General features: G+C 40.1%; 5 protein-coding genes across 6 annotated transcripts; 4 read left to right on the top strand and 1 right to left on the bottom strand.

Moving 5' to 3' along the window:
- The first annotated feature begins 21303 nt into the window (after nt 1-21303).
- On the top strand, nt 21304-32521 carry LOC128743992 (protein tramtrack, beta isoform). Its single transcript, XM_053840715.1, has 4 exons — nt 21304-21390; nt 21454-21771; nt 21834-23128; nt 31885-32521. Exons 1-4 carry the CDS (start codon nt 21304-21306, stop codon nt 32519-32521), a joined length of 2337 nt encoding a protein of 778 aa, XP_053696690.1.
- A 14160-nt stretch (nt 32522-46681) lies between these two features.
- On the top strand, nt 46682-48750 carry LOC128741719 (endoplasmic reticulum lectin 1). Of its 2 annotated transcripts, XM_053837705.1 has the most exons (5): nt 46682-46949; nt 47015-47704; nt 47847-47897; nt 48020-48217; nt 48279-48750. In XM_053837705.1, the coding sequence occupies exons 1-5, from the start codon at nt 46818-46820 to the stop codon at nt 48714-48716; spliced, it is 1509 nt and encodes a 502-aa protein (XP_053693680.1). In that variant the 5' UTR covers nt 46682-46817; the 3' UTR covers nt 48717-48750. The 2 variants fall into 2 exon arrangements, with proteins under 2 accessions (XP_053693680.1, XP_053693681.1); XM_053837706.1 differs by lacking the exon at nt 47847-47897.
- LOC128743989 (intraflagellar transport protein 43 homolog A) lies at nt 47846-49454 on the bottom strand. The gene is made up of 4 exons (XM_053840711.1): nt 49354-49454; nt 49265-49297; nt 49059-49196; nt 47846-48996 (listed from the first exon to the last, which is right to left on the bottom strand). The coding sequence occupies exons 1-4, from the start codon at nt 49452-49454 to the stop codon at nt 48765-48767; spliced, it is 504 nt and encodes a 167-aa protein (XP_053696686.1). The 3' UTR covers nt 47846-48764.
- A 7773-nt stretch (nt 49455-57227) lies between these two features.
- On the top strand, nt 57228-58729 carry LOC128742547 (beta-1,4-galactosyltransferase 7). Its single transcript, XM_053838945.1, has 3 exons — nt 57228-57541; nt 57608-58190; nt 58255-58729. Exons 1-3 carry the CDS (start codon nt 57442-57444, stop codon nt 58514-58516), a joined length of 945 nt encoding a protein of 314 aa, XP_053694920.1. The 5' UTR covers nt 57228-57441; the 3' UTR covers nt 58517-58729.
- A 5118-nt stretch (nt 58730-63847) lies between these two features.
- Nucleotides 63848-67554, top strand: LOC128743365 (probable DNA mismatch repair protein Msh6). The gene is made up of 4 exons (XM_053839921.1): nt 63848-64504; nt 64562-67039; nt 67097-67252; nt 67325-67554. Exons 1-4 carry the CDS (start codon nt 63848-63850, stop codon nt 67445-67447), a joined length of 3414 nt encoding a protein of 1137 aa, XP_053695896.1. The 3' UTR covers nt 67448-67554.
- Nucleotides 67555-71622: the final 4068 nt, after the last annotated feature.

Raw genomic sequence — 71622 nt, 5'->3', positions numbered from 1 at the left:
AAAGTTAAAATATCAGGTTTGGTACTGATTAAATACTGCCTCTATCCATGGGACCACCCACTTGGAACAAAACCTCGTTTGTGTTAAATGTTCTTACATTCTTTTCCTTATGCCTCAGGAAATATTAGGCTTAGAAACAAACTTTTTTAACATTTTAGATTAAATTAACTTCACTTATAAACAATATATAACATTTTTTCTTGATTTTTGTTGCAAATTATACGCAAAGCTGAAAAATTGTAGAAGAGACTCCGGTATTTCGAGAGTACCAATTCAATATAGTAGCTCTTATCGTAGTGACCGGAACTTAAACTATCTCGATGCTTTATTAAAGGATTATCCACCATATATTATCGTAATTGCCATCTTCCAGTTTGTCGACATATATTTAGCTTTAGTTATTTCCATTCTGTTTGGCAAAACATAGAATAGAGTTGGATCGCTAGGACACTGCACATGTGTACGGATTTAGATTCAACTAGTAAAACTGAATCAAAATCCGTACAGTACTAATTATGATGAATAAATATTATTTCAATGCCATAATGAATGAAATTAATGAAATTAAGATAAACACCTTTAGTTCAAATTGATTTTCGGGATTTTAAATAGGAAAATCACTTCAAGTACGCTTTACACTTCATTTTATTGGAAGTTATTTTCTTAGCAAATTGCTAACAACACAGCCAATTTAGAAGGAAATCTGATAGACATTAACGTTTTTATTTTTATTACTTGTATTTCGTGGCCTACTCTCTTTTAACATTGACGTAATGCTAATAAACCACGGGTCTAGGCCTATTATTAATATTTTGCATTTAGACTGTTTATAATCAAGCATATAATCAAGCAAATTGTATTAGGTGTACGGATTTCGATACCGCATGGTAATGTAGTCCTGTTGATCCAGAACATCACTGCACTGCAAACCATCCAGAACATCAAATTTGTATAGGAATGTTACTTAATGGTGCCGCATGGTACATTGTGAATATCCTACACCCTCAAATAACAGATCAAAAAGAAAGTGATATTGATTGAAAAAGGATGATTTTATTATGCAACAAGCGTTTCTGAAATCACTGTTTTGCCACCTGGAACTGTTATTAAAACTGTCTCCCTCGTTACGCTGCACTTTCCATGTTATTTTTTACCGCACTTTCCGCTAAATGGGATTCCGCAGTGCGACTGCACAGAACTGTGACCAAGCTGCGACATACTGAAATCACTGTCGTAAGAAAGAGAAAGAGCAACAACGGCAATTGGCATTAGGATAAATAATCCAGATTTTGCTGGCAGGCACAATATTAATTTAAATAATCTCTGACTTAAAGCATGAGCTGTATTTGTAATAAATCGGAGTTTATCGCCGCAATTTAAACTAGGAAGCACACGTCTTACAACACCTTTCTATCCCGATGTTCAAGCACATCATTGAAGCAGTAGTGTAGCTCACAATGAGAACGCCTCAAAAAGCAAAAATTCGTACAAGATTTTTTTTCCCCAACAACGACGAATCTCCTTTCATTTACTACCTACTTATGTTACGGATACCATGTCGAGGCGTTTCCAAACGGATGCAATCTACACCGACCAGAGAGGCTTTTGGTAAGTTAAATCATGAAATTTCGATTGCCAAACTCGGCAGGATGGGACTTGACGGCACCCTACTGGTCTGGCTGAAGTCCTACTTGGATGATCGATATCTGGATGTTCAAATCGAAGAATCAATATCCAGTGAGTTTATTGTACCATCCAGTATTCCACAAGGCTCATATTCATGCTATACTTCAACGATGTAAACTTTCCGCTACAAGGAATCAGGCTTTCCTTTGCTGATGATCTTAAGATCGTTAAGATCTATCTCGCGGTCAATAAAGTAGAAGACGCCGTGTTCCTGCAACAGCAACTAAAGAGTTTTTCTAAATGGTGTAACGAAAATAGAATGGTGCTACAAGCAGCACATCAGCTACATCGTTGCTAAATCATCCCGCAGTCTTGGCCTAATCATGAGAACTGCGAACTGCGAAAAGCTTCAACGATATACATTGCTCGAAGAATTTGTACTGCTACTCCGCAACATGTTCCGAAGCTACTTCGGAACATGCATAACAGAGGGGTGCTAGTGTGCAAGCAAAATGTGTAGGACGATGGCTTTTAAAGGATTTTCTTCTATGTGTCATGCCAGTTCGTCAGTGATATTAGTCTACGAGCCTAACCACGATCTCTTCGTAGCAGAATGTTCCTCCAAGTATCGATGCGAAGGACAAATTATACAGCAAACGGGGCCATCGTCTGGCTGCAGGTTCAGCAGCGTCTGGGTTCAGCAAGTGTCAGTTGAGTTTGGGACATGAAAATTAAAATTAAAAAAGAAAACAACTTATCCAATTTAATTCTACTATGTATATTTTATTCACGACAGATACGTATTTCGCCTATGACTTTCGAACCGTTCGAAAACAGACACTGAGGAAGCCTGCAAGTCGTAGGCGAAATACGTATCTGTCGTGAATAAAATATACATAGTAGAATTAAGTTAGATAAGTTTTATTCTTTTTAATTTTAGGTTTCGTATTCTACTAAGACGCTCCAAAAACTTCAGACATGAAAATTATCATAAACTTTGTTTCTTGCTATTTTATACAACAAGATACGTAACAAAGAAAAGATAAAGAAGAAAGCTTTATGCGGTTATCTAGCAGCAAGCGTATTGTAAACATTGTTGAAAGTTCGCCCACAGAGAAGTTTGCCCCAATTATGCTACAGCATCTAGTTAAATAGGGAAAAAATTCCATCCTGTTTCGTAAACGAATAACTTGTAACGCAATTAACAAATTATTAGTAGGAGACAAGTTTAATAACACTTCCAGGTGGATAAAACAGTGATTTTAGAAACACCTGTTGCATAATAAAATCATCTTTCTTCAATCAATATCATTTTCTTTTTGTTCTGTTACTTGAGGGTGTATGATATTCACAATGTACCATGCGCCTCTATTAAGTAACACTGCCATACAAATTTCAAGTTAAGTTTTCTCAAAAAAGTTCCATGGGCTACACCTATACCTGCAGTGATGTTCTGGATATACAGGACTACACTATAGTTTACATGGTTAAGCTCTAAGCCTGTGACCGATACTGATGTTTCCTTTTAGTTGGCTTGCCGTCCCAAGACAAGACCTGATGAACAAAGTTTCTTTAAAACACTCGGTTGTGGGCTGCCGCTCTCTAATTCCATAGACTCCGCGTACTCTCTGCCAGATCTCGCTTCCCCTGATCTAATCGTTACGCCCTTGGTCGTCTTATTCCTAGCGGATTTGAGGCATATCTTGCCCATCGTATCCGTCCAGCTTTAGCCACGTATTGGATACTGGATTCACCATAGAGCTGTGCGAGTTCATGGTTCATCCTCCTTTATCAAGACCGAGTGCAAATGACTAAGTTAATTATCAGCTCAAGCGAACTTGTTGCTTTGGTTATTTAGAAACTATTCTACTAAATAACGTGAGTCAACAGTATTTATATTAGCGTTCTATTCTGCTATAAATACCGCACCCAAAACAAGGGTCAAAACGCGGGTTTTATTTATTTGGTGACAGTAAAAAATATGAGCGGTAAATGGCACCCATATGGGCGGTGAATGGATCATCATATTTCAAGTGAGCGGTAAAAGGGGTTATGAGATTGCATTACTTTAAAAAAAAAAGTCACTATTATTAAATATTTAGAAACCCAGTAAATTTTTCTTGTAAACACAATTGTTTTCTCTATCTTATGACGTAAATTGGGTTTTGATGGACCTGAATTTAGATTTGCTATGGACAAACTAACTTAGAATCGTTTTTAAATAAGCGGTGGATGGCGACCATACGGTAGTTCAACTAACCTGCTAGCCGTAATAAGATCCTGCAACTATTCTATAGGTTCTATTACTATTTGGGGCATAAATTACACTGTATACTGAGATTTTTGCCCAAATAAAATTCATCACTATATTTTCACTTTTTCGCCGTCGATTTTTCATTAATTTTTTTCAGCCGTTCCATTCGTCACATCACTCGCGAAACTCAACTTGAAGCACAAAACACTTGAATTTACTACCCGAACAGTTATTTAGTAAGATATTGTAATGATTTTGTCCAATCTGTTCACTTCAAATGATAGGGAAAACTTCACTTCGTTTCGATTGCAATTTCGAATCCACGACCGTTGTTGTTGTACGTTACCAAGGAAACGGACGCACATATATGTATATATGGAGTGATGCCAACGTAAACATTTGAGCATGAAATTGACCAACTGTTTCCGCTATTAAATTAAGGGTCGTAGTGCGTCGATAATATACTTCTAAAATTCGCTAATAATAAAATTCCACGTAAATAATATTTTATGTGATAAAATTTTTTTTTTTTTTCATGTGTGGACTCATTATTACTGCGACCAGTATAGTTGATCTATTGTAATATCGCCCGGGTGTTTGCTGTATGACCTGCACTTTAATTTATTTTAAATTGTATGCGTGCTTGCGTGTATTGGGGTTTACCCTTCCTTCAATGCTTGATCTACTTTACCCACTTATTCCTCGCTGCCAGCACTATCCCATATTATAGCCGTCCCTGGCGAGGACTCATTCGTACCTCTGACCCAGTACACTTAACTATAGGAGGGACATTTGCACTGTCAAGAGGCTTCAGAGGGTTAAATATAGAATTCAGCACGAAGGAAGGGTAAATGGAGGGGCCTGAGAATAAACCCATGCTAAAGTCACTTGACATCGAATGGCTTGATTCTACTAAGATTCGAACCCACGACCACTGGCTTGTCAAAGCAGACTCGGTCCGTTTTTAAGTGCAATTTCAAGTTTATCAATTTGCAAGAAATCGCATGTTTATCTTTGTTATTATTATGAAAAATTAGCAGCTAGTAATTTATTTAGCGGCACTTCAATTTGTCGTAAACTAATGAAAACGCTCACACAGTTAAAACCTAGCGAAGGCACTATTCGCTGGTTAAAAAGTTGGTGGAGCTCAGAAGCACGGAGTTTTCGACCTAATCGATCATTTGTTTGCGATAAATAAATTAATTGTGTAAAAGTGATCAGCCATCTGACATATCATTTCTTGTTAGTTTTCAGGTCTGCCTGCTTTTGAAGATCGCAGGAATGCTTTTGAAAGATCTGCGCCCTCCCCTACGTCTGGGCATGCTAGTGGTTACTCGTGCCAACTTCGAATAATAGGCATGCTTCAGTGAAACTGAAAGGCCGCTTGGTGACAAACTTATGAAACTTTGACCACCGATCGAAAAATTATGGTTTGCTTCTCAACTTTGCTGAAAACAGTAATTCTTTTCAATATCAGAATCCCCATATCCACATGAGGTACACAAAGTATAACAACGCGGATAACCGTTAACCCACGGTTCAATTAAATCAATTAAACAAAGTACATGGCGTGCCCAGACTGGAACACGCTGGAGCACGTGCTCCATCTGCTCTAAAAAAATTTAAATGGAACAAAATAATTCCTTAGGGTGCCATTCAGATCTTCGTAGTTGTTAGTTATTTCAAAAGCCAATATCTTTGCGATAAGTAAATTGATTGCGTGAAAGTAAATCCAGTCAGTCTCAGTCCATTTAAGACCATTTACAACCAATTTCATGTCCCATTTTAGGCTCAATTTCAATTCCAATGTCAAGTCCAATTTAATCCCAATTTAAATGCAATTTCAAGAGCAAATCCAATTTAACCATTCAAGTTTCAGAATATTAGTCCACTTTCAAACCCGATTTCGAGTCTAATTTAATTGCAATGTAGGCTTCAGGACCTACCACGCTCACTACCAGCCACCATATACTTTATTTTGGTAGAATTCAAGATAAGCTCTGTCCTCGCAACTTCCGTCTTAAGATGAGTGTACCGTACCCCTCTGCCACAGCTCTACGGTTCATACCGATGATATCGATGACATCCTCAAACCCTAGGAACTGCTGCTTCTGACTGCTTCTCTTCACATCTGTTGCCTTCGATCTCAAGTCCAATTTAAAGACACCTTCTGAGGCTTGATTTTGAATCATGAAGGGTAGCACGTATCAGCCTAAGCAGTTTCGTTGGAAAATCCTGTTCAAGCATAATCCGCTACAGCCCATTTCGTTTAACTGAATCATACGCCGCCTTGAAGCCAACAACAACAACAACAACAACAACAACAAAAGATGATTCTGTAAGTAGAATTCCCGGAATTTATCGAGGATTTGTCGCAAGGTCGCAATCGCACTATTATATTGCTGCATTGCTACAATATTACTGAAAAGAGTAGAGTTTTATCTTTTGTATAACGTCGTTATATAGGTTGCAATACCATTGGTAACCAAAGGGCGCTCTTTTTGCCTGCAACAGCCTTAGGATGCCATAAAAATAAAAGACATACCAATGCTTACTTTGTTTTAAAAATGCTCCATACTCCGCTTGAGTAAATTCTGCTTGGCAGAGGTGCAGTTATCAAAAGAGCAAAATCGAAGCGAAATAATCATGCTAACAACTTGGTCGAAACAAAATACACAACCACAAGTACAGAATTCACAGGATGTGAATAATACACTTTAAAGGGAGACGGTGCCTCAGTCGGTTAATATCTAAAAAAGTTATGACCAGTTGTAAGCGTTACAATAATTTCGTGTTCGTTTTTTATGTGGAACCTAAGTAAAAAAAAAACATTTCGCAACATCTGACATCAAAACGACGACCTTTCAATTCTGGTAGTTTACTAGGTTATTTTTCTCAGAAGGTTACTACGTCACTTTCAATACGACATCAAATATATTAAACTTCTACTCGACGACGGCACTTCAAACCTTTCATTAGCGGAGACCTATAACCGAAAACAATAAAACAAATTTTATGAACCTTCTCTGACAAAAGCGAGTGCCATTTGCTCGGTGGATCGGGTTGAGTCAGCTTCCAAAGTGATTGGATAATCACTTCGAAATGAAAATAAAAATGCATTTTTGCGACACACTTACGCTAAAGATAGCCACGTAATACCGATGTCATCTGAAGCTCCTTCTATTAAAACGAGCATGCCGCAAAGCGTGCTATCAATTGTTACCAAGGTTGTGCTCTCCTTTAGTGTGCTACTGGTGATTCAGGAAAAACTGATTTCTTTAAAAAAAATTGTTTAAGTAAGACTCGAATATACAACTTTGGGCTTGCTATAGAACAAAGTCAGACATGATCACATGCACATGCATTAAGGGCATAGATATTAAAACAAATACAAAATGTCCTTTGAAAAGTGAACCCCACTGAAATCGGATGAAAATTTCGCCCCAATCTCCCCCATATGAGTTACTTCCTCGTTTTTCCCAGCGGGAAAAGCAACACAAGCAACAGCAGCGTTCGACGAATGCACGAAAAGCCATAAAACCGGTCCAACCACTTGTTACACACCCATCATCATTAGCGATCGTCTGCGTCGGACGCTGCGCTGCGCTGCTGTCGGGGTGAGACGAGTTGAGAGCTCGCGACCTGTAGCCAGAGAGCGGTGACCAAGCGGGCGGATGCGGCAGCGCGGAAAATTTCGGTTTTTTGATCAAGCACTTTTCCTCCCGGTCCGGTCGCGACCGATCCATCGATTCATCCATCCATCAGAATCAAAGCGGTGAACGTCGCGGCGAAGACGAATTGGGTTTCAGGAAAAATAAAAATAACGTACATATATCCAACCGGTAACTGTCCGACGGTGCTGTCCTGGGTCCCCGGCCAGGTCAGAGCACAGACTATGCTAGGGAGGGACAATCAGGCAAGAAAGCAAGAAAAAAAACGGAAAGTGCGATGAAAATTCTCCACACAAGCGACGGACGGAAAATTGCTTGTCACACGTACAGCACAGCGGCTTCGCCATCATCGTCACCATCATCATCAGGAAGCAAAGCGAGTGTGAACGAACGACACAATACCATCGCCACCGGCGGCGGCGGCGGCGGCCGAATTATCCCTCCACCTTGGCGGCAGCTAACCACTTTAGCCGCGATCGGACTCTATCTGATTACGGTAGAGACAGAAACCGTCGCGTCGTAGGACAGCGCAGGAAAGGAGGAGGAAAATGTAGAAAGTGTGCGCTTGGCTGCTGGTGGAAAAATAGCGATCGCCAACTAGCAGTAGGCCATGATACCGACTGACTCAGGGCGGAGAAAAGCAACTAGAAAATAAAGAAAGTCGATCCAAATGAAAACAACAGCCAGAGGAATTATATTATGTACGCATAGTAGTAGGTACTGAAGCAATGCAAGCACAGATCGTGCTATAATTAGCCGGATTTAATTATATGTACTAGTTGAGGCCACTTTGCCACCACGGCCAGAAAAGGAGCCATGGCAACGTCCAATGTTGTGCTGTACGGTCAATTGGGCAGGGAGAAATTGGCGATAGGAACACTTTAGCGCAGCTTTCCAATTATGTAGAAGAAAAAGGTGAGAAGGACAACACCACCGAGTGAAATATGCCGGAAAATTATGATACCGCTAACGATTCATTCAGTCCGGTAACGACGCGAGGAAAGTTTTATTTCGCTCCTTTGATGACGGCCAACGAAACGGCTAATCGGTTCTGGCTGTGTCTCGGTAAATTTATACAAATTATGACAAGGTCTAGCCGTCGATGAAAGCTAACCGCTGACGGTGGCACAGTTTTGCGTTAGGTAAATTCGTTCGCGTCCGTCGCGGTGGTTTGTGCTGGTCAAGCACAAATTATTATAGGTACGGTCTTTCCCCGGGTAATGCTCGCAATGGTTGCGTAGTCAGAACTTTCGGGCGGTACGGACAATTAGTCATCCTATTCATTCAAACCCCATGAACAGAATGGTTAGTTCTCAGGTTACATTCATCTCTGGCGAAAAGTCAGTGGTAGATATGAATAAACCATATGAATCACAACTTTTCGACAAACAATAACCTGCTGGTGATATCGTATTTGCCATATAACGAAATATTATATCCAAATTGCATTTTAATGAACAATTCCAGTTAACTCAGCGACTATGCTTCGTGAACAACAAATGTTTACGATAGAGTTCAAGCTGTCAAAATAAGCCATCTATTCCAATGTTGACAAATGACACGAAATATTGACTGATGAATCGCACTTCTGTCCTTTCTTACTCTACTGTTGTAATGTTCTTTACCTCAGTAGGCAGAATTCTAAAATTGTTATTTTCAAATACACCACTTTCTATTTTTCTAGTGAACTCTACCAAACATTGAGGCATACAACGCATGGTGGGATTTTATTACGAAAACTGTTCGTTGAATTCAACTATTTTTGCCTCCCAAATGACCCGAGCTATGATGCTGGTCTAACAACACAGTCATCGTGGGTTCAAATCTCTGCTAGGAGAGGCTGTTAGAGTCAATTGGATCGTAGCATTAGCCTCGCCATTGTCCTGCACTCCAGCAGCAGGCCGCAAAGTCTGACGAATGAAAAACAGAAGGCTTTGCTTTATTCTCCTGTCCGGGTAGAGCCCACTCTTATTCAGTCACTTGTACGATTGCTATCGGACCACATGCAACATAAATACAACCCTATAATGGAAAAGAAAAGCAAAGCCTTTTACCCTTACGCTCTCCCTTGCTATAGACCGCCACCCGATTTTTTCCAATCCCCTACGCTATTTTCTCATGTCAAAGAACATGTAAGTTTGATAGAGAATCATCCATGCGTTCAGGAGTTATGGCGGAACATACATACATACAAATTCACGTTCACTTTTATATGTTAAGATTTTCTAGCACAATTAGTACAATCCTCGAATCAACGAGAAAGTTAAGAAAAAATTCCATTTACTACCGCAGTGAATCGAATCTCTTTTTTTAATATTTATCCGTAGTTCTATGAATTTAAGATATAAGGTCAGTACTACGGTGTGCTCGTAACTACGGATTGTCATAAACGTTATGAAAAGTTTTTCTTTCAATTATCACGCTTATAAAATGAATGATCACGAAAGAAATAATTTTACTCTTCAAGAACTGGATATGAAAGTTTCTAGTTCTTGTTTTTCCTAGAGAAAGAAACGTTAAAACGGTGTACTCTAGTGAGCAGGGAATTAAAAAGGGAAGATTTACATTAACGCAGCCGTGCTGTTAATGTGAGCTTGCATTTTTACTAAGACGACAGTTAGGACACTTCACTATAATATGTGTTGATGGCATAATATTCTTCACTTTCAGGTTTTCGCTCTCTGACCTGAAGTGTATTTACATTAGAGGCCCCTTCTGAAAGTCACGTCGAGTCACACTTTGCTCGACAAATCAACTTTCAATATTATGTAAGTCATACGCGACACGATTCGACCGCTAAAAAGCTAGTGACTCTACTGTCAGCAAGTAACACCTGAGGTGGCTTTGTTTTGGGCTTTATCGAGCCGCTATGCTACCCGCACTCGACACTCAACAGTGACTGAGCCGAGTCGTGTCACTCAACGAGACTTACAGAATAGGGCCCATCTAGTATGTAACTACAGCAGTCCCCCGAATAACGCGGTTTCGAATAAGGACGTTTCCATTAAGGACGGTCTCCAGTGATTCCATTAACGCGGTCGAACGTCCTTATTGGAGTCTACGTAGCATATGGGAATTGACCCAATTGGTTCCAACATGGAATAACTCGTGATTCTGACCTAATAGACGGTTGGTGTCTTCGACAAAGTTGTTCAGTACATCAACGGATTTTCATTGGATTATAGTATTGCGGAATTGTCTCACAACGTGGCGCTAGCGTATATGTAATATTTTTGTATAGGCTATATCTCGCGCTGCAGGCTATCTAGAAAGTTGCGGCCTTCGGGAAGGTTGCTCAAATGACTGCCACCTTCAAGATGGCATGGAAAAAAGCGCAGATCTGACTCACTACGTGGCGCTAGTGTATATGTAATCCTCTAATGCAGGCTGTATCTCACGCTGCTGACTATCTAGCAAGTTGCGGTCTTCGAGAAGGTTATTCATATGACTGCGACCTTCAAGAAGGGATGGAAAATATTGCAGAATTGCCTCACTACGTGGCGCTGGCATATATGTAATCTTCTTAAGCAGGCTGTATCTTGCGCTACTGATTGTCTGGAAAGTTGCGGTCTTCGGGAAGGTTATTCATAAAACTGCCACCTTCAAGATGGTATGAACAATATTGCAGAATTGCTTCACTACGTGGCGCTAGTGTATATGTAACATTCTTAACCAGGCTGTCTTTTGCCCTGCATGCTATCTAAAATGTTGCGGTCTTCGGGAAGGTTATTCATATGACTGAGGCCTTCAAGAAGGGATGGAAAATATTGCAGAATTGTCTCACTACATGGCGCTAGCATATATGTAATCTTCTTAACCAGGCTGTATCACGCGCTACTGACTATATAGCAAGCTGCGGTCTTCGGGAAGGTTATTCATGACTGCGACCTTCAAGAAGGAATGGAAAATATTGCAGAATTGCCTCACTACGTGGCGCTGGCATACATGTAATCTTCTTAAGCAGGCTGTATCACGCGCTGCTGACTATATAGCAAGCTGCGGTCTTCGAGAAGGTTATTCGTATGACTGAGACCCCCAAGGGGTGGAAAATATTACAGAATTGCCTCACTACGTGGCGCTAGGATATATGTAACATTCTTGTACAGCTTGTATCACGCGCTGCTGACTGTATACCAAGTTGCGGTCTTCGAGAAGGTTATTCAAATGACGGTGGGATTTTTCTGGCCATTTAGGAAGTAGCACTTACGGATACATGGTAGACTAACCCGATGGATTATTTTTGCGAGGACTGTGGGGGATATACGGGTTTCTTCTAAAAACAAGCATGCTGAACATAATAGTATAAACATAAAGGTCAGCATTGATTTGCAATTGTGGAGCCCCACCTCTGGGCACGCCGGTGAGCTGATGCGTTCCATGTAAAAAAGTTGTAGGGACCTAAACTGCCATTTTCAAAAAATGATTAGATCACGATATTATTTCGTGGTTACCGTTGAACCACTATTATCAAACTGGTTCATCCCTACCAGGATGCTTACCAGGATGAGTCGAAAAATTTTGGTTTGTTAGGTTTCAACAAAAATTTAAGTACTGTACAAAATTTTTGTATTTAATTTTTAATATATGGAAAAATAAGCACTGGTTTTTTTCTTTTTTGTTTAGTTATTGAAGGTCTGATGTTATTATCTTTTTCTTGCCCCCATCTTCAAAAAAATTTCCAGACCAGGACACCCAAGTAGCACACTTTTCTCACTTCTGGTTGCTGCAACCTATTTATGACTGGAATCAGTCATTAATCGGTTACCATAACTAATTTATAATAACTGTGCTAGTAGGGCATAAACTATTTTACAAATTTGTATAAGCTTTATTAAACTTATTATTAGAATGTGAATTGGTTGCATGGTTTTAACAGATATTTTATATTCACTGCAGCGCAATATAAAGCCTTCACAAAAAGATTACATATACACTAGCGCCACGTAGTGAGACAATTCTGCAATAACTTTCTCGAAGGCCGCAGCTTGTTAGATGTCATGTGAATAACCTTCCCGAAGACCACAACTTTTCAGATAGTCATCATCGCAAGATACAGCCTGCATAAGAATGTTACATGTACACTAGCGCCACGTAGTGAAAAAATTCTGCAATATTTTTCATACCATCTTGAAGGTGGCTGTCATATGAATAACCTTCCCGAAGGCCACAACTTTCCAGATAGTCATCAGCGTAAGATACAGCCTGTATAATAATGTTACACATACACTAGCGCCACGTAGTGAGACAATTCTGCAATATTTTCCATACCATATTTAAGCTGGCAGTCATATGAATAACCTTCCCGAAGACCGCAACTTTCCAGACAGTCAACAGCGCAAGATACAGCCTGTACAAGAATGTTATATATATGCTAGCGCCACGTAGTGAGATAATTCTGCAATATTTTCCATCCCTTCTTGAAGGTCTCAGTCATATGAATAACCTTCCCGAAGACTGCAACTTTTAGATAGCCTACAGCCTGATTAAGAATGTTACATATACACTAGCGCCACGTAGTGAAGCAATTCTGCAATATTGTTCATACCGTCTTGAAGGTGGCAGTTTTATGAATAACCTTCCCGAAGACCGCAACTTTCCAGACAATCAGTAGCGCAAGATACAGCCTGCTTAAGAAGATTACATATATGCCAGCGCTACGTAGTGAGGCAATTCTGCAATATTTTCCATCCCTTCTTGAAGGTCGCAGTCATATGAATAACCTTCTCGAAGACCGCAACTTGCTAGATAGTCAGCAGCGTGAGATACAGCCTGCATTAGAGGATTACATATACACTAGCGCCACGTAGTGAGTCAGTTCTGCGCTTTTTCCATGCCATCTTGAAGGTGGCAGTCATTTGAGCAACCTTCCCGAAGGCCGCAACTTTCTAGATAGCCTGCAGCGCGAGATATAGTCTATACAAAAATATTACATATACGCTAGCGCCACGTTGTGAGACAATTCCGCAATACTATAACCCAATGAAAACCCGTTGATGTACTGAACAACTTTGTCGAAGACACCAACCGTCTATTAGGTCAGGATCACGAGTTATTCCATGTTGGAACCAATTAGGTCAATTCCCATATGCTACATAGACTCCATTAACACGGTTTCCATTAATGCGGTCCCTATTAGCGTCCTTATTGGGGGGATTACTGTAGAATGCTTGTCCAATTTGCATTAATTAGCTTTACTATTATAACGCGATAATTAAAAACTGTTTAGAAAACGTAACAAAAAGGTGATGAAAGAATGGCTATAATAAGAAAAAAATACAACGAAAAGACGACGTCAATGCGATGAAAACATAATAAAAAGGCGATGAAAACATGGAGAAAATGTGATGTAAAATTAAAGACAACGAAGGCTGATATGACGGAAATAACAAACCGTCTCAAAGGGGGCAAAACATGCAAAAAATGACTAATATTCGCCAACAAGACGATGAAAAACGACGGGAAGACAATAAAAAAGACGCCATTTTGAGTATCTTGATAACAAACAGGACGATGGAAAAATGGCAAAAAATGACGAAAAATCAACAAAAAACGATGAAACGACGACCAAAAACAATGAAAAGATAACAAAAAAAGGACGGCAAAATGACGACGAAAAGACGATCAAAAGTCGCGGCGAGTTGATGACGCAAATATGATATGACTATGAAAAGACGACAAAAGTACGACAGAAAGCTGACAAAAAGACGGCGAATGCGAAGAAAAAATAACTAGAGATGACAAAACACGGCGAAAAGGCTTCGAACGGCGCAACAATAAGATTACGAAAAGACGATAAATGAACGACAACAGCAACCAAACGACAAAAAGTTGACGAAGACCAGGCGAAATGACGACGGAAAGAGGACGAAGAAGTGATGACAAGTAGATGGAGAATGATGGAAAGACGATGAAACATTGACATTTTTGTAAGATTTTTGCGATCATAAAAGACTAAGCTAAGCTAAGCAATAATATTTCTTCTCGGTCCAGAAGCCTTTCGGTGTGCTGGTGGCCCAATGATAACAAATAGACAGGTTAGGAGGAAAGACGCGTTTGATTATATTTGATTTGATTATATAAAATTTTCTAAAAAGGAAATCGGAGAACCGTGAAGGTATTATTTTCTACGCAATTAAGACATTTTTATGATTTTTACGCTATTATAAGTATCTTAGATTTGTATTAACAACGTTAATAGCAGCAACGTGTAGTGTAGAACTACAGCCTATGGTGTTTAAAGTTGACCAACAATTGAGTATATTTGTTGTGTTGTAAACTTATCTACGATGCCTAATTCTACGCACTTTCTTGGGCATGTTCCTAACTCTGCGCAAGTTTGTTCCTAATTCTACGCACCTAAAAAGCAATAATAAATATGGGTCATTCCACGTCAAGTGTCCGAGTCACCTGTAATCGACCTTCTCGGATTTTCACCAAACTCGGCCAGAGCGTTTTGGGTCAAGAAGCAAAAATCCCAAGTTTGGTGCCTATTGGACTATCCCTCGATTTTTGGGAACCCCCTTTTTATTAGAAAAAGCATCATTTTCGTCAAATTCGCTTATTTTCTTTTGCTTATATCTTCGTAAACATTCAAGTTAGAAAAAAACTCAGTTCTACATTTTCATGGGAAATCATCTGAGGAATCCGACAAAAATATCAGTTTTTTGCGGCAGTGCTGCCAAATATTTTTATTTTCGATCTGAAAACTAAATTTGTCTTTTTCTCTCAATGAGTACAATTTGATCTCAAAAGTTTCAACACCATCGTATTCCTCAGACTTTTTTACATAAAAATCTCTCAAAACCACGAGGTGTTCCGTCCCGTTCTCCAGATATAGCGTTTTGAAACAAACAATTCCCAATTTCTCATGTAAAACTGTAAAGAATGCAACTTCCTAGCAATAAGCAAATAACAAAAGAAGTAAAATAAATTTGGTTTGATCTAAAGCAACATTGCGCTGCTGTGGAAGCACATAAACAGTATATAATATAACAAAAGTTTGCTTTTGAGCGTCTTAGCAGAATATGAAAGTTGAGTGAAACCTATTTTCACAATAAAATTACACTATTAATTTTAATTCAACAGATACGCTTTTCACCTTCTACTTGAAGGCTTCATAACGTTTGTTTTCAAACTGTTTTGTAGTTTAGATTTTTCTTTCATTTAAGAATATAATATAGTTTTTTCTAACAGTGATGCCAACTTTCCAGTTTTCACTAGTATTGGAACATTATAAATCCATATTAATATTTTATATCAGTATTAACAGTATTAATATATTTTTATTCCTCCAAATAATTATTTCCTTGTGCCTTTTCTACTTATTTTTTTGATACTTTATATGTAGTCCCTAAATTTGATTCACAAACCGTTTTCATTATAACAGATTTGGTACTAACAGGAATTGCGGCATGCATAGATCGGATACCAGGAATAGATGCTGCTGACAGGAAGCGATCCTTCAATATTTCCTTTTCTTCGCAACTCCGGAGAAGAACTAATTTATTTCATATGAATTATATAGAAACCTAAACAATGATATATACTGCTCACTTCGACAATACAATACAGATTTTCAATAAAAGCAATTAGGCATTGATAATTTTTTTTTTTGCATATTGCTTTGCGCAAGTGAATGGTATTGTTGCACTGTTGACATTGTGTCACCTCTGCTGCTAGCCATCTCGCATAGTTGAAGGCATGAGAATCTAGGAATTGTTTATTTGACTAATATTTTTTTCGGATTCCTTAGATGATTTCCCATGAAAATGTAGAACTGAGTTTTTTTCTAAATTGAATATTTACGAAGATATAAGCAAAAGAAATTAAGCGAATTTGACGAAAATGATGCTTTTTCTAATAAAAGGGGAGGTTCCCAAAAATCGAGGGAAAATGCAAAAGGGACCAAACTTGGGATTTTTGCTTCTTGCCCCAAAACGAACAATCTGGCCGAGTTTGGTGAAAATCCGAGAAGGTCGATTACAAGTTTGTACTTTTTCTCGGTCACTTGACGTGGAATGACCCATATGTACTTATGTCATGTTGTTGAACGCTGAAAGCACGCCAAAAATCCGGCATTAGCCATTACCATCATTAAATCCATGTTCAGGTGGCACAGAAGTATTGTTATCATTTTGATTGGGTCATTGTAAATATTTTCTTCTCGATAACGTGAAGGACGAATTAATTCGGGTTTTCTGCATACTGAACATCATACTTTAGACTAATATTAAAAATTGAGTTTTCATATAGAAACCACTTCACCACTCCCTGACAGCTCCATGAAATTGGCCATTCAAAAAAAATCAGAAAATAAGGTTCTATAGATTGGCGCTCGTAGGTTTGGACATCGAGACGCTGCACGGCATTCCAGTCAATGCAAGTTAAAAGTTCTACTTGAACCCTCATGCTTGCATGCCTCAGCCATTTGGGAGTTATACAGGGTGTTGAGTAGTTTAGTGCAGATATTTCAAGACATTTTTATCAAATTTCTCCTAAAAAGGTGTGTTAAAATTGATTGCTTTCATTTACCAATTTGAAGCTCTAGTACCGTGCTACAATTCGTTCTTCGCCGTTAAACGCCTATCTCTTTTAGTTTCGTTGCAATTTCATTTTAAACCATACTTTTGGGTGTTGAATTAGTATCTGAAAATCAAACAAGTTCATACATCATGCATAGCACACTAGATCACCGCGCGCGACGAACACATTCTGATTCGTATAACAGGATATAAACATCTTGAGAAACACTAACACAGCTTTTTGCTTCTAACAAGTTACTAAATTTAATGAAGTAGGAGGTTTAAGAGCAATGTTTGATACAAAATTTTCTCATCTTTCGAATGCGAGTAACAGTATTGAGCCAGCTTGCACAGGTTTTGTACTAGAGCTAATTTAAGGGGAACAAAACCGAAAACTAAAAATGTTTAATAACTCTGTAACGATTGACATTAAACCATATGCGTAGAACATGGACGTAGCCAGAAATATTCCCTGGTGGGGGGAGGGGGGGGGGGGTTAACAAAATAATCTTATCTAGCCCTAAGGAGTTTATTCAGGAAATTATTTTCAGTTAAAAGCTGTATGTTCGTATCTCGGCTGGGGGAGGCTGTTAAATTCCATATGATCAAGGCTCTTTGAGACACGGCGAGGGTTCTCTCTTGAAGTGACCCAACGAGAAGAAACGAGAGGTTTGATTTTCAGTAAAGGTAGCAAACTTCTAGGTTACGCAGGTGACTTTGATATTTAAGCGAAAAACTTTGCGACGGCGGAGGCTATCTGCGTTAAACTGAAAGCGGAGGCTAGGAGGAAAAAGGGCTTAAAATAAACGCATCAAAGACCAAAATATTATTCACATTAATAGTATGAAGCTAAAATGCTTGTCCAATTTGCATTAATTAGCTTTACTCTTTTTACGCGATAATTGAAAACTTTTGAACTGTTCAGAAAACATAACAAAAAGGCGATGAAAAGATAAACGCAAACACAATGAAAATATGATGAACACATGAAGAAAATGTAATGAAAAATTATCGAAAAGGCAAAAAAGGATGACAAAAAACACCGTCAAAAGCGTCAAAACATGCAAAAAAGGTGACTAATATTCGCCAACAAGACGATGAAAACCGAGAGAAGTCGGTAAAAAGGACACCATTTTTATTATCTTGACAACAAACAGAATGATGAAAAAATGGCTGAAAAGTGTCGAAAAAAACAGTAAAAACAGTGAAACGACGACTAATAACAATGAAAAGATAACAAAAAACGGAAAAAAATACTGCAAAATGACAAAAAGACGGTCAAAAAAAGGCAAGCAGATGACGCAAATATGATATGACTATGAAAAAACGACAAAAATGAAATTAAGCCTCGCTACTTTAAATCTAGAATACTTAGAATAGCGAAAGAATCATAAAAATGTCACGTTCACGGTACCTAAGGCTGCTAGAGAAGACAAAACCATACCTAAGCGTTTCAGACCGATAAGTCTGACTTCAACGCTTCTTAAGCTGATGGAGAAAATCTTGGATAACTATATGCGCAATGAGTTTTCAAAAAAACTCTCCGTTACATGGAAAACAACATGGATATCTACACGGTAAATCTACGAAAACCGCACTGCACTGCTTAGTGACGTTAATTGATAAATCACTCAAATATCAAAAGACGGCACTTTGTGCTTTTCTTGATAGTGAAGGCACTCTCGACAACACATCCTTTGCATCAATTAATGCGGTTCTGTCAAAAGGGCCACACTACAAACACTAAACTAAACTAAATGTTGGCCGACGATCTGAAGTTCTATCGGGTTGTTGCTTCCAGTGTTGACTGCTCTACCATATAATCCGACATTGATTCGCTGTTAAATTGGTGTAAACTCAACGGAATGGACGTGAATGTGCACAAAATCTGCATTCTCATTCTGCAGAAATAGGCATCTCACCTTGTTCGATTACAAAATGGATTCAGCCAGTATTAACCGAGTCGATTCTGTTAAAGATTTGGGCATTCTTCTGGCAAACTTACTGTATTTTACTCAGCACGTTACAGTTACTACTGCGAAAGCGTACGCTATTCTGGGCCTCATAAAAAGGAACACGCAGCAGTTTATCGATTCTTATTGCTTGAAGTATTTCTACTGTGCGGTTGTACGCAGTATCCTTGAGTATGGGGCGTTTGTATGGGCGCCCTACCACGCTGTCCATATCAACCGGATAAAACGAATCCAGCGTCATTTCGTTCGGTACCCTCTTCGATTGCTGCCCTCTAGTTCGACGATCCAGTTCGACTGCCTCCTTACAAACAAACGACATTTTTTTAAACAAAAAAAATTTCGACTTCAGAGACGCCTGGGAAATGGGGGACGAGTAATCCAAGATCGAATTGGAAAAAACCTGGGGCTTAAACGTCTTTCTAAGACTTGACACTTCTTTATCGACAGGCTTGGCGGCCAGTTGTTACAGTACAGGACAGTTACGGGGCAAGTGCAAAAATCCTACTGACTCTATCGAGCAGCACCGTTAGCCGAGATTCGAACATACGACAACTGGCTTGTTAGACCAGCATCGTACCTTGAAGTTAACTGACGGCAAGGAAGAAGGACGGGAAGATCGAATTGAATGGGGCACGTTTTAAGAGCACGAACCACCTCGGTACTAAGCTGCTGACGAGGACGACGTGGATCGTACAACTAGCTCCATAAATTTTCTTCTGGGGTGGGTTTGAACCCCCAAATATTCCAGATCCCGGTCTCTCGATCGGCAGGTCCATCTTCGCTGGAGCGGTCGATACTAAGATAACACAAAGGGGTTTTTCTTGGTACCGCTGCAGGTATCTCAGCGTGTCTTTTCGTTATCCCCATTCGGGCCGCATTCACTGCCGCTGCAAGTGGTGGCTCCGGCAAAGACCGACGGATGGTTTTTCTTATGATAGTTTCGTGCCATCTTAACCGGTTCTTTCGGAGCGAATCAGAATTTAAACTACACTTTACTTTTTACCAACATTTTGACGTTTGCCTAAATGCGTATAGCCTACTAGATCGACGAACGTTTGGCTGCGCTGCAAGAAAATTCATGCTTCTCATGGCGCATTAAGCCCCGCAAGGACTTGCTTTAAAAAATCCTTGAAATCACACGTTGGCTACTGAAATTTTACAAATGTTACGTTCGCTACTGAATACCGAGTCCATTGTTCGTAAGAAGAATAGTTTACAGGTATGTATGTAATATTTTTATTGGTGGAATAATATCTTACAAAAAAGGTGTGAAAATTATAAGTAATAAGCTTTCCGTTTTTCATAGGATTTATATAATATAGAAAGCTCATATAACCAACACAAGTTTATAATGTAAAATAGAATTGAATCAGGGTATTTCGTGAAATATAACAGCAGCGCATTTTGCCCCGACTGGGCATTTTACCACCAGTTACTTTACTAAAGTCGTATTATATTTTTGATTTACAATGCTAAGAAGGTTGTGACTATGTCTACATACGGGTTTCTCTTCGGAAAATATAGTTTATGTATAGAAAATTATGATTACGTGTACCTTACCGAATTGCTAAGAAACAAATCTGACAGTGACACTAAATTTCTAAACTGTGTTTTTTTTTTCACATAAAAAACAAGTTTTCCTCGTAAGTAATCCAATAAATCGACACAAAATAGTTGGGGAACTAACTATTCAAAAGTCATACTTCAAAAGTATATTTTGGAATTAAGAACAGCATGTCATCCATGTTAAAAGATTAATGGGATCTCTCGTATTACCATGATTGGTTCTATATATTAGGTGCTTCTACCCTGCATATATATTCATCTAAAGGACAAATCCTGGTCATCTGACTTGAAACTTACATTAGAGGATAAATTTACAATCAATTCTTACGGATTGATTCGCAATTCAACACAAAAAAATGCACGGTAAGAGTACTGTTTAAGAGTTCCCTGCGCCTGTTTGTCTCTGAAGGTTGGTCTTTTTTTCCACTGTGAATTGTTTCGCGGAAAAGTTTATAAAAAGCATTGACAATAATACAGACGAAAAAGTTCTATCCCGCCCTTCATCGTTGGATCGCAGGACGACGGATGATGATGGACACAACGTGAAATAGTGCATTGTCTTGTCTTATTGCACGTGTCGATAATTTTTCTTGTTGCTTCTATATTTCTATTTCAGTTCGACTTGCATAAATTATCGCCGTCGTAGTCGTCACAGTCCTACTCAGCAACATTCGGTCGAACAATCTCCCAACATGGATGCACACTCGCACAGTGGCGGTGGAACGGCAGCCAACGGTGGCAGTACTCAACAATTTTGCCTTCGGTGGCATAATCATCAGGTTTGTTTTACATCAGCAGAAATGCTAATAAAATTTTTCTAACAACAATTGTCAATTTCCCAGGCAAGCTTATTGAGCTCCCTACCAATACTGTTGGATCAGTCGCATCTGACCGACGTGACACTGATAGCGGAAGGACGCAACATAAAGGCACACCGAGTAGTTCTCAGTGCGTGCAGCACCTTCTTTTCGGAACTGTTTCGAACCCTGGACGGGCCACTTTATCCGGTGGTCGTTCTACCGGGTGCTTCCTTCCATGCAGTTGTCGCCCTTCTCACCTTCATGTATTCCGGCGAAGTCAATGTATACGAAGAGCAAATTTCAACCCTACTCTCGCTGGCCGAGACGTTGGGCATCAAGGGATTGGCTGATTTCAGTGGAGTAAGTGAAGGTGGTTCACTGAATGGTTCTCAAAATTACAATTTGTCATCTTGTTTTTTTAGAATTCCCACAAATCAAGCACCCCAACGACTGAGGCTTCTTCGCGGGAATCGGAAATCCCTTCGCCGTACCAAGCAATCAAAATGGAGTCCCCTAGCGAGCAGCTGTTTCCACGTCCATTTAACTTTCACTCACCACTATTCCCCCAGGCCCTCAATCTAGCGACGAACAATAATTGCTCGAGCAACAATAATAACACCAGCAACAGTACCGCCAACGGCGGCAACACCTGCTCGAGCGCAAACAAATCGACGGACCTTTTCTCGAGATTCCTTCCGCAAAAGTGTGATATGATAGTCCCGAGCGAAGCACTATGGAAAATGAATGAAGAAAGCGAGGCTATAAATAGAGAGAACAAAAGTGTCACCGGCAACAGCGGCAGTGGTAGCGGTCCCGGTGGTACCGCTGCCGGCTCGGAGGATCGACAATCTGTCAATGCTAATAATAAGAACACCGCCAACCACCAGCAGCAAGCACAGCAGCAGCCGGCCATTGAGAGACAAAACACTCCCCGAAACGACTCGGAAACCACCGCAGTCAGTGGAAATCCTAAATTTAATCTCGACACTAACTATCTCCACCAGCAGCATCCGAATGACTCGGCCCCGTCCACACCGTCCAGCAATCCGGACGAACAGCTCCGGCCAGCGTCCCAAAACGCTTGTTCGAGCAAGAAATCTATCAGTCAGGAAAACAAGCGCAAGAAAATCGACAAAATTGCAGAGAATCTTCGAACACAAACCACGGCATCGGCGGCTGCAGCGGCTGCCGCTGCCGCCGCAGCTGCGGCATCATTCAACAAACACTTGCTCCAATCGTTGAAATTCCCACCGAGCAACACCCAGTCCCTGTCGCCGCTGCATCTCTTCAGCAAGCCTCCCACCGTGACTCCGGTTAGCAATCAACAAGCGGCCTTCCTATCACACCACTTCCACACGAACGAAACCGCATCGAAAACGCCGGAAAATTTGATCCTGGAATCGTCCCACCCAAGCCCGGGCGCGGGAGCACTGAACCACTCGACGGCATCGCCGGTTTCGTCGGCAGGTGCTTGTTCCGGCGCGTCCACCACACTGACGCCCTCGATGGCTATGGACAGCTTTGTCGGAGCTTCCTCTTTCAGTGCCAACAGTATGCTGAAGGCAGCGGCGGCCGTTCATCACCAAAATCAACAACAGCAACAGCAGCAGCAGCAAAAACCACCCACCAAACTGTACGCCACGTGTTTCATTTGCAACAAGCAGCTTAGCAATCAGTACAATCTGCGGGTCCATCTGGAGACGCATCAGAATGTGAGGTAAGTCGAATCGGAATTAGCTGGTTGTTTGTGGAAAACCAAGCGTCCCCATCTTATTTGTGCCGTATGGAAACGAATGCTTACGCATGGTTCCATCCGTTAAATGGCACAGTTTTATCTTTCCGTTGCCTTTGTTTGATATTTTTATAGATGTTGTTTATTGACAATTTTCTTTATGAGTCAAGTTATAAATTGATTTTAACGAAGCTGTTTAACCATTTCGTGATGTAGAATATATTGATGAAACTGGCGCTGTCAAGTTACTACCATCGTCTAATCACTTTTGAACTAGCTTTTGAGTAAACAACGACTAAAATACAGCTTATAGAATGTTTTGCAAAAAAATGTGTTGGAAAAGAAGCCAAAAAAGCTTTTTTTGCATGTTATGTAAATGATTTTTGTGATCAAATCGAATAGAAAAGGTCAGTAAAATGCATATAATTTTAGTTTCGGACCTCTATATCATCGCGCAGACCAATTTTAAGTGAAATAATTAACTGAAAAAATATTATATTAATTTTTTTTCGCAAAATAGTATTCGTCTCGGTTGTGAAACCGTAAAGTCCCCGGTTATGAAACACCCAGAGAAAATATTACCGAGAATAAGTTTTTCACAAAATTTTACATGCTGCACAGAAAAGTTGAAAAAGCTGTTGTCTATTTGATGAAAAACTTTATTAAAAAATCATCTTGAAATTCGTTCAAGGAGAATATCTAAATCAGAAAATATCGATTCGTTTAAAAGAATGTTCTACGATGTTTGGCTCAAAAGATATAAATTTTTCAAATAAACAATGTCTGAGCCATCGGATGATTTCCATTGATTTTTACTAGGAAAATTGGTGATCTCGAATTTTTTTCAGTATTGTTTTCAGGTATAAACTGTACCCCAATCTAGTCGATGTTTCTTGCAAGACTTCTATTTTGAACAAGGTTGCAGCGCTCAGTTACGCTCATTGAACTGTACTGCCTCATAAAAGCAAAAGCTGTAAAGATCGTGTATGAACCTTTTGTAGAGCTGAGTGTCATCTATAATCTTTCTAAGTAGAGGAGAATAGAGTACAGTACTCTTATTTTATTTTATTTATTGCATCGGCCGGACAGCTTATGTCGGGATTTTCAAATATAAAATCGTTGCAAATGTGGAAAAATAATTAGCTAACGATAATTCAATTGTTTGTTTGAGAAACCCCAAGCGCCATTTGACTTGAGTCAATTTTCATGAGTTTTTGATAATTTTGACTTCTCGGGGACTCCTACATCTTCTCTCGAATTCTGGGAAAAGGTTAGTTCCACAAACCCCTTTTAGCTGGAGTTGAAAATATTTCGAGAAAATTGGTTTTTGTTGTTTTCCTACAATTTGAATTTGTCTGAGCAATCATTCATACACGTATACCTTTCCTTTACTTTCGAAATTGTGGTCTAAATCTAAAATGAGCTAAAACCAGATCTATAAAACTTTATCCTGAAAAACAACCCGACTCGTTCATTGCAAATGTTAGCTGGCTTACTAAATTCTTGAATTGCTTCCTTAAACTTTTCATTATAACCATTTATTGAAATAATACATTAAAATATGCAAAGTTGGGCACAATTCCAATTCCTTAGCTCAGCTAAGAGCCAACATTCAAATAAATATAAATCAATATTTAAACAATAAATAAATTAATTATTATTAATTAATCATTAATATATTTTTTATATATATAGTTTCCTTGTGTCTGACTGTAACGCTAGATCCAAGCAAGCTGTTGAATAAAAAATTGTCTAGAGTCCAACACGCGTAGTGATGGTAACAATGATTACAGCAGTTGGTGTGTGGGTGAAATAGGCAATTTGATAAGCTGCCACATAATGCAATGTTGATTCCAACAATTCCTACGGTTGAACAAACAATTTGATTTTAAAACAAACGTCAACTATTTGAGATTGATGGAACATTCCAAACGTGAGTCCCACATCAAATTGCACCACGGAAGAAACGCTGTAGAAAACTACTCAGTCGTTTTCTCTTGAAAATTTGAGTAGAAGTAGTTTAGAGTGTATTATTTACACTCTATTTTAATCGCGGTCAGATTTTTGGAAAATTGGAAAAAATGGTGTCACCCGAAAAGCAACGTCGCGAATTTATTTTGCGCAAGCTTCTGGAAAATCCTCAACTCTCTCATCAAGTCTCATACGTCAAGGCGGACTTCCGGCAGCTTCCGGGGCTACTGTACTTCACCGCCCAGTACAAGTTTGATGTTCCGGAGGAAGTATGGCAAACAGCAAACAATCGTAGTGGCTTTCATAGTAACCGCTAAGGCTAAGGCTTGTTCGCGGCAAAATCTGGACACCTCAATTTTGCAATAAAACAAGTTTGCTAGAAGTTTAATCCATGAAACAATTCTATATCATTTATGTGTGTATCGTTAATAATTATCAAACTTATTACTTATTACTTATTTAGTCTGCATGAAAAATTTGCGAATTTTGGAGTTTACCCTTGCCATGAGGGTCAGTGCAGACTTGATGGCAATTTAGCTGCGTTTGTCCAAGATTTTCGAAATTTATCTATAGTTGTTGCTTGTTGTTTGTACTGGGACAGCTCTCTCTTCACCAACGCCCAATACTGCTCGATGGAGTGTAACTCTGGACAGTTAGGTGGATTCGCCTCCTTCGGTACAATATGGACCCCATTAGCATCATACCATTCCAAAACATCTTTGGCGTAGTGCAGGGACGTAGCCAGAAATTTTTCTTAGGGGGGGTTTTACAAAAAAAAATTTACGTAGCCTAACCACAGACAAACAGACATAAAACTCGTTTTCCATTCTTCGTACCGATTAAACCGTCATTTCAAATTTGTTCTTAGTCGGGAATGTCTCCATTTTGGTCGAAGTGGCGCTTTTTGACGAAAGAAGGGGAATTCCCCTTAAAAAATACTTGCTACTTCGAGGGATACCCATGTTGCTATTTGATATTTGAGAATGTCGATCATAGATGGTGCTAGTGTTCAGGCTAAATGTGAGGTACGATAATTTTTGTTGATTTTTGTTGATCTTCCAAGAGTTATGTCTGTTTGTCGGTGGCCTAACCTTAAGGGTTTATTCAGGAAATGGCGAATTATTTCCAGTCATCATAAGCTTTTTTGGTTTATACTCCGGGTTCTTCATTTGACTACAAAAAATATCAAATTGATATAAGAGAAGGTAAATGTTGAAATTGCACCTCCTAGTTGGCATCGTAGTACATTGTATATTCAAATCTTGGCTGGGAGAGACTATTAGAGTCAATAGGATCGAGTCCCTTCCAAACATGGCAAAAGTCGAGACAAGTTGACAGCACAGTGCTGTCTCAAAAAGACGAACGTGCACTTTTCGTGGACGGTAATCGTTGGGATCGCTGGTGGCCGCGGTTAACACAAATAAGAAGATCTTGTGGCGCTTTTGTACCTCCCAGTTGGCCTCGAGGCAAGACGATGGTCTAATAAGCCAGTCGTCTTATATTCGAATCTCGGCTGGGAGAAGCTGTTAGAGTCAATAGGATCGCCGCACTGACCCCGCACTGTCCTGTATTCTAACAGCTGGTTGCGAAGTCTGTCGTATAAAAACAGAAGGTCAAATTTCAATAACGAAATTAGCACCCAGGCTTTACTTTTTTTTGCGGCGCTTTTAAGCAGAAATCAAGTCTACTTTGCCCTTCGCATAACGCTTCCATCCGCTAGCAAACGATAGCCACCGTACGATGCTGACAAAGTACCCTTATTAGACCGGTAGTTTTTATGGATTTGACGATGCTTAGGGAGGACAGACCGCACTTGCGGACGATATTTCACGAGCAAAAGCTGGAAGCGAAGAGCGGCGGAGGTACACTAGAATCTCTTTTTACGTCCATTTATTTTACGTGATTTCCTTTTGCGTCAAAAGTTTTACATACGGAATATGAATTAATGTCATCTTGTTTTACGTCTAAAATTTGAATTAACGTCCACCCTTTTTTCGACCGATTGTTCTTATGTCCCATGATAGTGGACGTAAAACGATATTTGCGTGTATATGAATCACGAGCAGCAGACACAACTTGGGGAGATTACCATCGGATAATCTGCTGAAGCAAACGGTAAACTACGGTGGACCGGAGTCATAAGGAAAAAGTTTCTATTTAACAACCCTACGGGCACCCAGAACAAAGGGGCTCTCCGTGCGAGATAGGTCAACTTGGTCTTGCGATTTGCGCCTTCTGAAACGCCTGGAAAATCGGCGACGAGTAACCCACGATTGAGTTGCATGCAGTCGACTAGTTGAAACAGCACGAAGTCTATGCTACTGATGACGACAGCGAGGATCGTACAACTAGTCCCGTAAATTTTTGCTGTGCTCTAAGCAATTGGTAGCAGAAATTTCAAGCTTCAAAGTGTAGAACAAATTTTCATCTGTGGGGAGGGGGGGTGTTTGAACCACTTCCCTTCTTCCTAGCTGTTGTCAAGCGAGTATCGAACGATTTTAAAACACTGTAAAACACAGTACTTGGAGAAAATCCAAGCTTTTTGACAAGTTTTCTTAACGAGAGATTCGGTTTTCATAGCGACCGCTCACAATTGCTTTTCGCACCAAGATGGGTAACTATGGTGTTTTGTATCATTCTCTTAGTTCTAGCAACCAGCGTTTTGTTGAAATTCTAGAAAATTGGCTAGAGACATTTCTTGACTCAAGTAAATTAAATATATTAGCTGGTGACTTTAATTAATTGGCGTAAAAACTCAGATTGACAACATTTGAAGCGTCTAGCTGATTTCTTAAATTTATTACAAATTGTAGATGAATACACGCGGGTTTCCCAGCACAGCAGAACATTAATTGATCATGTTTATTCCAATTTTGATACTATACGCTCAGTTGTGGATGCTAATTTGAAAATAACCGATCATGAAACATAAATAATTAACGTTTTGAATAACTCAAATAATAAAGAATATTTTATAAAATTAAAGTGTTGGAGAAAATATCTCGTTGAGAGAAGCGTGGACTTACCTCTCGCGGTTGGCAATTTAGATGAATCTGCAGCAGTTACACTTACAAATACTTTAAAAACGTGCACTAATAAATTGGTTGAACAAAAGTTTGTTTCTTTGAAAAACTCGAACAGCTAGTACAATTTAGATCTCTTACGCCTTAAACGTAAGAGGGACAAATGGTACAAAAAGTTTAATAGATCTAATAGTCAAAATCATTGGAATAAGTACACGTTCGCACGTAATAAATATTCGCAAGAAATTAAAAGAATTCGTTGTGAATATATCCAGAGAAAGATTGATCAGCATCAAAACAACAGCAGAGTTATGGAAAATTTTAAAGTCTTTGTTAAAACCTAGTAATTGCAAACCGAGGTCCATAACTTTTAATGGCACGTTAGAACAGTCAGAACTAGTAATTGCATCTAAGTTTAATGATTATTTCGTCGATAGTGTTTCGTTGATCAATCAATCCATTGAATTGGTTGATGAACCTGATGAAATAAAACAACCAACTAATAATAATTGTATATTTGAAAGATTTCATCCAATTAAATTTAATGAACTTAGGATTATTTGCTTTTCATTAGAAAGAACGGCTGGAGTAGATAACGTAAATGCTAAGGTTATTCAAGATTGCTTTCATGTCTGTGCAATCTCGTCTATTAGTGTAAATCACCCATTGCGTAACTACCTCGTCGGAATGCAATACACACGTCTTACCTCGACACACAATGACCAAATATCTTGATCGCTAACTCTCACACGGGCACGAGACAGCAAAGAGAGTATACAATTAAAGGTGGAATACCATATGCTGTTCTCACCCTACACAATGTCATTGGTCACACCTTGTTGGTCCTGATTAACGAATCTTTGCAAATTGGCCATGTTCCTCAAGTGTGGAAAGAATCGTTGGTTGTTCCAATACAAAAAGTTGCTGGAACGATTAAAGCCGAAGAGTTTCGTCCCATCAACATGCTGCACACTTTAGAAAAAATCCTAGAGCTTGCTGTTAAAGGTCAGCTGCTGGAATATTTGAGTACGAATTCCGGGTTATCGGGAACAGTCGGGTTATCGAGAAGGCCATTCTTGTGAAACCGCATTGAACTTGGTATTAGCAAAATGGAAGGACTACTTAGAGCAGCAGGACACAATAGTCGCTGTTTTCTTGGATCTAAAACGCGCCTTTGAAACAATTTCAAGGCCCTTATTGTTGAGAACAATCAAGCGCTTTGGAATTACGAGTACCGCACTAAAATGGTTTGAAAGTTATTTGTCTGATAGATCTCAGAGGACTGCTTTTAATGATTTCGTATCTATTCCAGTGGGAAACAATCTTGGTGTGCCCCAAGGAAGTGTATTAGGGCCACTTTTGTTTATTATGTATATTAATGACATGCGCCGCGTTTTACATTTTTGCGATATTAATCTTTTTGCAGACGACACTGTGTTGTTCATTGCAGCTAAAGATTTGCACGAAGCCGTTTTACACTTAAATGGAGATTTGCGTTCTTTTGGTAGATGGTTGAAGTATAAGCAATTAAACATAATTAAACATAAGAAATTAAACATAACTAAAACTAAATTTATGGTGATTTCACGCAGTCGATTAGATGAAAATGTCTCAGTTATGATTCATGATAAGGCAATTGAGCGCGTTCAGGAGATTAAATATCTTGGCGTGATTATTGATGACAAACTAAAGTTCAATGCTCACATTGACAATGTCATCAAAAAAATGGCCAAGAAGTATGGAATTTTATGCCGATTGAAAAACGAATTAACAATTTGGAGTAAAATACATAAATCATCTCTCCTCACCTAGACTTTTGCCCTTCCATTTTATTTTTGGCCAACGAAACACAAATAGTGAGACTACAGCGCTTGCAGAATAAAATAATGCGTTTAATTTTAAGATGTAACAGATATACTTCTTCGATATTGATGCTGGACGCTTTGCAATGGTTGTCAGTGAAGCAGCGAGTTGTTTTTTTTTTGACTATGGTGTTCATTTTTAAAGTAATCAATGGTTTGCTGCCTCAATATTTGTGTACTCGAATTGAAAGAGGAAGAGACTTTCATAGATATAATACAAGGAACGCGGATGAAATAAGAACACCGAATTTCTTGTCATGTGCTTCACAGAATTCACTATTTTACAAAGGAATAAATGTTTTCAATTCGATGCCAAGACACATTCAACGTGCGTCAACACTTGCAGAGTTTAAAAGGCTATGTATTTCACATGTAAAAGACCTTTGCCTTTTAAGACTCATTTATTGATTTATTGACGAAGTTTTGAAAAACAACTAAATTTTTTTATGGTCCATTTTGTTTTAAGATTAATTACTAATTTATTATTATTAGGATTATTTATTTTATTTAAGGAACAGAAGATTGTAATTGACGAAATATTTTATGAATTATCTCATTGTGTTTGAAATTTAAACTGTGTTTATGTTTTTAAATTTATGCATTTTTTTCATTTTTGTCATAACACTTTAACTACTATGGTCAGATGGTGATGATGGATTTTACTGTCATGTTATAGTAATTAAAAATAATACAAGAGCAGTCTACAAAAGTTAGAGCCTCACGCGCTGTACACATATAATGATTTTTTAAAATTTTGATTACGTATATCTGTAGGTTAAACCAGGTAATTTTTTTTATTTGAAGAAATTGTTATAATAATTATTATCTTATAGATATATCGTCTTGCTCAAACCTTTGTGGGGGTATGTGGCGGGACCATCATCATCATCATCACCTGCTCTTCTTTCGACGCCATTTTACGCTGAACGCTTGTAATATAAACAAGTGATATATTTTCAGAAAGAACAGACGCGCTGAAGAGATAGAAGGTTACTGTCTTCAGCAAAATTTCTTGTAATAATATCTTCTAAAACTTTGCAGAACACATCAATGTGTTATATTTAAACGGAAGAAAAATATTTTTTTTTTATTTCACTTTTAGGGGAATTACTCAAAATTTAAATTCTACCAGATGATAGAGCTTTAAATTTCAAAAAAAAACTCTTCCAAAGGTTCGATAAACCTAAAACCAAGTTTACCCAGTCAAAACTCTACTGTGTTACCTGACTCACTGCGCATAGCGTTGTATTCGCGGTATCGTGTTGGTTCGAAAGGTTTCGAAAAATATCGCCCTTGTTTCGAAAATATCGTTGATTTTGATCACTAAAAATAACGTACTTAAACGTTATATTGCAAGTGCTAGTAGTACGCAATAATTGTATTGTGAAACTGAATTGTTATTTATGCAACTTTTTACAAGTTAAATGCAATAACAAAAGCACAACTTAAAAAAAATCGGTTGTTATCGATATTAGCTGCATATGCGTTATAAACGAATAAAACGCATGGTGACGTTTTATTTCAATAACACGCATATTCGCAGTGAGTCAGGTAAAACAGTAGTGGGCACGTTTTTTTTTGGGTTTGGGCTATTGTGCGCGCGAGTAACCGTGTTATAAAAGTTACTCGCGCCAACGAGGCGCGAGGGTTCATATCTCATTTGTTCAGTTCGGCTATGTCAAAAATGGGCTGAGCTGCCGGATTCCAAAATTTTAGAGTTTGGATATGTCACCGTATTTTATATTATTTGTAATGGTCAAGTTGGAGGACCCGGAGAAGGGCCTACGTTTTTTTCAAGACCCATAATAATAATTTTGGAAATATCCAATCTTACCACTCTAATTGAAAACATTACAAATGGCAAACTTTTTTCCTATTTCCCTAGATACGCCTGCACCGTCTGTTCCCACGTGTCCCGCAGCAAGGACGCCCTGAGAAAGCACGTGTCGTACCGTCACCCGGGAACACCGAGTCCGTGCGATCCGGACACCAAACGAAAACGCTCGAAGGCAAACCTCGGACAGATGATCAAGCAGGAACTGTTGAGCGAGCAGAGTGCAGCGATAAGTCATCTCATCAAGCAGGAAAGCCTCAACGATCCAGCGTCGCCCACTATGATCAGTCAGCAGCAGCAGCAGCAGCAACAACACCAACAACAACAACAGCTTCTAGCCAATTTGACTTCCCAGGCCAACTCGATTGCTTCGATTCCTGGTTTTCTTCAGCAAGCGGCTTCAATGCAATCTGCCTTTTCCCCTAAATCACTACTGTTCAATGCTGCATCAATACCTACCTCCTTGGCACCATCCCTGTCACAGCATCCATCGTCAATCGTAGAGGCCTGCCAATTTCTTCAACCAAAGGATGTTAATGCTAACTCTCCTTCGGTACCTGCTAACAGCTCAAACACCAGAACTCCATCCCCAATGGAAACCGGCAAGATTAGCAACAACGGATCGACGGAAAGTATGGACGAAAGCCACTCCAACACCGAGGAAGTGGCCAAACCAGTCATGTCTTAGAACCAAAACTAGTCAGTCGTGTTCGTCTCAGAGCAACCGACATTATTGAGAGATTGTTTTTTAGCCAATAAGTAGCGGAATGATTCAACAGAACCACTTTTATAAAAGACATTAATTTAAAAAACGTAAACAATTAAGCTATTTACACGTGCAGATAAACCACAGGTGAAGACTACCGAACCGACCCCTGATATGACATTATTTTTCGTTTTACTTTTCTACCCTATTGTTTATAACTTTAAACTACTTCCCTAGCTGTGATAGTCAATCAATCGTATAGACTTGAATTGAGCAACAACTTCAAAGCAGATTCGAATCAACCACAGAACGAGAACAAACACACACAAAAAAAAACCCAAAAATTCTGATACTTAATTGCTACCTCACAAAATTCGCAAAATGCATAACAATGAATTTCGGCATAGAAACTCAACTGATGCGAAAACTACCTGTTTTTAGACTAAAAACCTGTAAAAGACACAACGTATCCCTTTCTGTTCGACTTAGTGAAAGTGCCTTATGAATGAAGTACAGTGCCTTTTCACCGACGGTGACACTTGTTGATAGCACAAGAACAGAGATTTTTCTTATTCTATACTACAACTAAAAAAAACATATTGTGTACTTAACAAAACTATTATATTCTATATCGTGAAAAAGAGATATGAAACTTGAAAAAGACAGTACCGAGTAGGACATTTGATCGTTTAATTGTTTCATCTTTTTTATTGATTATTTAAAGCAAATTTCTTATCTTCGATTAGCGTGCTAAGTGGTTATTGAATGTACTATTTAGGTTACTAGGAGGATCAGAGGAAGATAGAATGTTAATGTTACCACCATCACCACCAAACAAAAAAAAAACAAACCAAACAACACAAACAATAGTTCACTATCATACCGAAAGTAGTGAACCTCTCTTTGTCAAAACACTGAATGCAATCAAACAGTAAAATTTGTAGAATAGCGTACTATTTCTATGATTTTACCTTTCTTTCTTCGATCGTTTTTTTTTTCTCGTAAGCAGTGAGGAATGTTTGGATTTCTATTTATAATATATATTGTGGCTAAAGGAAAAGTAGCACATCGAAACTTATTACACTATAATAAAACTGAACCTTTGAGTTTCAAAATAAAAATAGGCTTGTGTTAATTTTTTTTGCTACGCTCAATTACTCTATACCCGCGCAATTTTGTTGTGGACGAGATCGATAACTACGAATCAGCTTACTTAAAACAATCAACAGATAAGTATCAGCGAAGATACTTACGGTTCATGTTACCCGCCATGACTTTTACCTATCGCCAGGACATTCTCGTCTACAGCTCGGATATCGTTGGCTAAACTACGTCACCATGAGCCTCTGGGTCTGCCTCTTCTACGTTGTCCTTGCGGATTCCAGTCGAGTGCTTCTCTGCAGATCTCGATCGCCCCTTTCCTCAAGGTGTGTCCGATCCACTACCACCTAAATACGTTCACGTATTTCTGTACCTATCGGCCGTTGATGACATCGACGACGGAGTTCCTGGTTGGATGTCTAGTTGTCAGGCTACCATGCACGAATGATATAAACCTTTGCACGGTGCCTAACCTCAACTCTGGTTTGGGGAGGAGCAGCTGCAGCAGCTGCAGCACCAGCAGAGGAGAGTTCTTGAATTCGTTGATCTGCTCCTATATGATACGATCTGTTGAAATTCATTTCTAGATTGAATAACAAGTAAACAGCAGAATTTCATATGATGTTGATACCGTAATCGGTTTACTCACTAAGATTAAAATTTCAGCTGTAATTTTGTTATAAAATAAAAGCGGTGTAATCTTATCTAGGCTGATGCAGCGATAAAAGCCCTCCTTCTGCGTATCAGAGTAGTCTACAAATTTAATATCATCTTCGATGAACCGCTCGCTCTCCTCCAATCTTTCTCCAGCGATGTAATCGTCAGAGCATGGCTTTTGAATCCGTTGATTTAAAATCATTATTATCCAACTCCATGAATGTTTCAATGTAAGATCATGCAAACCAGAAATCCCAGGGGGCTGCCTATTTAACCGATTTTAACGATCGTTACTTTCCCCGAACGCTCATTCCCGGTTTGGCTGAAAGCATGGGGATGCGCGGATGTGGAAGGATTGTAACATAAAGTCCCATAAAATTAATATTAATTAAAAAAATATTTAAAAGAAATTAAATTAAAGCGGAGCATAAATGCGATGTTTGGAGTTGTCATCAATCAATAGTCATCAATAGTGTTATGCAACACTAATTCTCCATGTTTCTGATCAAGTGCTAAATCGCACTTTTGCGGGGTAAAAGTGCGAATACGGCGGGGCAAAAGTGCGAAGTTTGAATCCATGGAATTAGCACAGCAGTAGCTAACAAAACCATAATATCTTCAATCTGCGATGTGTTTTGGTAAGGAAATTCTTAATTTGCACTTTTCCCATTTTCCGCTGGCGTACTGCAGCGAATAGACACTGTTTTTCTTCGGCCAGCATCTATAGAGCACACAGTTTTCGGCAGATCTTCTATATCTAGTACACTCAAATCTCGTTTTACGTCCACTATTGGGGGGACGTAAAAACCCGGTCGTAAAAAAGAGGACGTTAATTCACATTTTGGACGTAAAACGAGAGAACGTTAATTCAAATTTTGGACGTGAAACGAGAGGACATTAATTCAATTAATTTTTGGACGTAAAAAAAGGTGACGTAAAACGAAATCTGGTAGCATGAATGGACGTATAGTGTGACTGTAATATAGTACTTGAAACTGTGCATAATTGAGACGGTAGATTTACGGAGGGAACGGTTTACAATTTACGGAGGGAACGGTAGAAGAAAGTAATGAAACAAAGAGTCGATAGAATCTAACAGATTGAGACCAGGCGTAAAGGGGAAAGAGTGGGAGTAGTGATGTCCAATTACTTCTCGATTAATCGAACTAATCGATTAAGAGCTAAAATAATCGATTAATTTTTAATCGATTGCTTTATGTTCCGATTATTAGATAATCGATTAACTGGCCGATCGATTATGCCGGATTATTTAAAATTTTATTGTTTGACAATTCCTAACAAATTTAATTATTACAGTGGCAGGCGCTTACCTTCTAAATTAACCACAAGCAATCAACCAGTTCGTTGGTTTCGAGGTACGATGCTGATCTAAGAAACCAGTAGTTATATGTTCAAATCTCAGCTAGGCGGTGCTCCTAGATAGAGTCAGTAGGATTGTTGCAATAGTCCCGTAACCCAGTAAACCATTTGGTTTGTATATCTCGATTGCAACTGGGGTATACGAGATCATATCTGAACGAAAAAGTTATATTTCACGCCATATAAGAACATATATGTACCAAAGTGGAGGCGATATACGTGCGAAAATTTGGACAACTATTTGTAATTTTATTTTGCGCAATTTTCATAACACGCAACTAAATACTCCTGAATATATGATTAAGATATAATCAAATATTGCAATTGTCTATCCTGCTTTATAATTCACAGTCATGAATTGTATATGAAGACACGCACGACTGCAAAACAACTTATTATTCATTTCGATTTGACATACTCTAATCATTATGCAATTCCAATGTTAAATTGACATGAAAACGTTTTAATGTGAACTTTCTATTATGATTTTGTGTTATCTGGGAACTGTCTTGTACTCTAATAGCTGGCTGTGAAGTCTGTCGATAAAGATGGGTCAAATCTTAGAAAGGATGTTTAACCCCAAGGCTTTGCTTTTAATCATCCTAAACTTAATCTAGATATTAACCGTGCCACCGTCAAAAGATAATTCGAAATTTGTCAGTCTATCAGACACGGAATTTTGTAAGCAATTTTTAGAAAACTGGGTAATACCCTTCGTCTTTTTCTATACAAAAACCAAAAAATGCGGTCTCCTCGATTTCTATGTAACTAGCCTAAGTCTGACTGCACATTCCAAAACACTCGTGGACAGTACTACGGGACGCAAAGCTATTTTTTGTGTCGGGGACTGTAACGAGGTTACAAAATGAATAAAATAAATAAATAAATAAATCACTAAAAGCCTGTTCGCGTTACCTGCCGTTATCCCCGAAAAAAGGTTAGGGTACCGGGACAGTAAACAAACCCTGCTAATGCCCACCGGATGGAACCTGACGAAACTAGCCGAAGCTGAATCGTCGTTCCCGTCGTAAAGTCCTGTGCTTGACAGGCACTTCAGTCTGGGGAATGAGTGATTTTAAAAACAACCACCTAAGAGACGACACGCAAGATTGGAAAGAGCTAGAAGTTAGAAGACGCAAAGTGAGACATGAGAAGACGAAAAGTGAAGTAAACTAGTATTCGGAAAAGACACAATAAGTAGAAGTAAAGTGGAAAAAAACACAGGTAGAATATATAGGCACTAAAGCGAGGTTAGATTACCTAGTGGAACAAAGCAAAAGATCACCAGCACCCTCCTTCAAACGGAAGTCTTCCCTTAGGGCTTGAGAGCGCGACCGTCGTCAGTCGGCCTCAACACGTGTCGACCATGAGTGCGTGATCCGATTCTCCGAGCAACACACCGAGCGAGCAGGCAGTTGCTACCATCCGTGGCCCTATACACCATCGATCGTAGGAACCGATCGCCGAAGAGCCAACCGTATGCTATTCCGACCACATAAGCAATCCTTACTGTCCGTAGATTCACCACCGTTCGTACCGGCTACCGGATGTCGGACCCGGTCGAACTAAAACATTCATTCCACCATTTGCCACCCACCCCGTATCTGCAACGCGCTATCTGTAAGCGGTCTACGAAACCGCTAGTCTAGCACAGTCACCTGTTCATCGGAATATCAGAGACCCTTCGGCGACAAGAAGCAGCAGGCCGTAAGAAAAATTGAAGAAAACTAACCACTAGATTAAGTCAAACGTGTAAATGAAGATCTGTTAACCCTCGAAATGTTTGCTACGATATGTGTCCTCGGAAAGTGTGAGTCCCCGAATGTGCTCCCCCCCAGATCGGTTCGCGAGTTAGCCCCCGGTAGGTTAGTGTAGGATGCCTAGGGGACACTGCACTAGTCGATGGTTGCTCTTGTCCTCCTGTTGAGTCGGCCGAACGGATTCAACCGATTTTAGGTTCGTCGACATTTCGTTCGTAAGTTTATAGTTGCGCGTTTGATGGACCTGCCCTGAGGTATTCTAGCCGTACCGGGATTGTATCGCTAAACACGCTCCTTCACGGCAAGTTAATCCTTGCCTGGCGCTTAAGTGAAGGTTGTCACTGCTCCCTACCCCAAAACCCATCCCGCCCCGTTACAGGACGTAAAGGTTATAACCAATCGATTATTTCGATTAATCGATTATGCAGCGCCGATTAATCGATGTCGATTATTGGCCGCCTAAAAAGTAATCGATTATTAACTAATCGATTAACTGAAAAAATCGGACATCACTAAGTGGGAGATGAGGGGGTAAGGGAGGGTCATATGAAGCAACGCGAACACCCTCGTTGAGAATCTCGGCTATTCCGCTGACAGACGAACAGCGTCACGCGCAGTATCTTATAGGTCGCAATGGCCTGCATAGTGTCGTCGTCCCGTCAGTAAAACGAGTCAGGTTCTCGATCCATGAATCGCACTTATGCCCCGTCCGTTAATCGTATTTTTGCCCCGCTAGGCACTTGACGGGGATTGATCAAATTATGGAAAAACGAAACATATTTTGTAAATTCTTCTCACCGCAATTTCAAGAGAGATATGGTCGTGGTTCTGCCAAAACGAACCAAGCGCCAATTTTCCCAAAATTGAGTTATTTACACCATTGGATGCAAAAACTAATTGTCACGACGGGACCCTTCGGTGCGGTAACGCTCCTAACGGCAGCATACCGTCGGCTGTCAGCGAAGAGTGACATCGAGACGGATGAACGTCAGATATAGTTGGAACGTCAAAACGGATAAGGCGAGAAGAAATAGTTGTTCGGTACACGCATCGATTCACAGTTAAAATTCTTATTTCTAACTATTTCGCTAAATTTGTTATTCTATTCATGCAAATTTGTTATCTTATTCTTAAATCTAAATACTAAGACAAGTTTACATGCAGTTATAACTTACTCTAAACAAAAGTGTAAAACCAAGATATGTAAGTACCGATCGATAAAAAGTGAATTTAGTTAAACTTAATACTAATAGTAAAATGTATGTACAGATGAAAGTTTGATGCTGTGGAAAGTGGGGATCAGGCCACACCACTTCCAGAAAGTGTACACCAAATTTGTAAGCTCAAATTGAATTGTTGTCTTGTAAAATTTCCTTAAAATAAACATATTTTTAGCTTAAAGCTTCACACAATAAAACACGTGTCGCTATTCAGAGTTGGTCGACATAACCCAACAACTAATAATCAATTGACCATAAAATAATCGTTCCATTCGGACAAATAACAACAGTTTTAGATCATAAATTTTGTGTAGCAGACTGTAGAAAAAACCAAATTGCATCCAAGCAGAGCGAACCGAAAAGCAACCATAGGAGCCTGAATGCTGCTCTATGGCTGCCCTGCAGCATAAAACAGCGATGGTAGAAAATATTATGCTGCGAGAAACACCAAAAATCAGTCAATATACATACAATATATGAAATTGATCAATAGCCATTACAAAATACCAATGCGTTGTATAATGATACCGTGTTAATTATTAGTATGTATTTGTTACACCCTGGCTGAACAGAAAATGAAGTTATGCATGGCTGAAAAGAAAATGTTTATTGGATTTCATTCTCTTTAAGATTCAGAATCCGAAATTGTCGACGATATCGAGAATGACTTCGCTATGGAAGACAGAAATTCAAGAGGTTATTAATACCTGGTGAACCTGGTTGAACCTGGTTCATCTTGACTGAGAAATTTTTTAATTTTCTTCGAACAAAACTTTTCAGAAACAGGAGAAAACTTTACTTTTGAGTCTACTGAAAAAGTTTTGGATTCTCATCAGAAGAACGTTGATTGGACGCCTCGGCTCATAAAATGTAAACACGGTGATGTTTTATTATGGAATAAAAACCCACGTATACGGAATTGTTTATTGTTTATTTGTTACCAATCAACAGACCCAGATGATCCTAATGATGCTTAAGTATACTTAAAATATTCACTTTAATTCTAGAACGTGGAATGTGGTAGTCGAATCCAGATGAAACTCTATTAAAGGTTCGCTGCAGACCGATGACAGCACCGTAGGTTCCGTAATTAGTACGCCAAACAGGCAATCTGAAGAAGGCACTATGGCGAAGAGCTCGAGAGCGGACGTTGGTATTTAATTCGCCGAGAAGCGAAGGGCAATCGATGTCATTGGTTAGCAGATCAGAAATCAGCATAGCAAGTGAAAGCTCACGCCTCACTTGCAGTGAGTCAAGTCCCATAAGCTGTACATGACTTTCGTAGTTGGTAGCTGGTGTGGATTATTCCAGGGTAACCGGAATACTTGTGCTTAAGTATAGCCACGATCCAGATGCTCCATTCTTTAAGCCGGATTCAAGAGAGAGGTTGAGAGTCTTCACCAATCTTTAGTCAAACCGAAATGGAACTTCTGCATGCATCATAAGTTGTTCTCAACCTTGTAAAAATGGCATAGCGTAAAAATACATCCAACCAGATTGAACTGAAAACCATATTCTTTCATTTTCATTCTGCCAAGGTGAACTCAGTGCATACATACCAAAACTAAAAGTTCATTATTTCGATAATAACATACTATTTTACGGACATTTATAATCTCATGGCATAAAAGACATCCTGTTTGTGATATGTGAGAGATAAAATTATTCATTAGGTCAGCTGCAAACAGTTGATGGGATGATAAAGTTAAAGATTGAATTATTCAAAATAATGTTTTTGGCGCTTGGTTCGTTCTGGCAGAACCCCGGTCATATCTAAGTGATGCAAAACGCTGCTACAATTTTTCAACATGTAATATCCTCCTGTTGATATCGTATTTGCCGTATAACGAAATATTACATCAAAACCGTTGTAAAATAATATTAAGCCATAACTCAGCAACTATGCTTCGTGAACAACAAATGTTTACGATAGATTCAAGCTGTCAAAGTAGTCATCCATCCATGCCACTGTAGTCAATTTACTCGGAATCTGCACTGATAAATTATTGAATCGCACTTTTACCCCTCCTTACTCTATATTTGGTTGCTAGGTAGGAGTTAGGCCCAGTATTGTAAAAACTGTAAATAAATCCCCACCTCGACACGCCGTCGCTACCAAGCCTGGGATCGCAAACTTAGTTTGGTAGCAACGGAACTCCAAAAAAAAAGAAAATAAAAAACGCACGAAGCTCAAGATGCGACAGCTAGGAATAAGGCATCTTCAGTCTGTGGCTCTCTTGTAAAAAGCTCGTCAGTGGAGTCAGAAGTGCAAGCTATCGGAAGCTTGGTTTGTGAATTGCGCACGACGATAGGCGAGTGAAATTCCCGAAGTGTGTCGGAACGCGGGTTTATCCAGTTGCTAATCGCCGGAAGCTCGCGAGTGTACGTACGGTAATCTCGCCGAAATTCGGACTGCTAGATAATGTGAATAGTGTGCCAAGTTGTGCCAGTTTGCCAAGTGCTGTTCGTTCGATACACGTGTTCGTGAAGCCGTCGTAGTGATCGTAGAGGGTCGACCCCGTGAAAACGATCCGAGAATTTATACCGGTCTGTCCGGATAAGGCCAGTAATCTGCCCATAAATGAAAAATTGGCTAATATGCCATTTTTTCCGAATTTTTTTTAGTGCTATTTAATGTGGTTTTAACCAATTGGCCATTCACCACGCTTTTCCAAAATTGAGATCATTATATCACATGAAAGTATGCACCCCAAACAACGTCCCCACGGAAGTTGATTGTAAAAAATTGCCTTTCCGGAGGCACACGTACGATGTGAAACAATGTTGGCTAATATCCAAAATAAATGAGACGTTGGCTAATGTCCGTGATGATTTCAAACTGCATACGTTACAACCGATGTGTTCTGATTTCGCATTTTTCCATCACACATTCAAGCGGATCATGTCGCGTGGTGGTTTCAGGTGTAAGGTTAGTAATCGCTAAGTTTTTGGATCGAATCTTGTAATTTTTTTTCATTACCACGACAGCCCACATGGCAGGATTCGCAGCTCCCATTAAGGATGGACCCTACTCTAGAAGACCGAAAAATAATAGATTTTCGTAAATTTTTTTTTCAGATACTAGAATTATAGTTAAGTGTTGGCGTATTTTGGTTATTGGTTAAGATATATTTGAAGATATATTTTGGATTTTTTGGATACCAGAATAGTGATTATTATGCTGGTGGCAGGCTAGGACAGGACGTGACACGTTGTATTGCAAAAGGGCCAATTTGCTGTCTAAAAAGAGCCAGCTTCCTGATTGGCTGATTTCATGCGTGCAACTGTAGAAAAAAAAATTCACAAGGGAAGCGCAAAAGTGTTGCTGAAAACCACAGTAAACACTGAAACCATCAAGTTTTCCACGTTAATAGGTTATTAAGAGTTTGTTTATAGTGGCGTGTTAACATAAAACAAACTAAATCGAAATGTAAGTGTTATTCGATCAGATTGAATCTATTTTTGTGTAATTAGTGATCAACTAGAACAAGTGGCTTCTATTATAAACTGCAGCTGCATTCTTGAAAACACTTTTCGCTTGCCGTAGTAAATTTTAAAAGGGAATCGCCAAAACAAAATGAAGAAGAGTAAAGGCCCAGACACAATGCATACGGATTTTACAACGTTGCGGCAATTTCACAGTTTTTTCATGGGTTTTCTGTCAAATAACCGCAACGTAGTAAAATCCGGATGCATTGTGTTTGGGCCTTAAGAAGTCACATGTCATGTCCTGTCCTAGGTGCCAGATGGGCGCGTGATACCCCTTCAAACTGCTCAGCGGAAAGGATGGGGAAGGGAAACGGTATTAAAGCGAGTAGAAACGGGTGTGCGTCGCGGCGCTTGCCAAATACAATGGGTGTTTCCGTCGCAAACAGAAACCGCCGGACACAAACCACTAATCCGGGTAATATCACAGCTAATAATGTTGCCAAGACTCCTGGATCGAGATTATACGAAGGTCACAAGGCGAACGAAAGCTGAACGACCAGGACTAAAACTCCTTTCAAGTTCGACCACGAAATTTAACAGCAAAGCGGAGATAAAATGGTAGAGTAATATCGCTGTGGTTAAAAATCGGGATTTTAATCTAACTTAACGGTTTATTTCCCTTCTCCCAAGATATGAGTGGCGAGATAGGCTGTCATCGGCCTCAGCCAAATCCTGGCAGAAGGCACAAAAAATAACGAGTAACTGACAGAATATAGCAATCTGTTTATCCTGCAAACACGTATCAACATGTTCGACTCTAAATAAACAAAATGGAGGCTAGTTGAATCGAGCTGAAAGTCCAATCGAACATATTCTACTGCCAACTTGACTTGAAACAGAGCTAATTGGGAAAAAGCTGTGAAGTAGTCGCCTTTACAATGTCCTGAATTCCCCTTATCGACTCCGATGTATCTTATAACGATAATAATGCTATGTCTTACATACACAAGCATGACTATTTAACGTACAGCAGGAATGAACTTCGTACTGGCGCGCGCATTTACTAATTTGTAGCCTAAAATGCCGGAAAACATGCATTTGAAAAACTTGAATATCTCCGAACATCGCAACTAGTAGCAGCTAATTTTTTGCTTGTTACTAGTTAACACCCTGAATGTTGATTTTATGGTAGTGTCAGAGCGGAAATCTGTGGAAATCTTTTTCTACACGCTATTGAAAATTGACAAAAATAACAAATATTTTGTTCTAAAACACTTCGTCAGAACAAAGCCTACTAGTAAAAAATCTGTCTTAATATGACCTAACTTATTAGTTTATAATCCCTTTAATGTGAATTGTGCTTTAAAAGTATAGAATTTTAAGCAGCATGGTAGCCAGATACTAAAAGATTAAATGATATTTATTTTTTCATTTTCCAAAATTTTTTTACACTGTGTTTCACCTTCTTTAATGCCTATTGAAAAACTACTTATTAAAACAATTTATGTATATTTCTTATAGATTATGTGTCTACTATACGTAGAATATTAAGTTTGATAGAATATCTCAAATAACAATTTTGAGGTTTTGTCCGAGCTTTTTCGGGTTCTGCCCCATAGTGAGACGTGATAAAGAGCAGTCGCGAGTGCCGAGCTGGAAAAAAATGGAAGGCTCGTTGGAAGATTCCGACATTGGCGCAGTCGGTAGGATTCGGAAGATTCCGACAGCATCGTTCGTCGAGGGATGCTAACATATGATCTAAAATTATCGAGGACACCAGCATTCGCGTTATGTTGAATAAATGGCCAATTATGCACATATATTCGCAACCGGTGCACAGTGGTCCAAACAGCGAAATACGTGATCGTGTGATATTACGCCGAAACGTGAAGTTTTTCGCATGTAGTGTCTTTAGGAACATTTCTTGGTATAATATTTCTTGGCCCCTTCTTGTGAGAGAAATCTTTGGGTGATTAATTCCCTTAAAAATGAGATACGGAATTTATTTTCTTGTATATTCGAGATACAAATTTGGTACTCTCGGAAAAGTTGTAGTAAATATTAACAGAAACAACTTTGTCAAAGACACCATACTTGTATCTCTTCATGAAAATTATCTATGAAGCGTTATTCGTGGACAACCCTTTAAAACAGTTTTTAAACCCTGACTTATTCTGGTCAATTTTTACGTGTTCATAGTGTTCTAGAAAGTTGTTTATCTTGCTAAAATCAACGTTTCTGTAGTACATTATGATATGTTATTTTCTAAAGTTTCGGAGATTTTGAGCTTTAATGGTGAAAAATAGTACATTTTTGAGCTTAAATATTTCCCAAGGTGGCAAAGGGTGGCAGATCAAACAACTCGTACTTAAAAGTACAATAAAAAACCTGTTAAACCAAGTATCAATTGGCTGTATCCGTTTGTATCCTCAAAAGTTATAGTTGTTTTAAAAATCCATCTCAGTCATGTTTACAGAACAATTAAACTTTACTTTGGATGCAATAAACGCCATTTTGTTTACGTTGACAATCGCTTTCTAACAAAAAAAAAGTTACCAGCCATTTTTTCGCCTATTTCCGATTCGAAAATGAATGTAGACTTAAAAATATTTGACGCAATTAATAAAAGAAAAGCTTCCAAATAACTAACTTAAGTTTATTTTGTTCAATTTTACATTGCTCGCTCCTTCCGCATTTTTCCAAAATAACATTTGATGATAAGGCATCTCACCTACATAATTAACTATATATGACGTACTGCTTACTTAGTCATTCCGAGAAAATTCGGTCTTTCATGACTCGGGCTTTTGTGACAGTTGTTGAAATTCGGCCATTTGGATTTCGGCCATTCGGTACCAGCCCACTATGAGTGTTCTTTTGAAAAGACATCAATCGAAGAAATTGAACAAAATAGGCATAAGTTAGTTATTGGGAAGCTTTTCTCTTATTAATTGCGTCAAATATTTTTAAGTCTTCATTCATTTTCGATTCAAAAATAGGTGAAAAAATTGCTGGTAACTTAACTTGTTAGAAATAGATTGTCAACATAAACAAAATGGCGTTTATTGCATCCGAAGTACAGTTTAATTGTTCTGTAAACATGACTGAGATGGACTTTTAAAACAACTATAACTTTTGAGGATACAAACGGATACAGTCAATTGACACTTGCTTTTATAGATTTTTTGTGGTACTTTTAAGTAGGAGTTGTTTAATCTGCCACCAGTTGCCACCATGGGAAATATTTAAGCTCAAAAAAGTACTATTTTTCATCATAAAAGCTCAAAATTTCCGAAACTTTTTGAAAATAACACATATTAATGTTCTACAGAAACATTTAGTTTAGCAAGATAAACAATTTTCTAGAACACTATGAACACGTAAAAATTGACCAGAATAAGTCAGGGTTTAAAAACTGTTTTAAAGGGTTTGTCCACGAATAACACTTCATAGATAATTTCCATGGAGAGATACTAGTATGGTGTCTTTGACAAAGTTGTTTGTATTAATATTTACTACAACTTTTCCGAAAGTACCAAACCTGTCTCTCGAATATACGAGAAAATAGATTTAGTATCTTACTTTTAAAGCAATTAATTACCCAAAGATTTCTCTCACAAGAAGGGGCTTGTTATAGCAAGAAATATTCCTAAAGACACTACATGCGAAAAACTTCACGTTTCGGCACAATATCACACGACCACGTATTTCGCTGTTTGAACCACTGTGCGGTGGGCTCAATGTGGCCGAATTAAAAGGGCAAAGCTCTCAATAAAAGCAGATTTCCAGAAGCTGTCCGTTTTAAACGAAATTTTGATGGCTTAGACAGCATTTCATCGGTAAAATTCGCACACGGTCGATTCTTTCTAATAATATTTAATAGAAAGCAAAACTTACGAAAAAATATCATATAACCACACATCCTCTTGTTGAAGCCTTTGATAAATAGTTTCCATGTGAATGAAACTTCCTGATTTGTAGCTTTTTTATTTTTCAACTTTTCTTTTTTGAAAATTTGAACAGCAGCAATATTGGCTACCAATGCGTACACGAAGCTGGTACTCGTTATTTCGGCTTTTTTGCCGACTTCAGCATGAACTGTACGGTTGATTCGGCAAATCGTATTAACGAGATTCGTATAAAACGTCGTTGGATTGTCTATAAAATTAGAAGTTGCCGGGTGAATTCTTCATTTTTTTCTACCAAGCTCAAGAATCAGTTTCAAGTGTGTGGTATTCAACGGTGAACTGTGAGCGAAGTCACGTCGTGTCGCTGTCGCGTGCACTCTGTACGGGGCCTTAGACTTGATGCAGTTAAGTTCACTGTACGTAAAACACATGCAATCCCGATATAGTGTTACAAAATAAAAAAATTAAATACTCAAAATAAAAAGTTAAATACTCAAACTAATTATGTGCTAAAAAGGCTAAAATTTGTTTTATTACAATGAAATCGACAAATTCTGTTATAAATTATAAACAGTCGTGAAATATGTTGACTGTAGACCCCTCGAAGTTCTGAGAACGCACTCCAAATGTATGACAAAAGAGACAAAAGACAATCTGCTAAATAATGACAACATTGACAACACAACATCACAGAGGGTATTTTTCTTTGCATATTCGGCAACCAATCAATCGATTCCACGGAGATAAAAGCTTGGATAAGAAACGAAATACTCTAGTGAATATGTTATAAGTAATTCTAAGCCATTTATCGTAGAGAACAATAATGAAATATAGCGTGCTAACATTAGTGCTGGGCCTGCTCGTAGGCACGGCCCAAATCGAGGCCCATGATGCCAAGGGTTTCGATGACACGGTTCTTTTCAACTTGGCCTGGCATGAAAAAGATGATTTATTGGTAAAAAAAATCATAACCCTCATCTAGCCAATTATAATCACAAAATAAACCTGCCCTTTTTGCAGCCCAACATGATAGTCGACGAGGAAATCACGGTCTTGACTACTAATAAGGAAAAATACAAATGCATCATTCCGTCGATCGCCACCAAAGAAGCGGAAGGTGACGTTCAATATAACGGTCCTAGCCCGATAGATCTACTCGTTCCCCTGTTCAGTCACTCCACTTGCTCGTACCGAATCGAGAGCTACTGGACGTACGAAGTTTGCCACGGAAATTACATCAAACAGTACCACGAAGAGCGACACGAGAAAACCAGTAAATTACAGGAATACTACCTCGGCAAGTGGGACAAGAAGAAAACGGCCGAGCTCGTAGCCCAGTACAAGAAGGCCGAGACCGAAGATGAAAAGCTTAAGTATAAAAAAATCGACGGTTTAAACCTGCCCTATTTGGAACTGGAGATGGATTCCGGAACCGTTTGTGATCTGAACGGCGAAGCACGACTTACAAAGGTCCTGTACGTATGCTATCAGCATGGAAAAAACGAGGTCTATTCGCTGAAAGAAACTTCCACCTGCAACTACGAAGTGATCATTCTGACCCCGCTGCTGTGCGCTCATCCCAAGTATAAACCACAGGAAACGGAAGAGAACAAAATCAGTTGCGTCGCCCTGGAGGGCTCGCGTGCGAAACCGAAAAATCTGCTCTTAATGGAAATGGAAAGCATGCGGATCAAGTATCAGAAGTTGACGGTAAATAATGGACCAAAAATTTTCAGCTTTCGACTACATGTTTGTCCTAATTTTGTATTCTTTCCGTGGTTTGGCTAGCATTATTTGGCTTGTTTTAGGTTTATTCTAGTTTTTATCCCTTTCTTACTCTTTCGTGTTGTAGGAAGTGCAAAAAAACCTTAGAGATGCCATTGCGGTAATTAATCTTGATGAGGTTGGTTACACTTTGTTTTATTAATATTTAAGTTGTGCAGTTCAGGCTTCATTTAACCTCTAACTGGAATAATATAGTTATCCGTGATCTAACGTTCATATGCATATGATTTCTTTGAACAGGATACACCAATTAAGATAGAATTATTCCCCAACGATATTCCGATTATCGAGGCATTGAATCAGAAGTTACCACACAACACGGGTGGTGCAGAAGAGGACAGCACCAGTCCGACGGATGCTTTTTCCAGAAATATAAGAAAATCCAAAGAGCTCAAACCCCTTCTGGAATTTTTGGACGGCGTTTACTGTCTTACCGGAGTAAGAATTGCATTTCTAAGCCTAATTTGATCGGTATAAAAGAGTTGTTTGCCTTTTCCAGGGATCGGGCTGGTGGAAGTTTGAGCTTTGCTACGGGAAGCACGTGCGTCAATTCCACGACGACACTTCCATCTACCTGGGCTACTTCAACAAGGAGAAACATCTCGAATGGCTCGAGAAAAATCCCGCAATAAAAAATAAGCGTAAAAACGAAAACCAGTTAAGCAACTTCTACGGCGGAGGCGAAGTATGCGATAAAACCTCGCTTGCTAGACAGGTCGAAGTTAAGCTCAAGTGTACGGAGCATTCCGCAAGTTCGAACGCAATCGCACTATACCTGCTGGAACCAAGACCGTGCGAGTATATTCTGAACGTCGAGTCATCGCTAATTTGCGACATTCTCCCGTATGCGGAGGAAAATATGTTGCTTCCCGAGGGTCTCCAGAAGCTCGATGAAGAAACATTGTACATTATCGATAGTAGTAATATAAATAACTGAATAGTTCAGTAATAAATAGGAATCCGAGATTCAATGTGAATTTTACGCCTAATTTTTAGGTTCTCCAGCCGATGTGGCTGTTGTTTTCGCTTCAGCACTAATCTGAACCGACAGGTGAGCAAACAGTTTGTCCCAATGCCATGGTTCATCAGGTTCCTCGATATCCTTCTCACTCTCTAAACCCTCAGTAAGAATAGAAATATCAATTTCATCCAGACTGCCTAACGACGATTTACCTTGGGGGAAAAGATCCGAGCTAAGCTGTTTATACGTGGTGACACTGGAAATTACAATCGCCAATCAAATCATTATTGACAAAACACGCTGTTTAAACTATCTTACGAAGGTAAATTCGGCGATTCGTTGTACAGAAGGCTTTCCTGTAGTTCGTCAGCATCCGGCAACATTGGAATGTCGTCCACCGGATTGTAGTCCACCGTGCTAGCATCCAACGACAAACTTGCGTTCCCAAAGCGCTCCCTGAAATTGAGGAAAATTTAAGGTCCTCAAATGAGTACTGCCAACAACTGCCATGTATATCTACGTACATTTCCAACAAATTGGAGAAAATTTTTCCACTTCTGCAAAAGATTGTGCAAATTATGAAATGAAAACAAGAAATAAAATTGAAACATACTTTCCGGAACCGTTATTTGTACGCATAACATCGTCCATCCAGCTATCGGTTTTTACCTGCTTCGTTGGGGTTCCACCAGCAGTGCCAGGTGAGGAACTCATCTTATTTTTTTTTTCGAATTTTTTAGAAATTTTTAGAATGAATCATAAAAAATAAGTATAATAATTATGTTGACAAACGACAAACATAAGGCGTTGCTTGGATACCTTAGAAAGTAAACAAATATTGGGCAATAGTTTATGTAGTTTATCGATAAGCGAGATGGCCGATACGAGAAGAATATTTTTAAAGAATCGATTCCCATGTACTGAGAAAAATTTTCATATTATTTCTATTCAGCATTCCACAAGTGCTTCAACCCAATCTTCTCTGCTTCGCGCTTGGCTTCGCGTTTTTGTCTGGTTCTGGTCAAAATTACTATGCGTTACTTTCGACGTTACCCCGGTACATAACAAAAATAACAGAATCGCTGTCAAAATTACTAGACATGACCATGAAAGGTGGTAAAATTATCTGAGAACATATTAGGCCATTGCAAATCATTTTGAAAGTTTTTGTCCCCTTGGAAATTGGCTTGAAAAATCGGGGAGCAAAAAAATAATTTGTAGGATATTGCGGAGTTTCCACCTATTTAGAGTCCCACGCGAAAATTATTAGCGTGGTTATTTTCTGCGTTTACCACAAATGCTTGTAATTTAGCAATTTGAACCATCAGTTTTTCGTTATTGCCTCCCCACTGGACCTCTCCTTGCTTAACAAGCATAGTTTCAGAGTACATATTTAGTAAGTACAGGATAATTATTATTTAAAAAAACAAATTTGCGTAGGACTTGTAAAATTGCTGCAAGGTACAATATGAGTTAAATTTTTTTATAAAATCAATTGTCTGTGGGCTGTACAGCCTGAAAAACTTGAAAAATGAGTGTACGAGTCTAGGTACGAGTCTAGGTACGAGTTGAGTTAACGCTTCTAGCAGGATATAGAAATGGAAATTCAAACAGCGTAATTTCCGAAGATCGGCCAAAAAAATTAATTTCGTTTTTGTCTTTTTTTCGTAGATTTTCGCATGGAAATTAACAACGTATATATTAAAAGCAAGAATAGATTTGGTTTAAAATAAAAATGTGTAAAATCCATATTTTTTTGCTCGATTAAAAAATTCTCTTTGTTTTTTTTTTCGCCTCCCCCCTTTAGTGGCCCTACACCGGAGGAACAAAAACTTTTTAAAATATTTGTAATGGCCTTACTTGTACTAGAATCATGGTAAATTTGAATAGCTTTTTCATGGTACTTACAAAAAGCATGCGTTTTCTGCAAAATTGTGCGAGATACCATGGTTTTTGTTTCAGATTAGGGAAAGCAACTTGTGAGCGGCATTCAAAACAGTAATCGCTTGATACCCAAGTAACAATTTCAGGCTGATCAAACGCTTTTACCGTGTACCGTGTTTTACCCGCGCTGGAATGACCTTCCTTAATCTGAACATTTTTAATCTGAAACATCTAACTCTGATGATTTATTAAGCTTCGGGCTTGTTATTAGCTGCTTTCGAAGCTGCAATGAATCTTATTAGAGGCTTTTGCGCGCTTTTAAATAGCCAATTTGCGGAATGCTGTCAATTCTATTTTTAGAACGAAAAATAGTTTTGCAATGCTGTTCCAGTTACTTAATCAACGTCTCATCAACCTTTGTGAAGCCAAAAAAAATCTATTTTAAGGTGAAATTAGTCGTCCATCGTATCCAGCTTTCCACGAGCGATAATGGCGGATATTGAGCACAAGTGGGCACAATCTTTTGACATGCATTGGAGGAGCGTCGAGTTCGCCCTGACGGAGTTACTATGGATACATTCATGATTGTTTGTTGTTCGAATGTAAAAATGTAAACATTGTTCAATTTTGCAGATCAGCTAAAGAGGAACATAATTGTACGGACAAGAAGAGAAAAAGTATTCTGAGCCAGTGCCTTCAGTAAATTATGGCCGCAGACCAATAAAAGTTTGAATCCGTTTAGTTATGTTTCACTTCAGCTGATCTGCAAAATCAAACAATGTTTACATTATTACACTCGAACAACAAACAATTATAAATGTATCCATAGTAACTCCGTCAGGACGAACTCGACGCTCCTCCAATGCATGTCAAAAAATTGTGCCCACTTGTGCTCAATATCCGCCATTATCGCTCGCGGAAAGCTGGATACCGGACACGTCAAAGCCGCCCTTCTCGGCTGAACATCAGGCAGCTACATTCAAAATAATCCACACGTCCTTTCCACGTAGATTTCTCTACAGGGAGTTACGCGATTTTCAGCTGATTGTTATTGGAAAAAATAATAACATCCAACTTATTTTCACGTAAACGCATTAGTATGCGTGCGAACTACCTGAAATTCACGTAAATAGTACAGAAAAAGCTAGATGGAAAATATTCGCATAACTTTTCCTATAATTTCGACGTGAAAATTATTTTGAGTGTAGATAACCCGCAAGCTGCCGAGAACTACGCGCGAGTACTGAATGAGGCACTGCCTTCTTCCATGGAGTTAGGTGCTTCAAACCTCGAAGACGGTTAGGGCAGAATACGCTCGGCCATGAGCGAGGCCGCTACCGCGGCACTGCCCCGGTAACAAGTAAGCATTTCCAATGCAATTTAAATGCAAGCCAATAAGCATTTAAGTTGCCTTAAATGCTACTTAAATGCAATTTTGGCAAAATATGCAGCTACTTTACTGCTAGCCCTCTTACAGTGCTGACAATGCTTATTTGCAGCTAGTTACCGACAAGAAGAATTTAAATAGAATTGTGGATGCCAATTTACAACAGTTCTGCAGTCAAAAGGCTGAAAAACAGCAACCTGCAGTATAAAACGCCAGGGATGCTAATAAACGATTGATTTACTGCTTATACTAATGCTTATTGGTTACCTGGGTAGGTATTGAGCCTCGGAGTACACAAAATGATTGGTTTGATGGAAAATGCCAGCAAGCGGTGGAGGGGAAAACTGCTTGGAAAAATTATCTAAGTATTGCAACTAGAGAGAACCTGGCCAAATACCGACGAGCTAGGAACCTGTTGACCACGATCCTGAGGAGGAAAAAGCGCCAAAAGGAGGACAGAGATCGTGAAGAATTAGAGCAACTATTCCGAGCTAATGACAAGCGCAAGTTTTATGAGAAGGTGAACCAAACTCGGAAGGGCTATACACCGAAACCTGACATCCCAGGTAACCAATAAGCATTTCCAATGCAATTTAAAAGCAAGCCAATAAGCATTTAAGTTGCCTCAAATGCTATTTAAATGCTATTTTGGCAAAATATGCGGCTACTTTACTGCTAGCCCTCTTATAGTGCTGACAATGCTTATTTGCAGCTAATTACTGACAAGAAGAATTTAAATAGAATTGTGGGTGCCAATTTACAACAGTTATGCAGTCAAAAAGCTGATAAACAGCAACCTGCAGTATAAAACGCCAGGGATGCTAATACACGATTGATTTACTGCTTATACAATTGCTTATTGATTACCTGGGATGTGTAGGGACGAGGGAGGGAACCTAATCACAAACGAGCGCGAGGTGGTCGACAGATCGAAGCAGTTCTTCGATGAACACCTTGCTGGCGAAGTCGCCGAAGGAGGCGGAACGGAAATTAACCTCCCCCATGGAAGATAGTAATGTCCTAGCACCTGATCTGCAAGAATTCAAACGAGAAATCGGGCTGCTGAAGACCAATAAAGCCGCTAGGAAGGATCGCCCACCGGCAGATTTTATAAACATGACGGAGAAACGCGAGCAAAGACCCTACACTGGGTTATTTCGAGGATTTGGGAGGAGGAAAATCTATCGGAGGAATGGATAGAAGGAGGGGTTTGTCCCATCTACAAAAGGGTGATCGACTAGACTGCTGCAACTATCGCGGTATTAGGCTGGTAAACGCCGCCTACAAGGTAGCCTCCCAGATTCTGTTACGCCGGTTGTCACCGATAGCACATGGTTTCGTAGGGAATTATCAGGCGGGTTTCATGGGGGCTCGCGCAACTACGAACCAAATTTTTACTATCCGACAGATCTTGCAGAAATGTCGGGAGTATAACGTGCCCACGCATAACATATTTATTGATTTCAAAGCAGCATACGATACAGTCGACCGAGACAAGCTATGGCAGATAATGCACGAACACGGTTTTCCGGACAAACTGACGCAACTGATCAGAGCTACATTGGATCGAGTGATGTGTTTCGTACGCACCTCTGGGGACACTCTCGAGTCCCTTCGAGGCGCGGCGAGGGTTGAGACAAGGTGACGGTTTATCCTGCATGCTGTTCAACATCGCTCTTGAGGGGGTGATCCGACGAGTGGGCATGAAAACGAGAGGCACGATTTTTACCATGGGTAGCCAACTTCTAGGCTTTGCAGATGACTTCGATATCATAGCCAGGAACTTTGCGACGGCGGAGGCAATCTACGCCAGACTGAAAGCGGAGTCTGGTTGCTGTTGTTAGATTTTACATTGATTTTACACGTTTGTTTTTTTTCCCCAGTAAAAAAAACAAACGTTTGAGTGAAAAACGATAAATTTTTGTAGCTTTTTGGACTGGGCTTACCCAAGTAACAACGGTAGCTGAATTGGAAGAGCAATGGCTGTTTACGGGTTGGTTTAGGGCGATCAAAGCTGCATAAAGTAAGCACTCAAATGGTGTTTGAATAAGCGATGTTTAAGCTACTTGAAGTTTTTCAAGCCAGTTCACTCCCAAAAGCTGATAAAAAAGCTTAATAGTGGATTCTTCTGCTAAACAATCTGCTTCTAAACAGTCATAAACATCAAACCGTTTTACGGCTGCTTAAAGGTGTTAAAATGTAAAGTGGAAGCTTTCATTTGGCTCACAGCTTTCAAACTACTTTAGGTCTGCTTAAGGGTGTTAAAGTGGCTTTACAAACTTCTACCAAGTTTTACTGTCAGATCATAGAATTTCGCCATTCGGCTGACAGCAAAAGTTTGTCACTTATCGACATTATCGACTGCTTCACGCTAGACGGGCTAGGCTTCAGGTGTAAAGATATTCTCACTGTCTGTTCTGCAGATGCAAATTGGGGCGGATCATACGGTGAGTGCTTATGGATCAAAAGATGGCGGGTTCAATTCCCGGAAAAAAGACATGCATTTTTAATTAGCTAGCTTTACTTATACGAATTAAAGTTTATCTGAAATGAAAAATATCGCGTTCGACAACGTTCACGGCAAAATAAAATAGACGCGTTTCATTTTTTAAATTTAAAAATAGATTTTCTTTTGGCTGCATATAGGTTGATGAGACGTTGATTAAGCGGCTGGAAGAGTACATTGCAAAACTATTTCTCGTTCTAAAAATAGAATTGACAGCATTGCGCAACTTGGCTATTTAAAAGCGCGCAAAAAACCTCTATTAAGCTTCATCGCAGCTTCGAAAGCAGCTTATAACAAGTCTGAAGCTTGATAAAATCACCAGATTTAGATGTTTAAAAGCTGAGAAAAGGTTTTTATTTCTAAACCTAAACCATAGTTCAGCCACAGGTTGAATAAAACCAGCTATAAAAGCGTTTGATCAGCCTGAAATTGTTACTTGGGTAGCAACCTCTGATGTATTTAGTTATATCTTAATCATATTCAGGAGTATTAAGTTGCGTGTTATAAAAACCGCTGTATAAAATGCAAGATAGAATTATAAATAATTGTCAAAATTTTCGCACGTATATTGCCTCTTAGTGCATATATGTTCTTATCTCAAGTTTTTAGTCTTGACCTTGGAATGAGGTCATACATCTATTAATATTTTTTTGAAACGATGGTTCTACAATTGATGAAGGGACGGTAGGGAAAGAAATGGAAAATTTTTTTTTTTTTTTTTGGTGAAGGAGGAGGGGGAAGAGCGGAAAGGAAAGGGGGGGGGGGGTATTGGTAGCTATGCTTGACAAGTAGTCATTTTGACTCCTACCTTTTGTCCAATGCTGGAAGGTGCATGAGTCGAATCAAGCTGTAATCCGGTTGTAATCTCAGATTACAGCTTGATTCGACTCATGCACCTTCCAGCATTGGACAAAAGGTAGGAGTCAAAATGACTACTTGTCAAGCATAGCTACCAATACCCCCCCCCCCCTTTCCTTTCCGCTCTTCCCCCTCCTCCTTCACCAAAAAAAAAAATTTTCCATTTCTTTCCCTACCGTCCCTTCATCAATTGTAGAACCATCGTTTCAAAAAAATATTAATTAAAAATGCCTGTCGGGAGATAGCAATAATTTTGTTTGTATTTCGCACATATATGCTCTCCGTCTTAAATGCTTTCCTTCGTAAATGAAAGAAAGAACAACACTGCCGTGCAAGAAAAGGGGGCCAGATTTGATGGATGCAGAGTTGTCAAAAAGATTGTTCGCATATTACGAACACAGTTTATAGCGTCTGCCATTATAGCGCATAAAAAGCTGGATAATCGAAGCCGATTTTGACCGGATTTGAACCTACTTCTCCTCTCAGGCCCTGTGGATCGCAAATAGCGAGGAACCTTTAACCCATAGCGGACTGGACAAAAGGGAGACTTCATAATCCCCTTATTAGGCATGCGATATGTAGTGAATAGAGATGCGACACGATGTACTTCAAACTCCATCAACACTGGCGAGTTGAATTATTTTAGGCACAAATTGCGCCTTCCTCAGTCCAAATTATAGTTATACAAATAAATATAAATAGATTAAAAATATAAGTAAACCCCTAGTAACATTTTTGTTGTATGAAAGCTTATCAGGCACTTGTTCCACGGACATTAGGTGTACAATAGTTTAATAAGCTATTATATAACAAAAATGTTACTTGGGAAATATGGCATTCAATGTCAATACATAAAAATCACACGTTTCATTTTTTTAAATTTTAAATAAGATTATTTGATTGCAGCATAAAGGATTATGAGATTTTTGTTTGATTGATTAACCGACTGTAAAAGCATTGCAAAACTATTTCATTATTTCATTTCAATATTTTGTCAGCATTAAATAAATCCACTGTTGAAAAGCGCGGAAAAGTTTAAGCTTCGTTACAGCTTCGAAAGTAGCCAACTCAGGTAACCAATAAGCATTAGTATAAGCAGTAAATCAATCGTTTATTAGCATCCCTGGCGTTGTATAATGCAGGTTGCTGTTTATCAGCCTTTGACTGCATAACTGTTGAAAATTTGCATCCACAATTATATTTAAATTCTTCTTGTTGGTAACTAGCTGCAAATAAGCATTGTCAGCCTTATAAGAGGACTAGTAGTAAAGTAGCCGCATATTTTGCCAAAATAGCATTTAAGTAGCATTTAAGGCAACTTAAATGCTTATTGGCTTGCATTTAAATTGCATTCGAAATGCTTATTGGTTACCTGGGAATAATAAGCCCAAAGCTTGATAAAATCACAAGATTTAGATGTTTCGGTCTAACTACAAAAGTAAAATTGTCGCCAAATGGTTCACAGCCTTAAATTTTTATTGCATTCTGCAATGCAATATTTCTAGATAGAATTAACAAAAGGGCGAATGTCGCAAATGTAAACAAAACGGGTGAGAGTTAATTTTTGCTGGACCAGCATAGGAAAATCAACCCTCACTCGGTTTGTTTACGCTTGCGACATTCGCCCTTTTGTTAATTCTATCTTCATTTATCTACAGTCTAATATTACTAAATTACTAACATTGTGCCACCCCTCGATGAAACCGCTGCGTTTACGCGGTTTACGCTGGTTTACGCTGCGAACGTGTTCTATCGGGTGTGTTGTCATTTTGGTTGTCACTTTCTCACCTGATGTGTTTGGCCGTAAAAAAGTGCGAATCCGAAAGTATTTATGCTCGGGCCTCGGGATAGTGATGGCTATGTGCACAGTATTATGTTACTTTCGGGTTATATAAAAAATTAAATCGACCTGCAGTTTAAGGTCTGTGTTATCGTAACAGATACGTTCTCGTTCAAGTAACTAGTGATGTGGCGGTAATTAAAAAGTTTTCAACACGGCATGAAATTATTCTGGCCCTACGCTAGTAGTTTTACCTCTAGCCAGTGATTTAAAATTAAGAGGTGCAATGATTGGATTGAGATCGGTTTACGTGCGCTTTGTAAGCATCATCGTTCTAGCATCGATAGGGGTCACTCTGATGATTTCCAGTCTTCCAATATCTTCCGGTAGCAGTTGTTAATATTTTGTTAAATTCAGAATTCATTCAGATACTATCTCTAATATTTCCGCAGATACCTGTCGATGTGAAGCTCCCACTGATCACGACAAACAACACGAAAGGTTACAGAGCAGTTTTCTGGAGTCGTCAGCATCAGATAAACCTAAACTCGCTATTTTGGTACCGTTCCGTGATCGGTTCGATGAGCTGTTACGTTTCGCACCGCACATATCAGCATTTCTGAATCGTCAACAGATTCCGTTTCACATATTCGTCCTAAACCAAAATGATCGTTTTCGATTTAACCGAGCCTCGCTTATTAATGCGGGTTTTCTGGAAGTGAAACGTCGCTACGATTACATTGCAATGCACGACGTCGATCTGCTGCCGATGAACGATAATCTTAAGTACGAGTATCCGGCCGATGGACCGTTGCACATTTCCGGACCGGAGTTTCACCCGAAGTATCATTACCCTACATTCATTGGCGGAATACTGCTGTTAAGAGTGGAACATTACCAAGCACTGAATGGCATGTCGAACCGATACTGGGGTTGGGGTCTGGAGGATGACGAATTTTATGTGCGCATAAAAGAAGCCGGTTTGGAAGTATTTCGACCGAAAAATATTACCACTGGAACGGAAAAAACTTTCCTGTATGATAGGAGGTCATTTTTAAACTTAGCTGTATGTTAACTGGTTTTTTTTTTATTTCGACAGGCATGTTCACGATCGTTTGCACCGGCGACGCGATACTACAAAGTGCTACAACCAGCGTGAGGTGACACGACGGAGAGATCGTGAAACCGGACTGGACACACTGCGCTACAGCGTAGACAAGCGCTACGAACTGACGGTCGACCAGGTTCCGGTGACCGTATTAAGCATCAATTTGGAATGCGACCGATCTCAAACTCCGTGGTGTGAATGTGATGGCAAAAGCGACGGCAAAGCTCGACTAGAAAGTAAGAAAAAAGTGTGACCCCGTTAATCTAGCCTACAGCTAGGTCCTAAGCGCTTAGCTTGAAATACTTGATGAAATTAAAACTGTTGCCATAGCCTTGCATGTTTAACGGATACGTTTTAATTCTCTATGACCGCTTGAATCTACCAGGTCTGCTAGAAAATAGGTTTTTTGTATACTCCAATTTTTCATTTTCACAGTTTCAGAAAAAAACTCAAAATAAATGTTAAAAATTAGAACATGAGAAATGTGACTTTTTTATGTTGTTAAAATCATTTAGGCTGATTCAGAACCATTTATTTTCTTCTTCAGCAGCATAGAGCCGGACTGGCTTGTGCTGTTTCAAGCACTCGTCTCCATTCGACTCGGTCTCTGCAAACCTCGTTCGCTCCTTTCCTCAAGGTGTGTCCGATCCACTTCCACCTACGTTCACGAATTTCTGTGGCTATCGGCCGTTGATGACACCGACGATGGAGTTCCTCATTGGATATCCAGTTATCAGGCCACCAGGCACGAATGATGTATCGCAGGCACCGGTTAATGAATACCTGCAGTTTTTGCGTTGTCTCCGCTGAGACGCACCACGCTTCGCAGGCATACAGCAGTACGGATTTAACGTTTGAATTAAGGATTCGGGTTTTTGTACGTAGAGTGATCTGGTTTGAGCGCCAAATGTTTTGCAGATCTGCAAAGGCACCCTTGGCCTTCCTGATCCGTGTGGCTATATCAGTCTTGGTACCACCATCGGGCGTTGTTTGGCTACCAAGATATTGAAAAGCGTCTACCTGCGCAACTTGTCCCGCTACTGTGAAGTTGGTGGAATTGTCAGTGTTCACTACCATAGACTTAGTTTTAGCTACATTGCGACTGAGACCTGCTGCCTGGGAGCTCTCGGAGGGGTCATCTAACTTGCTTTGCATATCGTTCCGGCGTTGTGCGAGCAAGACAATGTCGTCGGCTAGGTCGAGGACATTTAGCTGCTCCAACATTAGAGGATTCCAAGGCAATCCTCGAATTGGTCTACTGTAAATTTCTCCAACTAATATCTCATCCATAACGATGAGAAACAGAAGCAGTGATAAAATGCAGCTCTGTCTCACACCAGCAGTAACCCTTATGGGGTCGGATAGGACGCCGTCGTGCAAAACCTTGCACGAGAACGCCTCGTACTGAGTCTCGATGAGATGGGCTAGCTTATCTGGAACTCCTCTACGCCTAAGTGCGCCCCAGATGTTTTCGTGGTTGAGTCGGTCGAACGCCTTTTCGAAGTCAACGAACACCAGCAGAAGAGAGTTCTGGAATTGTTGATCTGCTCCAATATAATGCGGAGCGTTGTGATATGGTCTACACATGATCGGCCAGCACGGAATCCAGATTGCTGCCGCCGGAGAATAGCATCGATCTTCTCCTGGATCCGGTTGAGGATTACCTTACAGAGTACTTTAAGAGTAATACAGAGCAACGTAATGCCACGCCAGTTACCGCATTCAGTTAGGTCTCCTCTCTTAGGGACTTTGACCAATATGCCCTGCATCCAGTCCACCGGAAAAGTTGCGGATTCCCATATATTGCTGAAAAGCTGATGCATCATCTGAGCTGACAAAGATGGGTCAGCTTTGAGCATTTCGGCTGAAATACAGTATCCCTAGCGCTCTATTGGACTTCATACTCTTGATGGCTGCTACAATTTCATCCAGCGAGGGTGCCTCCGAGTTGACGCGATTCATTCGACGAACTGTAGGCGTCATACGCTGCTGGTTTTGTTGGTCTCTGATATTTGAAACTCGCAAGAGTTGTTCAAAATGTTCAGTCCATCGCTTAAGCTGTTCTGTCAGTAGCTGACCAGCTCTGTCTTTTAGAGGCATCTTTGTATTCATCCTGGCACCACTAAGGCGGCGAGAAATACCGGATAGCACCATTGGCGGCGGCGGTTTCTCCTTGTTCGGCTAGGGGGTTAGTCCAAGCTCTCTTGTCCCGCCTACAAGCTCGTTTAACAGCCCTCTCCAGTTCGGCGTATCGTTGACGGGCAGCTGTCTTAGCCGATCTGGTCCGCGCTCGCTCAATGCCGGCTTTCGCCTCTCTCCGCTCGTCGATCTTCCTCCAAGTTTCATCCGAAATCCACTCCATCCACCAGCTGCGCGCTTTGCCGAAGGTTCCATCACTGTTCGTGATGAAGGCGTTCTTGATGCCGGTCCATTGCTCTTCGACGGTTCTACCTGGTGGCAACTCCGAGGCGGACGTGGTAGCGGCACCCAACTTTCTCCTCCCGTCGTTGGACACGTGCGACGCGCAGACGTATCTCAGCGATAACAAGATGATGGTCGGATGCAATATCAGCGCTGCGTTTGTTGCGTTCATCAAGAAGGCTCCTTCGCCATTTCCGGCTGATGCAGATGTGGTCGATTTGGTTTTCTGTTCGGCCGTCGCGGGAAACCCACGTGACTTTATGTACTGGTCTATGGGAGAAGAGCGTTCCACCAATGACCATGTTGTTATTACCACAGAATTCTGTAAACAGCTTCCCGTTTTCGCTCATCTCTCCTAAGGCCATGGCGTCCCATGACGCGTTCAAAGTCCGCCAATGTTTGAGCCAATCTTCGCGTTGTAGTCGCCCCTGTGAATTTGGATGTCCTTCTTCGGGATTTTCTCAACCACGCTGTTCATCTGGCTGTAAAAACTCTCTTTCTCCGGCAGGTCGGCAGCATCTGTTGGCGCATAGCACTGGATTACCGTAAGGTTCCTAACCCGTGTTCTGTGTTCTCTGGGGGGGCTCCGTAGCCGCAAGGTTACCGAGTCTGCTTTGACAAGCGAGTGGTCGTGGGTTCGAATCTTAGTAGAATCAAGCCATTCTCGATGTCAAGTGACTTTAGCATGGGTTTATTCTCAGGCCCCTCCATTTACCCTTCCTTCGTGCTGAATTCTATATTTACCCTCTGAAGCCTCTTAACAGTGCAAATGTCCCTCCTATAGTTAAGTGTACTGGTCAGAGGTACGAATGAGTCCTCGCCAGGGACGGCTATAATATGGGATAGTGCTGGCAGCGAGGAATAAGTGGGTAAAGTAGATTAAGCTTTGAAGGAAGGGTAAACCCCAATACACGCAAGCACGCATAAAATTTAATAAGCATATCGCTCACTCAATAGCGATTATAGCAAAAAGAAATGCAGTGCAGGTTATACAGCAAACACCCGGGCGATATTACAATAGATCAACTATACTGGTCGCAGTAATGAGAGTCCACACATGGAAAAAAAACCCGTGTTCTGAATCTGGCAACGATTATTCGCTCATTTATCGGTTCCCACTCCATCAGGGCCGCATGTGCCCCTGGGCTCAGTAGGAATCCAACTCCTCTTTCTCGAGTAGCATTTTCACCTCGTATGCCAGAGTAGAGCAAGACTTGCCCGGATGATGTCCTGTGTTCGCCAGTACCCGGCCAGCGGACCTCGCTCAGTCCCAGGATTTCAAGCCTCAGGCGGCTAGCTTCCCTTGCAAGTTGAGCCAGCTTGCCCTGCTGAGCAAGGGTCAGTATATTCCATGTTCCGATTCGTGTCCGTGTTTTCATGCTAAGGTCGTTGCCAATAATCCGGAAAGATTTCTTCTTTCATTTTCGGTAACTTTTTGTGTGTTCTGGTACAGTAGGCTGTTAACCTAAGGTCCTTATCCCGCTGATGGGGCTGCCATCTTAATTTGGGCGGGAGCCACTGTGCCCCCTTTCCTGTTAGCATACGACAACCGGAGTTGCTAGCCGGCACCTCGTGGAGGAATAGGAATAGGAGTTAATGAACAGAGGTTATGGAATGCACATGTTTACCCTTTGCCAACCAAAAGCGGTGTGCCTAGGGAGAGTGAAACAGTCAACTTTCTAGGGTTAATGTTGGCCCAATTAGCAACACATCATGGATAATGAGCGGGCTAAATTCCTGGTATACGTGTAAATGATGTTGCTTATCGACCAATTCCCTTTTGACCCTTCATACAAGAGTTGGAAAGCATGTCCAATCGTTGAATACGCACAACTTTTTTGACATGATAGGATAGGATGATCATTGCTCTGAATGGATGTTCTGCTAAGGCAGGTGGTAGGACCATATATTCATGTTCATGAATGAATATTTGTCTGATCATCGAAATTGACTGGTAAAGTTGGAGGTTTCAACTCAGTCGCGGATAGTTCTACTAGAATGTAAAAAGAATGTAGAAGCGAAATATGAAAATAAAGGAATTTTTACCGTACTTTTTTGGCCTTTTCAGTCTTTTACGGAAGTAAGAACTGGCTTTTTCAATTCACTCCGACGTTTCGATTATTTATTCTAGTCGAAACGTCGGAGTGAATTGAAAAAGCCAGTTCTAACTTCCGTAAAAGACTGACAAGGCCAAAAGAAGAACGGTAAAAATTACGAAACTAACAGTCGACAGCGTTGAAAATACAAGATTTAAAATAAACTGAAACATTCATTTGATATGACTTCGATTATGAAAACAAGAAGTTGCTATCTTTTTTAAAAGCCAGCGCAGGCCGAGTTTAACCCTATTAAGGGAAGGAGTTGTACCTATACATTCGTAATCTTACTCCAAACCTGCATTTGTGTCCTTCGACACCTTCGACACAGACCCTTCTACCTTTTACCTTTTGTATTTGTTTTATTGTCAATTGCAAGGAAAATTGTACCATCCAAAGTGCGATATCGCTCATAAAAGTGCTATTTTAGCTTAAATCGTTTCGGTCTCTTCGGTGCACTTATTGCTTGGAAGATAACGAAAAAGTGCGCCGAAGATACCGAAACGATTTAAGCTAAAATAGCACTTTTATGAGCGATATCGCACTTTGGTTGGTACAATTTTCCTTGCAATTGACAATATCACATTCAGAATTTTCCGTATATTACATCATGTCCACACTAAAGCTCAACCTTTGTTGTTTGGCGAGCTGTAGATTTTGAACTTCTTCCAAAATATCCAAATTATTTTCTTATAATTTAGGGCATAAAAACTGTTTAGAAATCCAAAGTTTTATTAATAAAATTTAATGGCATTTAATGCTTGAATTTTCACATCATGTCGACAAATTTTCTAAAGCTTGTCTTGAACGAGCTTTTTATTAAACTTGTTACGTAATATGTAAAATGTACTTCTTCAAGCACGCAGCCATTATCAATGTGTTTTGATTTGAAAGCACAATCCGTCAAATTGGCAAAAAAGTGCGCGCGTTCGGCGGTAAAGCAACTCTGTTTATTTGTGTAGTCTGAAATCGTTGTTTTTTGTGGTTTATTTGGTTTGTGCAAGTATTTTGCTAAAATAAACATCTATCGCTCGATTATCAGCCATCAGAATACGATCGGCTACAGCATGAGTAAAAATAAAGACAAACTGAACAGCTCCAATACGCTGTTAAATTATTTCGCCAAATCGCCAGCGACGACTCCGAAACTGAAACCATCTTCGTCGGTTTCGGCCAGTCCAGCGACGGGTGGCATAACCAGTAACAGCAGCTATGATACTCCGAAGACAAAGCTGAAGAAAGAGCCCGCCAGCCCGGCGGTATCGACCCCACTTTCCGCCACATCAAGAAACGAAACCGACGAAGAGGAATCCGTACAACCGGTCAAACGGCGACGAATCGTGATGCGGGACTCCTCCGATGAGGACAATTCCGACAGTGAAAATCAAGTTCGGAACGAACGAACGCCGCCCAAGGCTGAACTGCTCTCGTCGTTCAAGCGGGTCGAAAAGGAAGACAACGAACCGTCGCCGGTGCAGAAAAAGATCAAGCTTGAACAGCCGAACGACTCGCTGCAAGGTGAAGCGAAGGAGCTGCTGCTGGAGGACAAGGAAGACGGTGAGGAAAACTCCGCGTTGGATGAACCGACGATTTGGGCTCATCAGAAGTTGGATTTTCTGAAGCCCGAAAAAGTGAAGGATATCCACGGTAACCGACCGGGCAGTGATAAGTACGATTCGAGAACGCTCTATGTGCCGGAGCCGTTTTTGAGTACACTAACACCGGTGAGTTTTGGGTGGTTTGATTTAATGGTTAATTGAAATAATTAACTGTGTTTTCAGGCAATGCGTCAATGGTGGGAGTTGAAGTCGCGTCACATGGACTGTGTGTTATTCTTCAAGGTTGGAAAGTTTTACGAGCTGTACCATATGGATGCCACGGTGGGTGTAACTGAGTTGGGTTTTTCCTACATGAAGGGAGAATTCGCTCATTCTGGGTTCCCAGAGACTGCCTACGAGCGTATGGCCACTTCGTTGATCGAAAAGGGCTACAAGGTGGCTCGAGTTGAGCAAACCGAAACTCCGGATATGATGCAAGAACGGTGTCGGCAAAACAGAACCAACAGTAAGTATGACAAAGTAGTCAAACGAGAAATTTGCCAGATATCGTTGCGTGGAACGGAGGTTTTCGGCCAGCAGGTGCATTTGTCACTCAGTCATCAACCGAAATACATGCTTGCCATTACCGAACGTTCGGCTAAAGTCGGCACTCGTTACGGTGTTTGCTTTATCGATACCTCGCTGGGGGTTTTCCACCTGGGGGAATTCAACGATGATGCGCAAGCATCTAGGTTGTTGACTTTACTTTCGCATTACGAACCAGCTCTTGTTTTACACGAAAGAAGCCCGCCTTCGGCGGGTACCCATCAGATTTTTAAAACTGTCCTTGCTGGCGTTCGAAAGGAAGCTCTAACGGGGGAATCTCAGTTTTGGTCAGCGCAGAAAACTTTGAAATATTTGGCGGAAAAGTTCTTTGGTAATTCTAGTGATAACAAATGGCCTTCGGCACTGCGCTCGCTGGCAGACAAGAGCGATCATCTCGGGCTGACGCCGGACGCTGAATTTCAGCTGGCCTTAAAGGCGTTGGGAGGCTGTATCTGGTACCTGAAACGATGCTTGCTAGATCAGCAGATCATAGCACTGGCCACGTTTGAGCTGTACATTCCTCCGGATGACAATGAAGTACGAGAGCAGTTAAAAATCACTCACACCAACCGTTCTCTGGTTTTGGACTCCATCACCATGGCTAACCTTCGCATAACGGATGGCGAGCAGTCGCTGGTCAATCGAATGGACCATTGCTGTACGAAGTTCGGCAAACGGCTCTTCCATCACTGGGTTTGTTCGCCAAGCTGCGAACGTGCCGTTATCGTTGAGCGGCAGGAAGCGGTTACGGAACTGCTAGAGGATGTCAGTCTGTTGCAGGACGTGCGGCAGATTCTCGGCGAACTGCCGGATTTGGAGCGAATGCTGGCGCAGATTCACACATTCGGCAATGCCGATCGCAGCAAAAACCATCCGGATGGCCGGGCAATTCTCTACGAGGAGAAAACTTATGGGAAGAAAAAAATTCAAGATTTCATAACCACGCTTCGTGGCTTTGGCGCCTTGGCTAAGCTGCCCGAACTGTTTGCCAGTGTTTCTTCCCGCTTACTGGTTCGTTTGACGCAAACAGAAAACGGCGGTGGTAGCTTTCCGGATATGGCCGAAAAGATTCGTTTCTTTGAAGAGTCCTTCAAACATGAGGAGGCACTGAAAGAAGGGGTTATTGTTCCCGCCAAAGGCCTTGACGCTGAGTACGATGCGGTGCAGAAAGAAATCAAAGATATCGAAGGTGAACTTGAAGAATACCGACACGCACAGGAAAAACACTTCGGTTGTAAGGTTACCTACTTCGGAACTGATAAGAAACGCTTCCAACTGGAAGTACCAGAAGGTGCTTCGAAACGTGCCAATAGCGGTTATACTCTGGAAGGACAGAAGAAGGGTAAAAATGGTGTGAAGAGATATCACACCGACGAAACGCGTGAGTTTCTAAAACGGATGATGCAAACAGAAGATCAACGAAAGATGGTACTCAAAGATTTAGCTCGGCGAGTGTTTGAGAAGTTTGCTAGCAGCTACGATGTATGGAAACGGTGCATCGATTTAACGGGGACGCTTGATGTGCTGACCTCTTTGGCGGAATATGCTCGCAGCGAAGGTGGCATGTGCGTTCCGGAGATTCTCGACGAAGACGACGAAGCAGGTCATATTTTCGAACTAGAAGAGGGCATTCATCCTTGTATCAGCGAAGCGGAAAACTACATTCCAAATGGCGTCTGCCTCGGATCAAATGGATCCCGGTTGGTTCTACTTACCGGACCGAACATGGGCGGCAAGAGTACCCTCATGCGACAGGTCGGTGTTCTAGCCATAATGGCTCAGATCGGGTCGAGAATTCCTGCCTCCAGCTGCAGGATGACGCTGATCGATCGGATTTTTACCCGATTGGGGGCGAATGACGATATCATGGCCGGACAAAGTACCTTCTTGGTAGAGCTGAACGAAACTTCCGCCATCCTGAAGCACGCCACCAAACGTAGCCTGGTGTTGCTTGATGAGCTCGGACGCGGTACGGCAACCTATGATGGGACGGCAATTGCCGGCGCGGTTGTCAACTTTCTAGCCGATCTACAGTGTCGTTCCATGTTCTCCACGCACTATCACAATTTGGTCGACAGTTTTGACGGCGACAGCCGGGTCACTTTGGGTCATATGGTTAGTTAAACGTAATTTTTGTTGAAAAAATAACGATTTATACTCAAATTTAAACAGGCTTGCATGGTGGAGAATGAAGACGACGAAGATCCTACCCAGGAAACAGTTACCTTCCTGTACAAGTATGCCGACGGACCTTGTCCCAAATCCTATGGATTCAATGCAGCCAAACTGGCCGATATGCCAGCTTGCATAATCAAAAGAGCCCATGAGGTAAGTCTTCCATATCCCTACATCCCCCTAACCGTACGGGTAGTGACCGTTTATTGTTTTACCTCGATATAGCTGTCCAAAACGATGGAGGCTGAAGCACTCAAGCGAAAAATGTTTTCCAAATCGTTGCAACAAACAACCGACGTTGGTGAGTTGAAAATTTTGCTCCGGAAACTTAAAGCGTGCCGCTTCTAATGTCACAAAAGGTAGGTCGAATCTCTGAACCCAATGACCCAGTATTAAATTCTAGTATACACTGTATACGACGTTACGCTCTCTATTGTTGCAAGTAATAAACCAAACATGCCATATTTGTCTAAGACAGAACCATAAAAGCCGATCATTTAAATGTTAATAGAACGAAAGAAGCTTCAACTGAAAGTCACTATTATGAGTGTAGCGGATCCATCATTTAATTTGAAGTCTTTATTCTCAGTTCATAGCCCCTCCCATGGGTAGGTGGTTCGACGAGTCCTTCAGCAGCCGCTTGGTTTTGAGTCCGTGTGTAGAATGTAATCTAGTTTAATTTAGTGTAGTATGTAGTATTGCATACTGTGTAGTATGTGTCACGTAAAGCGGAACTGAACGAATCTGATTTTTAAATCAGATCCGTTCAGGGGTTGAAGGCACCAGGAGGGCCCTAGGACAAGACGTGCCATCTGGCTTCTTAATCTTCTTCTTATTATTACCGCCATCCCGATCGAATATTCTTTGTTACACTCTGCACCACTGTTGCCTGCACATATTATTTTAAGAATAACTTCGTTTGCCGAACAACAGCTCCCGAATAAGCCACAGTTTAAGCGACCAAAATCATGTTTTGCATTTCATTTTGAAAATTAAAATTCGTGTACAAATAAAACTAATGTAGAACCAAGCATAGAACTACAGAATACAAAAGAAATCAAAATTCGGAAATAATAACTTATTGTCGTATTTCCAATAATTTGAATTTGAATTTCAGCAACACTGAAAGCGATACCGCGTTATATTTTCCAGTCAACGGTTACTTATCGCTTTCAGCCAATCAGAAATTGGGTCAATTTTGGGTCAACGCCGCGGTTGACACTTGGCACGTCCTGTCCTAGTCCTAGGGAGGGCCAAGGGAACTGAAACTAAACCCTACCCACCTTTCCTTTTTTTCTCACTTTCACACCCTACTTTATACCTCTCTTATAGTAAAGTTAACAGTCCTGTATCACTAACCTTCCTGTAGGTTCCTTCCTCCCTCCCTTTTTTTCTCGCTATGTAAGACTACCATTATGTGTTAGTCTAATCTAATTGTAATTAATATAACTAATTATTATGTATAAACTAATTATATAATTATACTCGATCCTTAGTTAAGGTCAAGTGAAGTGGAAGCAGTGAGGAATCCAAAATGGAATTGATGGAATATAACGGCGAAAAAATGTTAGTAAGATTGATGGCCAGAGATGGCCCCCTCCCATGGGTAGGTGGTTTGTCGCGCACTTCGGCAGACTCCTAAATTCAATTCCGCATGTAGAATGTAATACAGTTTAAGTTAGATATATGTGTAGTATGTAGTATAGTATTGCATAATTTAGCTTTATGTGTAGCATGTGGCTCGTAAAGCGGAATAGAGCGAAATCGAACGGATTTGATTTTAAATTCAATCCGTTTGGGCCGAAGCACCGGGAGGGCTTACTCAGTTCCCTAGATGAAATGCTGGTATGCACAGAAATTTCTCTAGCAAACTGAAACCAAATTCTACCCAACTTTCACGAGATTTTGGCTTACTCATGAAAATTAAAATTTATCGCTAGTTAGAACGAACGAGTGTTAAAAAATGATGTGATGTCTTTATTTGCGTAATCGAGACATTTTCTATGGGATTACCATAGAATTTGTGGCTGTTATGCGATTATGGACAGCACAGCACTGAAAAATATACACACACGTGCATGTATACATGTGTATGCATGTATGAGTGTGCATGGGTGTATAGGTATGAATGAATATAAGTTTGAGTGTTCTATGATGAGTCGGAATTTTTTCTTATACTTATGCTGCCAAACTACAATTGATAATGGGCAGGAAGTTATAGTCAGTAGCTGTGTTTCCTGTGTCAGTTTCCTATGTTATTACTATTATTACTAATATTGCTATCGTTGTTGTTACTGTCACCTCTATTGTATTGTTTTGGATGTAATTAATTATAATTATTATTTTCTTATTTCCCTCCTTTATTAGAATGATTTGCATGTCGTGTGACTTACCGCGTTAACGGTATTCAACTAACAACATAAAATGATCATGAATGACGCTGTTTGTCTCCCAAGGGCCCTCCTAATGCTGATGAGTCTCTGTCGGAGAGTCCATCAAGTCGAACGGTGGCAACTCACCGGCGGCCTGCTCCTCTCCATTCTTGCTGCTGTTGTCGCGGTCGGACTCAGTACAGTGAATCTCCCGAAAAGCTTTATAGCCTCGATATGCATTTGTTCTGTCCATTGCCCAATCCTGGCAGACTTCAACTGGAATTCCACTTCTAACTAAATCTTTTTAGAGTATAGCTCTTCAAGTAAAAACAGGTATTCGATTCTCTGGTTGATTCAAGCGATAGCGAAGGGCTGTCCTCAATATACCATCATTCCCACTTCCTAAAATAGGGTCATAGCACATAATATATGGCCATGGTATGAGGATTTTTTTTTCGATTCAATACCATCCTCACAGAATTATCAACGTCGTTAACATCTTATTAAGTCTTGCTTCAGTGACAGCTTGCACTTAAGACTTAACACGGCATATATGTATACATATCTCCAAGTGAAGTTATACTTGATCCACCTCATCCCTTCTTAGTTACAGAATCATTTCAATTGACCACGGTCTGAAGAGCATACCGACAAATCGGTTGACTACCGCTACAAATAGGCAATTAATGCCACCGGGAATAATACGAGCGAGTACCAGTCCCCATTATATCGCATCTGCTCTATTTTTCGGAAGTTCAAGTAGTTTTTCGATAGTTCTGAGCGATAATATTGCTCTTGAATAATATTCCGTACAAAATATTCGAAAATTTACGCCATCAGTTACAATACTGCAAAGATGGTAGATAAAGAGGCGGCTGTGGCTTTTAATGAGCATAGGTGGTTGAACAGCGCTGGGTCAATCGTGATGACATGGGTAGTTGGAGAGATGAGTAGCGTCCATCCTAGCGAGTAGTTAGTCGGTAGTAGTATAGGTGACGGACAGACATAGAATTCACGTGCTATTACTAACCCGAAAATTGCAATCAACATGTTGACTAAAAATTTCCTCTTTTCTTTTATTTTCTTTCTCTGTCTGATCTCTATCGCTTCTTCTCACGGCAACAAAGTTGTTGTGAGGGGCGGCAAGGGATCAGCCACAGACGACCGCACTGGTGACAACGATGGAGAGGACGGCGTGGAGCCGACTTTGGGCTTAAGTACCCAGGTAACCAATAAGCATTTCCAATGCAATTTAAAAGCAAGCCAATAAGTATTTAAGTTGCCTTAAATGCTACTTAAATGCTATTTTGGCAAAATATGCGGCTACTTTACTGCTAGCCCTCTTATAGTGCTGACAATGCTTATTTGCAGCTAGTTACCAACAAGAAGAATTTAAATAGAATTGTGGATGCCAATTTACAACAGTTATGCAGTCAAAAAGCTGATAAACAACAACCTGCAGTATGAAACGCCAGGGATGCTAATAAACGACTGATTTACTGCTTATTTTAATGCTTATTGGTTACCTGGGTAAGATCGAAGACGGACAAGACGAGCAAACAAACAAAGGAAGGAGAAAACAAGATAAGTACAAGTCATCTTATTCAATATTCCACCATGTACACAATTATAGCGGATATGGAAAGAGCCAAGTTCTGTCATTCTTCTTCCTTCTCATTAATCCATCATCACCAACGCATTATGGCGCTAGCGTTATCCGCAAGGATTCTTTTATCATTATCACAACCACCTTATCTCAGCCCTGGACAGACTTGGCTCTAACTGTCCCACCTCGTGCTGCAAACAGAAACAAAAACAGAACAGAAGTTTTGACAATGGGTTTTCGTGTAAGTGCGAACAGGATTTAAAATCTCTTTAGCTTTCGCAACAGTGCATGTGCTGTGCAGTGTATTTGTGCATGTGAAGTAGCGGAGCAATTGTCAAAGTGAGGAAAATCAGCGACTCTTTTATCCGAGAATAGTTTTGTATGTTTCCATTGCTGCTTTACGTCAGTTAGTTGCCTGCAATTCTTTACTGTTCAATAGTCAGGCAATAATTTCTTTCGAAAATGATGGAGAAGACAAGGCAGAAGGGATCCGTAGTGCTGCTAATGTTTATTTGACTGTCAACTCAGTATAAGGCAGTAAGGTA

The sequence above is a fragment of the Sabethes cyaneus genome, chromosome 3, assembly GCF_943734655.1.
Source record: "Sabethes cyaneus chromosome 3, idSabCyanKW18_F2, whole genome shotgun sequence".
Lineage (NCBI taxonomy): Eukaryota > Metazoa > Arthropoda > Insecta > Diptera > Culicidae > Sabethes > Sabethes cyaneus.
The sequence above is the reverse complement of the archived record's forward strand: the minus strand, read 5'-3'. Positions and strand labels throughout refer to the sequence as shown.

Excerpts from the sequence above, each read along its gene's own strand:
- LOC128743365 (XM_053839921.1), top strand. The coding sequence starts at position 63,848 with ATGAGTAAAAATAAAGACAAACTGAACAGCTCCAATACGCTGTTAAAT. Across the intron at positions 67,040-67,096 it reads GGGTCACTTTGGGTCATATG|GCTTGCATGGTGGAGAATGA; the intron begins GTTAGTTAAACG and ends AAATTTAAACAG. Across the intron at positions 67,253-67,324 it reads TAATCAAAAGAGCCCATGAG|CTGTCCAAAACGATGGAGGC; the intron begins GTAAGTCTTCCA and ends ACCTCGATATAG.
- LOC128742547 (XM_053838945.1), top strand. The coding sequence starts at position 57,442 with ATGATTGGATTGAGATCGGTTTACGTGCGCTTTGTAAGCATCATCGTT. Across the intron at positions 57,542-57,607 it reads CAGTCTTCCAATATCTTCCG|ATACCTGTCGATGTGAAGCT; the intron begins GTAGCAGTTGTT and ends ATATTTCCGCAG. Across the intron at positions 58,191-58,254 it reads GGAACGGAAAAAACTTTCCT|GCATGTTCACGATCGTTTGC; the intron begins GTATGATAGGAG and ends TTATTTCGACAG.
- LOC128743992 (XM_053840715.1), top strand. The coding sequence starts at position 21,304 with ATGGATGCACACTCGCACAGTGGCGGTGGAACGGCAGCCAACGGTGGC. Across the intron at positions 21,772-21,833 it reads GATTGGCTGATTTCAGTGGA|AATTCCCACAAATCAAGCAC; the intron begins GTAAGTGAAGGT and ends TTGTTTTTTTAG. Across the intron at positions 23,129-31,884 it reads GAGACGCATCAGAATGTGAG|ATACGCCTGCACCGTCTGTT; the intron begins GTAAGTCGAATC and ends CTATTTCCCTAG.
- LOC128741719 (XM_053837705.1), top strand. The coding sequence starts at position 46,818 with ATGAAATATAGCGTGCTAACATTAGTGCTGGGCCTGCTCGTAGGCACG. Across the intron at positions 46,950-47,014 it reads ATGAAAAAGATGATTTATTG|CCCAACATGATAGTCGACGA; the intron begins GTAAAAAAAATC and ends CCCTTTTTGCAG. Across the intron at positions 47,898-48,019 it reads CGGTAATTAATCTTGATGAG|GATACACCAATTAAGATAGA; the intron begins GTTGGTTACACT and ends TTCTTTGAACAG.
- LOC128743989 (XM_053840711.1), bottom strand. The coding sequence starts at position 49,454 with ATGAGTTCCTCACCTGGCACTGCTGGTGGAACCCCAACGAAGCAGGTA. Across the intron at positions 49,197-49,264 it reads TTCTCCAATTTGTTGGAAAT|GGAGCGCTTTGGGAACGCAA; the intron begins GTACGTAGATAT and ends CCTCAATTTCAG. Across the intron at positions 48,997-49,058 it reads GAATCGCCGAATTTACCTTC|TGTCACCACGTATAAACAGC; the intron begins GTAAGATAGTTT and ends TGTAATTTCCAG.